Source organism: Calypte anna, chromosome 2, assembly GCF_003957555.1.
Source record: "Calypte anna isolate BGI_N300 chromosome 2, bCalAnn1_v1.p, whole genome shotgun sequence".
NCBI classification, from domain to species: Eukaryota; Metazoa; Chordata; class Aves; order Apodiformes; family Trochilidae; genus Calypte; species Calypte anna.
Genome location: NC_044245.1, coordinates 70,165,880 through 70,237,968, shown reverse-complemented (window position 1 = coordinate 70,237,968; position 72,089 = coordinate 70,165,880). Strand labels below are relative to the sequence as shown.

General features: G+C 42.6%; 1 protein-coding gene across 4 annotated transcripts; it reads right to left on the bottom strand.

Moving 5' to 3' along the window:
- Positions 1-28,518: 28,518 nt before the first annotated feature.
- RNF152 (ring finger protein 152) lies at positions 28,519-71,174 on the bottom strand. 4 transcript variants are annotated; one of them, XM_030446230.1, is made up of 2 exons: positions 71,103-71,174; positions 28,519-33,265 (listed from the first exon to the last, which is right to left on the bottom strand). In XM_030446230.1, the coding sequence occupies exon 2, from the start codon at positions 32,968-32,970 to the stop codon at positions 32,359-32,361; it is 612 nt and encodes a 203-aa protein (XP_030302090.1). In that variant the 5' UTR covers positions 32,971-33,265; positions 71,103-71,174; the 3' UTR covers positions 28,519-32,358. The 4 variants fall into 4 exon arrangements, 3 of the variants coding, with proteins under 3 accessions (XP_030302090.1, XP_030302092.1, XP_030302093.1); XM_030446232.1 differs by lacking the exon at positions 71,103-71,174 and adding an exon at positions 38,942-38,975; XM_030446233.1 differs by lacking the exon at positions 71,103-71,174 and adding an exon at positions 38,617-38,713.
- Positions 71,175-72,089: the final 915 nt, after the last annotated feature.

Below are 72,089 nucleotides of genomic sequence, written 5' to 3'. Positions count from 1 at the left end.
GACCTTCTCTCCTTGGTGCTTTTTCCTACTTTACGTCTCTGCCCACTGCTCATCCATTGCTACAGGCTTCTCCTGTGTAACACAACCAACTCTGCAACACCGGAGCTTTCTGACCAGGCTCCACCTCAACATCAGACTGTCAGGAGTTCACAATATGGCGAAGAAACATCCCAGGACTTTCCACATCACTACTCCATGCTTAGAGAAGGACATGGGACCACCAGGCCATGCTAATCCATATTAGTTTATCCTGCTAGCAATGCTGCAAGGCCAGAATGCCTCTATTTATGAGGATGAAAATCTGGATTTTGAGACTCTCGCCTTGCAACAGCCAGCTCATACTGCCTCAAGATCTGACCCTTTGTGCCTCCACTTCACCATCAGTAAGAAAGCTTTGAGCATCTCTCCCCTTGAGAAGCTCAAGGCTGGGAAGCCAGGGTTGTACTTTTCATCAGGTTCAGAAGAAGCGATAACCAGTGACCAATTGGCAGCTGATGCAAAGTGGATGCTTGCAGTGGGTGAACAGAACTGAAATTTCTTAACACCCCTACAGTTCTGAAAAGCTAGGTCATATCATTCATAAGCCAGGAGCTCCAGAGAAAAAGCTATGTTTTGACCAGATAACTTTGAGCACTGCCTCTGACTCCCCTGTTCCTAGATTTGTGTAAGACACTATTATATACTCCCACATTTTTCTAGTGGAAATCCATACTCACTGCATTCCACAGGGAACAGGGTAATGATTCCTACCAATCAACTTCAGGAAGTCAAGGTATGCTCTGCTCCCCATTTCCTAAGGCTCTCCATGTCTCCTCCTAGCTTTCTATCTTTACCCCTTACTTACTCACCCTGAGCGTCAGCTTCTTGGTAAAACCCATGGAGGGAGCTTCAGCAACAGCAGCTCTCACCCAAAGGAGATCTGAAGAGTGGGGCAGAGAGGGGAAAGTAGAATCAAGTTACTCAGAAAAATTTCTTTCCTTTGTTTTCTGAAATCTAGTATATATTTTTTAAAAAGTAGATTGAGTTTCAAATGAAAATAGAAAGCTTTTTATTTGAAACACTTTCAGACTGACTGGGGTAAGAATATTTTCTATAGCTAATAAGGTTGGTATACTTTAGATACACTTTAAAGGGAATATATAACTAGTAAGTTTTTCAAATAAACTTATTTTATAAAAGACATTTTAATATTAGCAAATTATAATTTCAAAGGCAGCAACTTTTAATTGTTAAACTTGAGCATATATGCAAGGTTATTTCTGTGCCTTAGCTGTGTTAGTGTATTAAGATAAAATACAGTGATTTCTTTTAGAATGTTTTTTCCTTAGAAATGTGTTTCTTTTATTCTCCCAATGTGGCTGTATACCATTTCTGATCCTTAAGATTATGTAGACTCCTGTTTACAGAATAACAATATTATATTAATTCTTATTTCAACATTTTGGTTTTCTGCTTATTTCACAGCATAAACATACCTCAACATGCAGGTCAGCTTTATCTCTGGCCCAGTGTACTAATTTTATCTGTATGTATTAACTTAATTTGTTTTTGTCAAACATAGCTTATGTTATAAAAATATATAAATGTAGAATCCATAAGCTAATTTAATTATAGATAGCATCTTTCTCATCCTTAACAATAATTGTCTAGGGTCCTAGGAAAAGGGAAGGAGAGGGCAGCAGTGAAGGGGGTGGCAACTTTTTCTGGGAAAATGGAAAGGCAAAGACATCTCAGCAGGCTGGACAGAAAGGGAGGGATAATGGAGAAATGAGGCTGCACGAAAGGTCAAACTGCTGTTGATATTTTCAGAGGCTGGAAAAAGTGAGGGGAAAAAGGGAAGAGCAAACACAGCTGCCTCCCTGTGATTCCACCATGCTGCTGCTCAGAAAGGATGGCAGCAGCAACCCCAGCACCACACCAGGCTATCTGATGGCAACCAGCCATGGATTGCCCAAGCACTGTGCACTGCTCAGAGTGACAGCCTTCATCTCCTCTGGGGCAGGACATGAGCAAAGCACCCTTACTGGACCATCCTGTCCTACACAGCAGTCAGCATGAGCACCACAAATTGCTCTCCAGCCTCATGGCCCTGTAGCCATGGGAGAGAATCAGCTCCCAGGGCTCCTCTCCAGCTGATTTACCAGTCCCAGAAGGCTGGTCACCATAATCACTCCAAACTGTTTCAGCACAAGGTGCTATAATAGGGACAGCACTATGTTAGGGACCCCTGTGCCCAGTTCTGGGCTCCCCAGTCCAAGAGAAATATGGACATAGTGGAGAGAGCCTAGTGAAGGACCACCAAGGTGATGAAGAAAGTGGAGCACCTCTCCTGCAAAAGAAAGTCAGAGAGGTGAGGCCGTTCAGCCTGGAGAAGACCAGGCTCCAGTGGGATCTCATGAATGTATAAAAATAACTGAAGAGAGTATGCAAGGAAGACAGAGCCAGGCTCTTTTCAGTGGTGCCCAGTGACAGTGGAGGCAATGAGCAAAACCTGAAACATGGGAGATTCCCTCTGAACATCAGGAAATACTTTTTCACAGTGAGGGTGACCAAGCATTGGTACAGGTTGCCCAGAGAGGTTGGAGAATCTCCATCTTTAGTGTTACTCAAAAGCTGCCTGGATGTGGTCCTGGGCAACCTGCTCCAGGTGGGCCCTGCTTAAGCAAGGGATGTTGGCCAAGGTAACCTCCAGAGGTCCCTTCCTACTTCATCTATGCTGTGATTCTGTGATACTACCCTTGTCTGTCTGCAACAGAGAGAGAGACAGCAGGCTACTCGTGCACTGCACATCACACAGCAGGCAGATGTCAGCTGGGGCACATGGGACCTTGTTCCAGCAGCATCCTGCCTCCAGCAGCCAAGAGGAGCTTCCCTGTGCCTGCATTTCTCCTAGAAGGAGGCCTCAGAGGACTTTTGCGGCAAGTGTGGCCAATCTCCAGCCAGGACCAGTATGAGACAAGGTAAAATCTACTGATTATAGTGTCACTGTAGCCAGTGTTCCCATTTCACTCACCCAATTTAATGCCACTCCCAGACTGAAACACCTGACAAACACGGGTGCTTCTTGTCAGCCACACTAAAGCCACCTAATGAATTAGCTCCTTCTGACACAAGAACAAGCCCTCACAGCTGGCACACCCAATCTTCCAGCCAATACTTCATTATTACTATAAGAATGTTTTCCAGTTCATAATAATAAATAGAAGAGGCTTTCAAAATGCACGCAGTTGAGGAAAAGAAATGCTCATACATTAAATGCATACAAGTATTTGGGCCCTTCTGAGACAGAATAATACTAAAAGCAGTACCAAAAAAAACTTTTTAATATTTTTATATCTCCGTAAACTGGAAATCATGGTAAAACTACAGTGTTTTTTCCAGAAGAGTTATCATTAAGATCTGAAAGAAAAAGAAAAAAAGAGCCATCTATCCTACTGTAGGTGGTTTTTAGCTTAATTTTTAATCCATACAGACTTTAATTATGTATGCATTTAGTTTTACATTAGCACGGTCTATAATATACCAAAAATATCAAAGAGAATATGGAAATTTTATTGCCTTTTTCCACACGTATTCCTTTGGCTAAGGGGTTAGATCTAAATGGTGTTCTTGCTTTCTCTGTGCTTAAAGCTCAGTAATACAAATAGAATTAGAGGCAAATATCATTTTTATACTTGTTTCTCATGTCTACCAAGTCTATAAGAGGTTCTCTAGATAAAGTTTCAGGGCTAAAAAAGCTTCACACACTTCACAGGAAGTCTAGCTGGGCTGCAGAAGTAGCTATATTCAAATGTCATTTGATTACAAAACAATATGCATTTCCTATCCAGACCCCGTATCAATAGCCTGTGGCCCATCTTCTTACCTTGAAGGGAAAATCCCAGAGTTCAGACATAAGATGTTCTCAGACTGGGCCTTTCCTGTGGCAGTGGGCTTGAAAGGCAGCTTCGTACCACCCAATGGAATTTCTAGTGGTTGCCTTGAGCAGAGGAAGAGAATGGGTTACACACGATGCCTGCAGAGGATGGGTCATGTTGGTTCTTTGCCTTCGGTCTTTGCATTTCCATAGGACTCGGTAGGCTTCCAGATGGGAATAAATTTGTTGTTGGTACATCATTTTTTTTAAAAAAGAGACTGACACCTGCTGCTGTCTCCCAGGCCACTGACAAGCAGTGCTGACACCAGCATTTCATTACCACTGTCAGATTTACACTGAGTGACAGCCAGAAAATCATTAAGTATTTCAACAGGATTGTAGTAGAGAGCTGATTAATATTTAAGCACCTATGTTTGCAGAAGCAACATTTTTATTTGCTTTAAAAATACTTCTCATTACAGTGTAGTCCAGCATCCATATGGCAAAACACAGCCATGTGGCATTCACAAATAATCCTATGCTTTGTCTTGTTGTTTGAGAGTTTTTTTCATAATCACATGAAATATCTCAGCCATCCACACTGTAATTGAACTGGAACTGCTGGATTAAGACACTTTTCCATTTTCAATGCCTACCTGCTGAACCAATTTACTTCAGGACTTATCTCTTAATGGAATTCTATGGAAACTGAAAATTTTCTGATTGCAAATATTGGTTGTGGGTGCTGAAGTAGAGGGAAACCACTCTCAGTCCACCAGTTTCTTCTGTTTCGGGATCTTATTGTCATAAAACACACCAACTGTGAAGAAAAAAGCCAAAACAAAACATTCCTCCTACAAACTGAAATTATATCTGCCAGGGGAAAAAAAAAAGGAAGGAAGAAAGAAAAAAAAAAAAAATAAGGTGCAGATATGGAAAGGTATTGAAAGCAGAGTTATTTCCTTGGTTTGGGTGCAAGCTCCTGGGATTCAAACAGGCTGGAGTGACCCTTCTCAAAATGGTAAATGCCCAAATATGGAAACTTGTAGACCTGAAGTAATTAGTCTGGAGAAAAATACATGAGGTGCTGAGGGGAGACTGGACTGGAGCACAGCTTAGAAAGAGCAGGGCTCTTCCTCATGGGTACCTGTGCAGTAAATCTCTTATGCTATCAGCTGTTTCAGAAATCTTGGGAGTATTTTCTGGTGAGCCATGAGAACTACAGAAAATGACCTTAAAGAAGAGCCACAACAACATATTTTCACCATCAGTGCCAAGATGGTTGGACTGCTAGTCAATGTCAAGAAAGAAAATTACTTGGAAATTAAAATGCAGTGAAATCTAACAGACATTCATGTGCCAAGTCATGTCAATGGCAGGTAAGATCTGTGTGCATCTAAGGAGGAATAATTTTAGGAGTATTGCAAGCTCATATATTTATTTTATAATCATCAAGGAGTTTCATGACCCTCGATGAACTGGAAAAATGTAACTCATTAAACCTCTATCACATCTGGTGAACAGGATTTTTAGCCAAACCTTGGAGACATCATTTTTTACGTGGGGCTACAAGGATCTCCCTCCAAAATTTATGGAATTACATACACATGTTGTGAAGGACTGCAATAGATATGAGTAAACAGACTTAGTGTAAAACCACACTTCTTGTTTATCAGTAATAAGAAGTTCATTTACATCAGCTGAATTTTGGACTGACGGTCTGCAAAGTAATTTCACAGAAGGGTTTGAAAGATGAACCTCCTCAATAAAAGGGTGAATTTACTCATGATGGTTTTTATCTGCCTTACTCTCTTGCTACTAGTAAATCTATCAGATTAGTTTTCAAAGTAATGTCTAAATTCATTCCTTCAAGAACCTAAAGATGATTTCATGTATCTTAAAGAACTATGCCTTACTACTGGGGTGTTAGATGTAGCTATAAACAAAATTCAAACAATTTTGAGAATACCATTATTTATCTTTAAGCTATCACTATAGCCAGTAGAGAATGTGTTCTACTGAACCACACATAACACCATGCAAAGTTTTTTAATAAAAAGAGTTAAATGACTACCAGTGAGTATAAACCAGAATACTCTGGATCAGCTCTTGCTGGAATTATAAAGTAGAGTGAGTCTTCTGCTAAGAAATGAGTCCAACATAGTAATTTCATTTGATGAAGGAGATGTCAGTGTGTAATTCTTAATGCACATCAGTTCTGTGAGCATCAAGACCTGAACCAGCCTAAAAGATTGCATATTAAGGTGCTGGTTCCCTAGTCAGGCAAAATAAAATATTTTGCCTTTGCCATGGGAAATTTCTGTCTTGAAGTCTTCAAGAATGGATTACAAAGGGGGAATTATTGCCCTCTCTTCAGTCAGTAACAGCCTGTCATTCAGTAAGCCAGTATGCTTCTGAAGTATGAATACCCCAGGATTTCTGAGCAAGGAGTAAGCAAAGCCATTGTGGAGATGTATGTGCACACTGACTGGCGTCAGAGAAGGGGACTCTCCTCTGTCACAGTGCAAACTTCATTTTTACTATAAAACTCCACTTTGCCCTTTTGTTTTGAAAGGCAGTTCATAAAGAATGTTCACACATGACTAGCAGCATGGGATTGCTGCCTTCATGGACCCTTGGAATGTAATCACACAAAACTAGAAAACAGTTTCTGCTGAGTAGAATGGATGTGCCTGAGGGGAGATGATTTGCACGTCACTGTCACCTATCAATACCCCAAGGCAGCATGAGCTCAAACCCTTCAGAAGTAGCTGTGATATCCCCTATTGACAATCTACTGTGCAACCAAAAGAGGTATCTGCCAAATCCAGTTATGAGAGCATGTGAGCACAAATGTTTTGGCCTTTATCTTCAGAGAAATTAGGAAGAAGCCACTCAAGCAATAGCAAAGGTCCTGTTCCACCTGACCCCTTCCCAATCATATAAGCCTGAACAAAAAAAGGACCTAAAATTTACAGACTGTGTGAATCTGTTTAATAAGTGAAACTTTAATGAACCTACAAAAAAAAATTCATACAAGTGTGAGCTTTCTAGAAAAAGCTAGCTCTTTCTGACCTCAGAGGGAAATTTTACATCATGTAAAATGCTTCTTGCTCCACTAACTGCATCAGCTTGCAGGAGCTGCCAAAACTGGTATAGAGCAGATGCAGACTGCTACTGAACTAGGAGGCACCTTCTGTGTGTTCAATCCAGAAAACAATTCTGTGAGAAGGACCACTCGATAGAAAAATGTATTTCTGCTGCCACTCAGAGATAGGTACCTATCCAGAGCATGCAAATAATCAAGATACAATCCACATTTAGCCTACAGGGAGATAAGGAGCAGTCTGCTCACGCAGGACTTTCTGGGCTGGCTTCCATCAGTATCACAGCCTCTGAGAGTGAGAGCAGGGAACTTCCAAGTCTGCTGTGAGGACACAACAGATCTCCTGAGAGAAAATAATATGATGTGCTTGGCTACTGTGGTTTAAGGCCCACAGAGGGAATTTGGTGTGGTAATCTCAGTATTTCTGATGCCTGTGGGTTTTAAATAATACTGTTTGAAAAGAAGAAACTTGTCAGTTGTCTGCTCCCAAGCTGTCCTTGCAAGGCTGAGGACACATGGGCAAGACTTTCATATTATAGGATGACTCTACTATTCTGAAATGCACAGGTTAGTTTATTTTTGTAACTGTACTGAGCACTAACTGTAACAAACGTTTCTACAACTAATAGTATTTCAGATAATACTGTATACTAAAAATAGAATGTGTTGAAAAAGACATGAGAAACTCTGATATGTGCTGTTGATTTGTTCCTGTTTTTCTTCATTCAAATGTTAGAGGCAGTTTTAGACAGTCAAGATGACAATGAAGAATGAAACTGCAGAGTACCAGCCTCAAGTATGTCATAGTCTTAGCAGTAAAATCTGAGCTTGAAGAAAAAACAAGCTGCAGTTTTAGCTAAAGAGTAGCTATTATCCTTCCATCATCAATTTTGAAAAAAATGGATGGATTTCCCCATCTACCCTCCAGAGTGGCCTATTCCAGGTAATTGTATTCATGCTGAAATTGAGCTCTAATGGGTAAAAGCCAGTACAAAAAGTCTGACATCATTCTATTATGTTTTTAATTTTTATCCATTATTTAGCTATTAAATACCAGGTCTACTGTCATCAGGTTTCCTCCACAACTTTTCACTAAATCATTCCTGTCCCACAATAGGTACTTAGAATGATATAAACTGAGTCAATCACATACACAGACCCTTTTTTCTTGTGGTTTTCCAAAGCCATTGTGTGCTGTATTTTCTTTGTCATTAAAACTGAATGCATTGCTATCCCCAAAAGGCTTGAGTGGAAGGGATAATAAATAAGACTAATTCCCCCAATTTTATAGGACAGTGATGACTTTAAAGGATCACAACATGGTTTATTGTTTAGTAGGCATTACAGATCAGATTTAAACTGTGTTATAATCAATGGAAATCTTTCATTTGGGCTTAAATTGGCCTCATATCAAGACACACACAGATGTTCTCTCCTGCTTCCCAGTATATTAGAAATTACCCAGGTGAAATATGTGAGCTTTGTTACACCAGTTACTGTGGCTTCCCAGTTCAAAAAAGTCAGATGGAATTGGCATGACTCGGGAAGCCCAGTGTTTTAAAGTCACAGATGCTTACTCTCTGAGAAAAAGGCACACAGAAATGGAGAAAATGTGTCTATCCCACATACACAAACTGTTTTAAAAGAGCTGCTACCAGGCTCTAAGACCAAGCAGGCAAGAAACCCATGGCAGAACTGAGGGTGCTTGTGCATCCTCATGGTGGGCTTCATTAGCTCAGTGCCACCATGTTGGCAGTGCTGCTGTGCACCTTAAGGGAAGCCAGCTCCATCTCCATGGCTCAGAGAGAGACCTTTGCCCACTCCTCCCTGCAACTTGCAGCTCAAGCCTTCAACCCAGCCATCTGCCTGCACCTCCTGGTGCATGTGAGTAGTGTCAGAGCAGAGGCTGTACAGCTGGGCTGCCTTCACAAGGCTCCTTCTTTACACAGACATGGCTTGAACTGACTTGGCAGCTCTTTGACTTTGGTGTGTGGCCAGCTCTAAGTTCAGCCCAGCAGGCTAGAAAAAGTGGATACAGAAATTTCCCTGACCCCCCCAAATCAGCTGTGCTCTGTTCTGATTTCATTCCCTGCATCTTTTTCTTCATTCTTGTATCCTCTTCCCACCTACCTCCTGCTGCTCAAATGCCTGTTCACTCTACCTCCCTCTGGCTAAGACTTCTACAGCATCCTGATCAGAAAACCCTGGTGCACTAATTACTCCACATCCCTCTCCATCAAGGTGAAATTACTGGATTTCACTTTGAGGTGGAACACATGATAAAGAGCTAAGCCTGACATCAGGACACCTTTGTACCTACAGTTAACTTCCTGTGTACCAGGAAAAGAGCAGCTCCCACACCCATCCAGGAGGAAAGCTTCCCAGACTCCACTTTAATTTCCAAAACCAAAGAACAACTAAGCAAGTGTAAGTCCTATTTTGTGTTCCCCTTACTCTTTTAGACACTATTTGCATCTCTTTACCTTATATCTAGAATTTCAAATGCTTTTTCCAAGTCTCTACTGTGTCACTCCTTATAAACATAAAAATAACAGGAACAGGGGAACAAAGTTATGAAATATTTTTTTTCCCTTAAAGAAAAAATGTAACATAGAAATGAGTTTGTATTGTACGAAGTATCACTAGCCATTTCATGTCAGAAATTAACACTTTATATACATTAATCGTGGGACAATGATCTCTCAAGGTTAGTGTTCAAGGTCTAAAAGTTTAGAATTTAGGTGACAGCAAATGTGTGAGCCATGAAAAACACTTGGTTCAGCACTGTTTAACATGCTACCTGTGTCTGGCATGGCAGGAATGATGTCATTGTGACCAAATCCTGTGATAACATCCAAGTCTGAAACTGAAATCCTACATCTAAATGATAACAGTGATGAAAGTTACAGACTGCATGACAAAGCAGCATCCACAAAGCATCCACAATCTCAGACTTAAACTCTGAGCTGATAGGAGAGGGACCTGAATTTTAAAAGTGTCAGGAGAGTATCTGTCACTTTTACAGCCTTCATTCATGACACAGAGAGAACATACTGCATCTGAACAAATTATATAGAATGATACTTATTGCTGAATACTTTGTGATGGAGTGTGTGTGATACTTTCACAGAGCTGAAGGCCACAAAAAGCAGTGATTAATCAATCCAGTATGGATCCCTGTATTTTAAAAAAGTAATCAGTGATCACCTACCTAATCTTGTACTGGAACCAGTATCTTGTACCTGAAGTACACTTTCCAAAGGGGTGATGTGAATGTCAGAAGGATGGGGGAAAAAAAGAAGTCTCTGGGGTTTTTATGTTGTTGCACAGAGCTCCTAGTTCAAAATCTGTGCTTTATTTGCTGTCTCTGCTAGTGTAATTTTAGCTTTCAGCTACAAGATCATGTCACACGCTTGTCTAGACTTCATTAATCTCTCTCCTTGAAGGAACTTCTGCACTGTAAACCTGTCACTTCTTGATTCTCATTGCTGATAAAATAAACTGAGATACTTAAGTCTTGTTTCAACACCAGATTCCCAGCCCCCCAAAACCACTCACTCTCACTGCCTTTGTTTTCCTCTTTAGCTTTCCAAAACCCTTCTGAAAGGGCAGACACCAGAAGACTCTGTAACAATCTCACCGTGGCCAGATATAGCGTAGGTCAGAAACTATTGATTAATCAGTAAACAAGTCACAAGTATTATTGACATTTCAGTACTCCCAAAGTAAAAACAACTCCATCTTCCTTTTTATCCTTCTTTTCTCTCATCCCTCACCTGCTTTGTAAGAAGTTCTCATGTCTGAATCCTAGTGGGGTTTTTGAGACTAGTACTACACACCATCAAAGCCTATTTACACCTTTAACTGTAACTTACTAATACCAAGAAGCTTCACTTTTCAACTGTTAAGGCACCAAAAGTTTGACACCTATTTCACCTGTGCTTGGGTTTGTTAGACACTTTCACTTTTTTTCTGTAATAGAACAAACTTTTCTCTTTATCAGCCAATTGCATTACTTTAGACTTAATTCACTGATATTCATATCACTGAATTGTACTAGGTGTTAGGAAAGCTCACAAGCTTTTCTGATCACACTTCTGAGGACAGCTTTCTTCTAGATGTCAAATTTAAAATCCTTTACCTCAATATTACTTTGGGGGAAAAAAAGGCATTTTTATGTAATGAGCTGGGATGTTCTGCATGACAATAGCTACTGCATGTAATAAAGTACTTAATCTCTACCATGATATCAAGACTCACTGTGTCTTAGTACTTCGAGTAGTATTGGGCAACTCTATAAGACTTGATCATTAGTCATGTCAATGGTCTTGACTGAGGCCTGGATACACAATGGATACACAATATGACTGAACTTAAAAGAGAGATGAGTAAATCCAAAAAACAAGACAGCAAACTGGGGCAATATTTTCATGTTAGTATATGGAAGACAGAAACCAAACTGATCTTTGGTTATTCCCCTTCGGTGATGTGCATCAAAAACAGTCACATATCCGAATTGGGAATATTGGTCTGAATGAACAATAAATAATATAGATAATAATATGAACTTTTTAAGTTGAATTCTACCATTGAGGAGTGAATTTTCCCATCAAGTTTAATTATCTGGAATCTGGAACCTCTTGATTCAGCAAAATCAGAGCACAGTATTGTCAGTTTACAACAATTCCAGTCCTACTCATCCCTCTTTTTTTGTAATACCACCTCCTTTCTGTTGCTTTATTATTAAGGGTTGGTTTGTGGGGTTTTTTTGTTAAACTAGCAAAAAATCCTTTTCAAAAATCTCCCTCATGAGCCTAAAATCAGAAACTGGTACACCCCTTGCAACAGAAGTCAGCAAAGAGATAAGAACAGTAAGAAGAGAGTTTCTGGAGAAGCAGCTGACCCCCCCTTCAAGACTAAAAGTTCCTTGCCATTTTCTACTGACTTTGCTAAGCAGGGCAAAGCAATTCAGATGCAATTCAGATGTAAGAGCTCATTTATAACGTCATCCTCCAGGTCAGTCTCAGACAAACAGTGCAAAGCAAAAGCACTTTTCTGTTCAATGAATCACACTGTGGGTTTTGAATATGGAATGTGAATGAGTTTCTTGCCAAGGGAGAGCAATGGGCAGGAGCCTGGAGTGTCAACAAATGGGGAAGCAGTCATGAAAAATGAGGTTGTTTGTGAGCCTGGTGGATGGAGGATGAATGGTCAGCAGGATGAGAGTGAACAAAAGTGAGAGACCACTTGGCAAAGTAGAGGCATTATTTTCTACAAAAAGTCAAGATGAGTATATGAAGAGCAATCTACTTTTCCTTGGCAATCACAAACCAAGTGGGCTTAAATTATCAGGTTGCAGAAAGCTGCACCTGACACCAATATAACTATGGGGAGAGAGTGCAACTCCCACCATTTTGGGTCAGCCAAGGTGAAATATTCTAATGGGCAGATACCTCAAGGGCTTGGAGGCTCAGCAGTTTCTGAAAATTGGATCTGTTTACTGCATCCCAGTCAGAGGACCAAAACAATGAGGCTTTGTTGCTGCTGACAGACAGAAACAATCAGTCAGGGATAAAGGAACAAACACAAACAAAGCAAACCACATTTCTGCAAATAAAGCTATTTTTAGATGCAGAATTCAACTTAAATGGCATACAGCCAGGTTTCAGTAGATGAGTACATGAACAAATGTGCACACACAGGTAGCCACTCTGATCCTGGAAGAATTTCCTCCTAATTTCACTGAGAGAAGTAATGGACACTAAAGGCTGGTTCTGTGTCCTGAGTTGTTCCGATTCTCTGAGCAGCTGCATTGATTTGACCTGTGAAGTACGGTGCTGCTAGAGGTGAGAAATGATGTCATCCAGCCCTGAGGATTTTGTGAACCCATTTGACTCTGAAAGAACCAGAGATAAGCATTTTCTGAGCTCTGACCATACAAGCGATACTTGTAAAGCTGTCAGCACAGGAGACTGACAGACAGCAGTTGAAAGGTCATAAAATCAATACACTGAAAGTCAGCTCACAGAAAAGCTAATAGGAGAGTAACTGCCCTTTGGCTCAAAATGGGAGAAAAAGGTACACATCCTTGATGGTTTCTAGGGGGCAGCTTCTCTGCTGCTCTGAAAGGCCAGAGGGTAGCCCGTTTTTCTTCATCCAACTTATTCTTACAATCAGCCCAATCTGCAGACACTGTAATAAGAACAGTTCTTAAATCTGGAGGTAAACACCATCTCTCCCGGATGATTTACAAGCAAAGAATGAGAAAGATGTTATCTGAGCCTCAAGCTTTCTGGAAGAGCAGAGCTGAGTGCCTGTGGCTGAAAGCAGCTGCACAGCTCCAGCTGGCAGGGGCAAAACCATAGAGGCTGGAAGCACAGTGCTTTGGAGAAACCCAGCATTCTTTCCCTCCAACTGCACAGCCCATACCCTTCCAAGGAGCAAACACAGCTGTGTCGCATTTTTCCACTTGACAGTCTCTGTTCTGGGAAACATCAGTGGAAAGAAGTCCATCCTCTAGCTGCCAGGTGTTTTCTAGTCAGGACCTGGGCTGTTTTGCACGGTGCCAAAACTCCATGGGCAGGATTTAGGCTGGAAATGATGCATTTTCTCCTCCTGCTTGAGGTGGCAACCACAAACGCAGTAGAATGAACCATCACACTGCAGGTGTGGGGAAACAAATGAAAGACCCACAGAGAGGATAAGGAATAATATGACACGACTTACTATATTGTAAGAAATCCCAACAGTTCGGTTTAGGTGACGTGCGTATGTGCGTGATGCAAGTGGCCCTTCTCCCAGCAACACCCCTACCTCCAAGTGTCAAAGCCTGGTATCTTTCACCTGGTAAGACCCCAGCATGAGGTCTCACACAGAATGTTTTGCTCATTTTCAGAATTCAGCTCCATGTTATGCAACTTACCTAAGTATACCAATTAGTCCTCTGCAGTGTTTCCAGTCCATTTGAGGGCTAGCAGCAGCTGCCTTTTGGAGAAGCTCAAGAGAAAAAAGTCCAAGAAGTGTTGCAGTGGAAAAGGAAGTTCCCAGTAATCAACAGAAGAACCAGAAATCAGCAAAAGTCCACGTGCATTCAGGTGGCAGCAAACACACACTAGAAACTACCCCAGCTGCTCTGCTAACCAGGTAATGAGTTCAGGATTCACACTTGTGTTTGCTTCCCTCAAATGCTTAGCCAAAGCAACCATCTTTAGAGTGCAGTGGCAACAAATGCATTTTTATTTCTAATTATAAAAAAAGAAATCAATCAGCAAAAAGAAACCAAAGCCAAGTGATCTCCATTGATCCATATTTCACCATATTTTTCACTTTCACATACCTCTGAATAATTTCCTGATGAATGCTGAGAAAAAAAAGTGTGGTTGTGAATATACTCACAGACAAAATGCAGTCTGCCATAATGTCCACCCAGCTTTGTGATGAAGCATTTTTATATTTTTTCACGTGCATATGTTACACCAGTGTATAATACAGCTCAAATTGCATAGGACTCGTATCAAATTCTTTGCAAGATGAAAGAGATAAAGAAGCTGGTTTTTTAACATTAGAGTACTGCTATCAGTAATTTGGAGTTTCATCATATGAGAAGGCATATCCATACATGTGCATGGACAAGAGTGAAAGAGCAGAGAACACTCCTTGCAAAGCCAAAAGGCTCCAAGTCGGAGTTGCACTGAAGAGTAAAATTTCCAGCCTTATTATTTTAGATGGAAGTTTTTTGCAAGCTTTTCCCTTACAAGTTTTTTGTACCTTACAAAAGTCTATTCTGTGCTTCAGAGGCTTCTCAGTTAATGCCTGGAAAAATTTTACTATATATCATGAAAGATGGACACATATATGTGCATATATGCATATATATATGCTCAAACATGTATACATGTGTATATTATATATAAATGTACAATTATATGTTTCAGCTGGCATGATTTCTGAATTTATACATAGATTTTGGATAAATGTGAAGGAACACCTGACTGTACTTTTTTTTCTTCTAATTTCACACAACCACTTTCAAACAAAGCTATTAACAAATCTATCCAATATTTACATGATACCTCCATCATGTTTGCTGTTTGACTAAATCCATGCAGGCATACAAGAGGAACAGTTCACTAACACTGATGCCTAAATTACCAAAGTAAAGGTCAAAAGCATGTTTGTCTGAAATTTTAATTTTCTTTGCTTTTGAATTTATCAACCATTAAATAATTTCTACAGCAATGAAAGAGTTGTTTTAATTACGTTAATATATATAGTTTTAATACATTAATATTCAATTCAATTTAGTAGCAGTTTTAATAAAAAACATGTTCTGAAATGTCTTTCTGTATTAAACAATGCATGGCAATATTTTAAACAAGTTTTATGCAGTTCATTTTTAATTCAGCCATGTATTCTCAAGTGATCAAGGTCAAAGCTTTAATTTAAAAACAACACCTGAACATATTTTTAAGAAGGTATTTTAAGATAGTTGCTGTACAAGGTCTGCACAAAGTATAATCTGAAGGACTGGTAGGTTCTTTTGTTTTGTTGGGTTTTTTTCTTTTAGGCTTGCAGATGTAGCCTGTGCTGCATCTCAAAAAGTACAGCATTACAGAACTTAAAGGTAGCAGGGATCATTACAGCACTGAGCCTAATCCTATCTCATTTCCCAGTTTCATCCAAATATTCTGGTACTACAGGATAACATCACTCTTCCAAAAGCCAAATTACATCTCCAGAAAACAAGAAAGTACCACCTCTGCCTGATGCCTCTGCAGTGTCTGAGTCTGCTTAGCAGATGCGTGCAGGTGACCCCAACAGCTGAACTTTTCTGCCCATAAAAAAATGGGACACTGACACCAATCTCACCTTGAAGGGAAATTTTCTTGCTACCTTCAGCTTTGTTGATTACCATGGCCCAAAGCACCTAAGCAGGGCACAGTCATCAGGCATTTCAGAGGATGCTCAGTGCCAACAGCAAGCTGCTCCATTCAATATTCTGCCTACAAGCACTGAAAAATACTGTGTGTTTATCAGGAGGTCAAAAAGCAGTGCTACTATTAGCTTCCCAACTGTGTTCAGGTGCCTGCATACAATGAGAAAGCCACTTCCCGACTGCCAGGCAGGCCAGCAGAGAAAAAGCTGAAATCTTCACCTTCCCCTCAGAGCTGGCTCTCAACATAGGCAAAGTAACAATTTTTTTAAGGCAGCAGATTGTCAACCACAGGACAACACCTACAGCCCAATTTCCTGCTTTTCTTCTACCTAGTAAACCGATTTGCTAGGGAAGAAGAAGGAAGAGGACAGGATCCTGGCTTAAAGGCTACTGCACCAATGGTTGTCTTCACCCTCCCCTTGTTTTGGCTGTAGCACACACAACATTCCAACCTGCTCCTTTTCCCCAAGCACACTGCCAGCAGAAATAGGACCTCTCAGTTCTGGAAGATAAAAGAAGAGCCTCCCTTGCATGCTGTGGCAGAAGGCTAACACAGAGATGCTCACAGGAGGCCATGGAGGGGCAGAGCGACTCATGCCTGAAGGAAAGCCAGGCATTGGGAAGAGGGGTTGTTCTCTCAGCCCTGACATGGAAATGGGAACAGCACATCAAGGAGAGTAGCCAAAGCAGGGCTGGCAGAGGAGCTGTGAGAGAGGACAAGGCTGAGGGGACTCTAGCTAAGGGGTAGGTATGGTTTTACCTGTGGAAAGCTAGAGCAACCATGCCAGCAGCTGCTGGTCCAGCAAAACCAGCTGTAACAGGAGGGAATTTTGTCCTACTGGGATGCCAGCACTCTGCTGCACACACCTGCAACTTGACACTGGATGTCTGCCTGCAGTATTCCTTCAGCAGTCCCAGGCCACAGAGGATTTGCTTTCATTTAATAGCACACAAGTGTTTTGATTTCAACATGGTCCCTTTCAATACATCTCAGGGTAATTTGGCTTTGTTGCCAGCAACGGTTTGCTTATTTTAGTTCTTCCTGGAGAAGGAAGTGCTAACTAAGCCATTGTAAATTTGTTTTCTTGCTTAGGTACATCACTACTTCAAATGCAGCAGAAGACAATAATAGGTTAAGCATATAGCCTGAACTCCACCTGACTGCTTTTATTTTACTGTGCTACTCAGACCTTATCCCTTCCTTGGTCTCCATGTAGACTTCTCTCTTATCAATACTTGAATGAATACAGAAAAAAGCAAAAGCAAACAAAACAAATATAATTGGAGACAAGAATCCCAGGGTGTAAGTAGAGGAAAACACTTAATTTTAGATAAGTGCTTGGCACAATGTGCTGATCTGCTGTTCCATAATACTTACTCATGCTGAGAGTATTTTACTCACCATTAGCCCCAGCACTTCAAACATTTCTCCTTACAAGGCATCCTTCTCTTTGTGAAAAGAGGTTGCAGAACTGAGCCTTCATGATTTATCCACCCTCCTTGCAGAGCTTCCACAAAGAACTGCACAAGTGGCATTGTTCCCCTTCTACAGGCATGGCTGGGACTGGTCAGCAGTGATACATTGGTGCAATTAATGTGCCCATCTGCACCTGTGACCAATTAATTAGGCTGGGGAAAGGCATGATCTTCACAGTAGCATGGGAGGTGTTTAGACATCCTAAATTACAAAACCCCCTCCTTTTTTTTTCTTTTTATTTTTTCTTTTTTTCTTTTTGGTTTTTGTTTGTTTGTTGTTTGGGTTTTTTTTCATTTGGTTGGGTTTTTTTGTTGGTTTTTTTTTTTTATTTCTTCCCAAATGCAGGCAGTACATGGAGCTGGCTCATTGACTGTGAAGGAGACATCTCATTTGTTGAAGTCTGGAGATTTTGGTCTGCCCTGGACATGCCAGACTTGAAAACGAATATTCAGACACCTCAGTTGCAAAAGCTGTATACAAGGCTGACAAAAGACTCAAAGGAATCTGTATGAGATAGGAGACTTGATATTCTGCAGGAAAAGATAGTGTCAGAGTGAAAACCACTGCATATTCATTGTCAGCCACACCACTGTGTTTATTCTACTAATACATTTGTCAGACATGTCAGGGAACACAACATACACCCTTCTACTCAGAAAGCTTTCCTGAAGGCTTAATTTAACCCATTGCATTTCGCAACCAGCTCCTGTCCTGGCAGCCTTCTGATTGTTGCTCCACAGCTCTTAGCTGTGACAAGTGATAGAAGCACATAAGGAAAAAAAAAAAAAAGTGACAACCCCAGATCAGGATAGCAATGGCAATAATCTCTGTTGACTAAACCCAGCTCAGGGTGTGTGTTCCCCTAATGCTGACAGCAGAGCAAATCAGCTAGTCAGTTCTATGCCTTCCAGTTAGGACTTGACAAGTTGATTTGCAGCCACTCCTCTGACCTGTTTGCTTCATTCCCCCCTTCCCTAGTGCTGTAGAGACCCTTACATGGCATTGTCAAATGTGGGCTGTACCACCAAACCACCACAGCCTTCCTGCTTCTACCACAAGGTCAATTTGCAATCACACCCATTCAAAGGAGCAGAGGGAACTTGCTCTAACATAGCCACAAGGGAAATTAGTAACAGGTTCTTAGGTGGATAAGTTGGTACAACATCATCTTCCCAGAAGAAGGAAGCTAAGCAATGAACAGCATCAAGGTTAGGAAGGCTGTAGTCAGGCATTAAACACACAAAGTAATATATTCACGCAGCTGAAGCTTAAAAATGCCACAGATAACAAACAGCAAGCAGCAAATCAGGCCTTCAGATAGCAGAAGAAACTTCTGAAACCAGTTATCAATTTGGCTACCATGATGAATCTTCTGTGGTGAAAGCAACTCACTTCACTGCTTCACAGATTCATTGCCTAGGAGGCCATAAGGAACACTGATAATTTAACCTGTCTTCCTGGATAAGACTTCAGCTACCAGCAATCATTTACAATGCCTTCAGCCAACGGTAAAGGGGTGGTTTTGATGAGACAACATCTTTCATACCTTTGTGTGCAGCTGTTGCCTTACTCCACTTCTTGTGAGGAGCCTCCTCCCAGCTTCTAACATGGGCAACGGAGAGAAAGCCCAGCAGTGGCATCTCTAAAAAGTGGCCCCATTTTCCTTTCCTTTCATACTCTGAAAGTACCAGAATGTCACACCAGGAGGCATACACTCCAAGGAGCAAACCCACAGTGTGGTCTCCCTGCACACTTCACACACTTGTTACACAAACAGCTGAGCAGTCCCCTGCTGCCCAGATGCTCATCTGCATTCCACAGTGCCATGGGCGACTCTCACCTTGCAGATGCAACCCTTGATTGCAGCAGTGTAGCCTAGGAGAGACAAAACTGCAAGATTGAGGGGAGTCTGGATGTCCTCATAGTTATCTGACCACCAAGTAAGCCTAAGCCAGTCTTTTTATTTCTTTCTCTCTTCTCATTCCGCATCTGTTTGAAGCAGTGGCTGCTGACAAACCATTTCTGCTCCCTAGATGTGTTTTCAGCACTCAGCACTCCTTAGTGCACCAAGTCTTTGAACAAATCTCCCTTATATGAGATTTACACAACTAAACATATTGATTTCCCTTTATTTCAGCTTTACTCAGAAACCCTATTTGACATTATTGTTTTTAAAGACATTAGAAGTATCCATTATGTCTTCCCACTGATGGCATGGGGAAGAAAAGCTACCGCTATGTAAACATATTTCCAGCTATCCTGAGAATTAACAGACGTACAGGGTCCTGAGATTTCTTCATCAGTTAGACTGGGATCTACTGAATATCAGTATTTCATGCCACCTTAAGAGTCTGCTTTGAGCCTTTTCCACTTGAACCACTTTAGTTTTTCACTGGTGAAATTGCCTCTTTGGTCTCTCCCTGTTCTGTTTGACAAAGAGTTTTCCTGGCTCTCAGTAAACCTTCTCTCCTCTGCAGATCACATTTCCCTTACTTTCTCAGTACTCCAACAAAGTGGCATAACTAAGGCAAGTTCAGGGCAATTCTCATCTACCTGTGTCTAGTTTTAAAGTAGGCTAATCTTACTGCTGACTTAAAGAAGACAAGCTTGTGGACACAAAACCTGATGGGATTTCCTCCATTTATCACTTTATCTAATAAAACATGCTACCTCACCCAACAAACCTAATTTACACTCATCGCAGCTAAAGCAACCGCATTTAGTAAGCTATCATAAATTACAATGCACTGTACGGTTTTGCTTTTCCTTTTGCTATTAAAAAACAAACACGACATTAATAGGCATTTCCCATCAGCGATGCTGCTCTACAGTTTTGCCAATTGGTATTTGTCACATCACAGTGAAACAGGGTGACCCAAGCTTAATTGCTTAAAGTCACTAAATGCAAAGTCATGACATAAACGTTGTATCATGGCACTGCTAATGAAGACCTACAGCAACTGCAAAACTCCACTTGCCTAGGCTGTATACAAGCAAGCAGTACCACCAGAACTCATCACTCAAGACTGAAATATGTGAATAAAATGCTAGAAGAGAACTGCATTTCAAAAAAAAGGAATAACACGAAGAGAAGCAGAAAAAAAATCTAATTTCCTGTGAATTGCTGTCTTACTGTTCAGTCCAAGTTCCAATTTAAGTTTTTCTTCTGCTTGAGTCATTTGTTGGGGAGAATCTCCCATGTGTTTTTTCTAATTACTAATAAGACTCAAGTCTACACCATAGCTTTTTCATATGTTTGGCACATACAGGACCTGTCTCTTTTCTCTATACTCTTCTACCAACATATCATCAAAACAGAAATTTAATTATCTTTTAGATGGCTATCACTGTATTAAATTTTGTTTGAAAGGTCAGTGGAAAGGGACACACAGATGCAGAGCATGAGTGTGCATGTATAATTTCCATAGAAAAGCAGGCTTAAAATGGAAGATTTACAAGGAAAATGAGCTGCACTTATGGTTACAGCAATAGACTCATTTGCAACACCAGGGATGGCTGAATATAAAAAATTACGTATCAGTCCTCATCCTGACTGTTGTAAATCCTCAGAACTCCTCTGAAGTAATTTGATTTACATTCATTAATACCAGTAGCCCATTGATTTCACATCTACAAGGATGTGTGTCAGCTAAGGAAGTAAGAGAATATCTCCAGACTGACCCTCACGAGCATACATGTGCTTGAGCACATGCACACTCAAGTGTCATAGAGCATTCACAGGGAAATGTCACAATCCCCATCAGTAAGAACAGAGATTTGCATCCAAGTCAAGGCCAAAGTTGTACCAAACTTGTAAAGTTGCCCAGGGAAAGAAGGGGAGTGCAGCCCATTCGTTTTCTTCCCTCTCTTTCACAGGGTTATAAAAGTGGCTGTCTGATAGACCACCTGAAAGTCACCTCCACCCATCTGAAACTTGGCTGAAGATCTCAGTCTTCCTTTATTACTGCGCAACCCTATTAAAGCTCTCAGTGGAACCGATGAGTGAATGTCCCAGCCAATTTTACTTTTTCTATTAAAAAAAGAAAAGCACACATCAGTCTATTGAAAATAATATTTAACAATTTTAATCGCAGCAAATGTGTCTGAACAGGTCTCATAAAGTCAGCACTTTTGCATACACAAAGGACAAGACTCCAGAGATTGTCCTATGAAAATACCATGTATTACAATGGGTGGGAGAAGGGGGGAGTTGGACCCTCAGAAATGTTTGAGACGCCTTCTAGGACAAACAAAGCAAGCAAAGAATGCTTCTCCAGGCATTCAGATTTATCGACAGCACTTTGATTTCACCTTTATAAAGTCAATATTTGGCAAGGCATTGAGACAGTGGCCAAGTAGCTTATGTATCTGTAGGGACTGGTTAGCCCTTCACAAGAAAGGAAGGGGGAAGTAATGTAAAACCAAGTTACTGAAACACATCAAAGACTTCAGATCACAGCCACTGAATAGTGCCAGCCTGCTTTTTAGCTAGAATATAATTAACAAGAGGTGGTGAGGGAGCCTAGGGAGGGCAAGGGCCCATGTAAAACAGAGTGCAGAACAAGGAACAGAGATGGTGGTAGAGCTGTAGGAGAGCCATGTAGTACCTGTGTGCCTGAGGCTAGACTTAACCTTCCAACTTCTGGTGCAACCATTAATGAGCCTGAAAGTCCAGAGGGAGAAGGCAAGAGGACATCAGCACAGCCAGGCAGAGGAAGGCCTTTCTGCTTTTGATTCTTAAAATAAGAGTCAAAGCTTCACTTAACTTTTGGTTTTAATTAATGTATTAAGGTCATGAATATGTGCATGTCTTCATGATTGACACTGAGATAGAGAACTAGCTCTCCCTTCAATGCTGCACTGGGGATACTTTAGTAGACATAAAGATTGTTCAGTATTGTTCCTGTGTTTTAATACCTGTCAAAATTTACTTGCCTTCACCAAAAAAATATTTTAAAACCCCAAACCACCCATCCAAGCACCCACACTCCTTCCTATCTCCCTTAGCAATATAGAAACCTTTGCTAATACGGATAGTGCAAAGACAGGCCCTGTGGGATGGGCTTTTTAGGTCTGCTTTAGATTACAGCTCACTTGCAATGCCTTTGGAGCAATTAGGGATACTGCAGCTGAAGTAATCTAAACTGATACCAGCTGCAAGTAGCTCAAAATACACTTCGGGAAGCTGACAAGCAGCTCCCCTAGAGAATATGTGCGTGTGTGTGTACAGAGTCAGTGCTGCCCTTTCCACCACAGCCTCATCAACCCACTGGTCTCCAGCCACAGGGACTGCAGCAGGCAGTGTCTCATTGCAAGAGCTGCCACTGCTCCCTCTTCACTTTCCAGAAAGTGAACTAACTGCATTTGCTGGCTCTCAGGACTTCAAAATATTTTTCTTCTCAGAAGTCCTCTGCTCAGCAAGGGTTAGTCTCCAAAACAGGAATCCTAATGGGATTCATTTGAAGCATAGCTGAAATTCAGGGGCACCTCTGCTTTCTCCCAGCAGAGTTTAAATAGATACGGAACAGATGCTATAAACGTGGCCTGAATGAAGAATGACTTTATTCTTCTTGTTTTTCCTACTGCCTGGTTCTGTTTTTTCAAAAACAATTATATGCAAAATAAGGGTGGTGAAGGAGGAGGGAGGATGAGAAACATTTTTTAGAGCCTACCACAAAGGAGCATTTGAGCAGCATGCTAACCCTCAGCTCAGCAACAGACACAGCCCCCTGCCACAGGGCAGCTTTTTTAAGGTCTGCCTTTCTCACCTGAACCTCAGTAGGAGGGCAGATTCTCCAGTTTGTGGGATAGTGGGTGACCAGAAGAACTCTACATTTGTGATGACTTGGAAAAGTGAATAAATCTTACAGAAAGGTTCTCACAATTCTTTTGTAAGTCCTTTATCTGCAGCACAGGAACTGTAAGACACCAGTTTTCAGCAGAGATGTTATGTTGAACCATCCCAGCAAGGCTGGTATTCAGTGTGTCCTTATGGAGCCCTTGTTTCTACAGTGATTTGTGGTAGATCATATCCACGTTTCACCCATTTCAAAATCCAGTTCAGGATACCGCCTCCTTTTGGGCTGCCAAGAAAGCACGGGGGAACTGGACTGCACAGGGATGATTTAAACAAATTTCCATCTTCCTTTGGAAAAAGTCAGGTCACAGACCCAATCAAGGATTTAAAAGTCTCTTAAGGAGACAAATAATTTGCCCTCAAATTGGTAAACATCTCCCTGTCAAAGGCTGCTGGCTTTAGATCTATAAAATGAGAACTGCCACTGAGTACAGGACAGATGACAGAGATCCTCAGAGGCCAACTCCACTAACAGCTTTAAATGAGGCAGAAGACTCCAGTTTGATCTCAGAGAACTGACACTCATGACTAATTCCATATATAGTGCTCTTTGTGCTCAAAATCCAGAAAGTCCAGGCTCTGCACATTTCAGCAGGCGTTTTAAACTTGATAGGCAGCATGTGACATTTCATTAAGATTTTGGTGCTACTGCAGGTTTCATCTGTTAGGAGGTTTATGAGGTATTACAAAACAGAAGCACATACATACAATTTGAAACTCAGCAGACCTAATCCAAGCCATGAATATGGATTTTCCTCTTCCTTATCTTCCTCTGCCACCAAAGGAAGTGCAATCACAAAATTAATGTCACTGATACACTGAACAAAAATACCAAAAAGCTATCAATGCATGACTTCTGCTTAAAAATCAAGAGAGTGCACAATATTTCTGGTCTATTTTGAGTTGTTTTCTTTTGTTATGCTATTGCTTTTAAAATAAATAATAGGGCTATAATAAAGAAACATTTATTACAAATACTTATTTAGAGAGGACCTATGATAATAATGGCAGACATAGAGGTACTGCAAATAAGACACTGTATGGAGCCCTGGAGATGCTCTGGTTTCTGTGGAGACTTGTCACCATTTTCATCATTGATACTCCAGTAGAAATTTGCAGTTATATATATATACATATATATATAATGCTAAGTTTCTTCTTGCAAAACTGCAGGGAAACAGGATAGTCAAATGAGCAAAAGAAGAGGATGCAAGAGATGGCACACTCATAAGGAAGCAGAACAAAATACTCTTGAAGCTAGTTGGAAAAGACAAAAGAAAGAACCTAAGCCCAAAGATGCCAAGCATCAGCAATAACAAACACAGTATCTGGGGTATAAAAAAAAATATCCTCATTTATCTAGTAGTCCTGACAACATTTCTCTCAATCTTAGAGGTTTCCTGGTGTTGCTGCATGTTTGCTCTGCCTGAATGGCCACAGAAAGAGATTCAGTTTTGCAATATTTTGTTTATCACAAAAGCATGCTCCTAGCTGGTAACATTTTACAACTCTTATCATGCTGTTCAATCCAGATACAACTGTCTAAATCTTGTCTTCTCTAAACCAGGAAAGGTCAGAAAAGAAAAGAAGGAACACTCTTATGTAGCCACTGAAGTTACCTAGCTTAGCAAATATAATCATTAAGCAGGGATTTGGTTGTATCAGCCTGTAGGTTTAGAAAATCCCACAGCATTTCAACACAACAGAAAAGCCATTAGAATTGAATTTATTTTTCCAGAGTTTTTAAAATCATCGTCACTCTGGATTCCTAGGGTGGCTTTTGGTGTGGGTTTGAACTCCAAGGGCTTTTTTTCACCATGAGTTAAGAATTCTCAGCTTTGTACAATGAGCAATTAAAAACAGGGATTACAGAAACACAGGTTGCTACACTCAAGTGCTTGGAAACAGCTGCCTTGGGCTATTAATGTCTCTCCTAGTCAATACATTTTCAAATTTCAAAATAAAACCTTCCCCAAAGCAAAGCTTTCTTACCATACTTCAAATGGTAAGAATCTTACCAACTAGCTAAGTATCAAGAAACAAACACCTAAGTATGAAGTCCACCTCTGTTCTAGAAAATATTTAATCATGTGTGACAGAATCCCTTCATCTTCCTTAAGAGTTAATGCTTTAGTGGTTTCTCCGCGAATTTTCCTAAATCACACCCCAAATATCTCAATATATTTCTTAAGCAAAGCTTTGAGAAACATCTTTGAGAAATAGTTAAGCAAGAAATTATTCATATGCATTTCAATCAGTAAATCGACCATGCTTGGGAACTGAGCTTCCTTTTATGCTCATAGGTAGCCACACCCTCACCACCCAACATGCTACTTTGAAAGGATTTCAAGATCCCCCACCGCCCTTTAATACTTCAAAGTGAGGTCACAAACTTCACAGCGTCAGCCTGAATTCAAGACATTCTGCAGGGGAGCATTTAGGTATAACCAGATTTCTCTCACGCAGATGCAAACCTCAATGAATCAGATCTGGATTCTGCATGCAGACACCTACAGTGCTCCCAACACTTACCAGCCTGGTGACAGCACTTTGACGTCTTCTCATAATTCTCAAGATAGGCAAGTAAATAACTCTCAGCATAAAACCACCCAGATTTCTCTGTTATTTGATTTCCTCCATTTCTAAAAGCGAACCAGAAAGCTACAGACCTCTTATCTAATCCTATTAGTTCCTTTTTCTTTTTAGCTGTAACAAATAGTCAGCTGTACTAAATAGCCACTTCTGTTCCCAGCTGCTCAGATCTAATAAGTTTCAATGAATTCTGTCCTTAGTTGTATAGCATTACCAACATTGTCACCTTATTTGTCTGTAAAACAGCCACCTGCTTTTGTACAGTCAACGTTCATGCAAATAAATCAAGTTTTTATTTTAAATGACATGAAACACACCAAGAATTCAAGGCATTTCTTCCTTTTTATGCCAACTTCTTCCCGATTAACTCCTGTTCAGCTTGTGTCTGAGTCCCTAGCTTCAGTGATGATTCAGCATCCTAAAAAATTTCTGCACAGCCATCAAGTTTTACAGTTAAGTGGAAAACTACATTTTTGAAATAGGCAGCTTCCCAGCTCAAAGGTGTTGAAGAAAAAGCAAGATACGGAGCTTCACTGCCATTCTTGAGATCCAACTTGACAGAAATGACATATGCAGGCCACTGCAAGACATGCCTGATAGATGTTTTTGCACGTACAGATCTGAATTTCAAGGCTACTGACTAATTGTTATTTCCAGGTGTCATTCTCCTTCTACACCCTTTTGCCACTCTTTCAAACCAGTTCAGGCAAAGTCTGTAAAGCTGGCTTCTAGCTTTATGCAGTGCTGTGTCAGAAGATCTCCACTTGAACCCTAACCCAAAAGACCCTTCACAAACTCAAAGCCCAGGCATCTGGCTGTTCCCTTTTGGGCAGACATCCCAGCCTGAAGGAACAGTACACTGATGTGGCTCCTCACTTGAACCCCATACAAGACATCACCTGTGAAACAGTGTCCCCCATCCAGCAGTTGGTCTGCAGGAGACAGTTTGGAGGGCACAACAATTCATTCCTCACAAAATCCAGGTAGCAATACCTAGGTTTCATGCTACCAAGCTATCTCAGCACCTCATCATCCCAGCATCATAAGGTACTGCATGACCTTCCTGAGATTTAAGTACCCAAGGCCCTTTCCCTAATCCTCTTCACCTCTCTACATGTGAGCATGTGCTGTGTGCATACCCTCCTCAGCATGGAAACACATCCCTGTGGTCATATGGGCAGGGGCTCCATGCATGCTCAAGAATTCCCATTTCATTCCCATGGTTAGGTGCTTCATTCTAAAACACATGAGGAAAGTGAGAACAGACTTGTGTAGATCTGAAGGGAAAAACTGGACCTATAGAGGGACAGGAAACATTTTCTTAAGGCTGTGGATCTTAGTTCCTCACAATTATGTCTGATGTTCAGGAACACTCTTAGCAAAAAAATTACAGGGATTATTTAGAATTAAAATAAAACTGTATCGAAGCAGAAGGAAAAACTTGAAAACTGCATTTTGTGGACATGGAGCATTACATTTCACTGAACTTAGAAGATTTTTTTTTTCATTAGAGATGCTCAGGGCAACTTAAGAGATGTCTGTAAAATCGTTCAACTTGAGGGTGAAGCAAGCAGCTTTGCTTGCTGACACGAACATGCAAGAGGTGAAGTGACACAGAGAAAGAACACAACAGCCCCAGCTGTCAGGCCTACGGACAATGAACAGCACCAGAAAGGTCACCAAGATGCTGTAAATCCATTGCAGCATTTCCAAACTATCTTGCCCTACTGAAGCTCTTGCATAAAAACCTTTGCCTTCAGGGCCAGCAGATCCTTCAACAGCCTCCCAGATGACACTGGAACTCACTTGCAGCCACATGTTTTCTTGTCTCCCTCTCCCCTCCATCCACCCGTACAGACAAAAATGCTGAAAAAAAAAATCTGAAGCCACGCTTTCTGTGCAACAAGGATATGGGAACCTTTGAACCCCAGCATTTGAGATGTGTTCCCTTGGCATGTGAACATCATCTGCAGTGCTCACGCAAGGGTCTCATGACACCATCTCGTGACAGCAGGCTGTGTACCCTGGAGGCAGCTTAGCTGCAAATGGCAGGTTCAGCCCCTTTCTATGACTGAGAGGAGGCAGCATCTTCCTCTACTTGGTATTGCTGTAAGCAGAAGAGGCTTTGACCCGTTTACACAGTTTACACAGTAGACTGGTGCCCGCACCTTTTGATACTGAGACATCTACAGAAGAGCTCAAGCCTTGTATAAATTGGTTTTGATAATTGTAATACAGCCACTGCAATGTCAGTCATCTCATCGATACTCCAGAAAATCATCTGCAGTGTTAGAAAGGTTGGCTACCCAAGGCTCCAGCAAGAGTAACATGACAAGGAAGAAAAATTCAAGGGGAAGGGAAAACTGGTGTGCCAGTCTGTACAATATATGCTTAAGTCAGGCCAATAATCCTTTTTTAAGTAAACTTTTAAGTCATTTGGATTACAACAGAAAAAAAAACAGAAACAAAAAACAAACCTGTTGTGTGGCTGAGTAGTCATCAGCTATAATTCTGTATCCCATGGTAATTAAAATGTGAAAACTCTTCATACTATTTACAACCCACTCTTACCTCTTTGCCTTAGCCTTAAAATGCAGAGTAGAACTTCAGCTACTCCCACATAAAACACCACACAATTCCACCAAATCCCCTTCCATTTGATAGCAAAGTAACAGAGGTACCATCATTCACTTGATGTCATTCTTCTCCTTCTAATATTTTATTCAGACTGAGCTTCATTAATAAAGATAAAACTTTGAACTCATGATTGCTCCATGTTTACAAAACATCCAGGCTCCTTTACATCTTGGTTAAGCATGAACAATCACTGAACACACAATTTCCTAAAAAAATCCTGCATACCAAAGTTGCATATCTTGAATTTTTAAAATTCACTAAATAAAATTTCACAGAGTGAACCCTAAAGTCTGTTTGCCAAGAAAGCACAAGCCAAATCTGGAAGTTGGGATCCTCCACAGAAAAAAACAAAGCTGGACCCAAACGCACACATCCTTTCTGTTAAACAAGCAAATAAATACACATTCATACAGAGTAATTTGCTCTAAAAATGCAGGTGCTTCAGTAACTACCCACAAGTTCTCACATAAATTTTGGTTGCTAAAACAGTACTGGTGTCACAGTAAGTTTCCCTCCTTTTTTTGGTGGAACTGGGCAGTGATTTCTTACTGGACACCAGAGGAAAAAAACAATCCCAGAATCTAATGATTTTGACACAAGTCCAGAAGTGTTTCTCCACAGAGAAAAATTAAAAAGACAAGGCTGTGTTGTTTTGGTTTGTTTTTTTTAAAAAATAAAATAAAAGAAAGTTAAAAGTGTATATAGCAGTATCACTTTTTAATGCTAGGTACTGGACCAAGGAATGGGACAGACTGCACTGCATTTTTAAAGCAGTATGACTATTGACATACTTGAGAAACATTTTTACACTGTACATAACAACAAACTATTTAGTTCACTTCTATACAAGTCAGCAAAAAAGCTAGGTGAGCCAACATGATATGACAGCTGCAAATTTAAAATGATTTAGTCACAGTATAAAGCCAGGACAGAAACATCTCTGGAACTCCTATTTATAAAAAGGAACAAACGTACACACCGCGTGCACACGCATGCACACGCAGGCAAGATTCTTGAGGTTTTACTTATTGCTCTTACACAAAGCTGTGAGCAGGCAAATGTCTGGATCAGAAATTAGGTCAAACATGCATATCAGCAGGCACAAAAAGTACAGGAAATTCATATTAACAAATCAATGTCAACGTAATACAGGATGGTATTGTGCTAATATCTTACGTCATTAATACCAGATAAACTCCAGGTCTGACTGTTGTACAATGTGTTATGCAGTATGGTATTTTAACCTAATTTCTGATTTCTCTTTCATACTGTACCCTCTACTTAGGGATGAAGAGGGGTGGTTTTCAAGACAGCCATGCTCTGCACAGCCAGAGAAACCTTGGCCTCAAGAGCTTCAGTTGGGCAGGTACATCCAGAAGGAGGTTATCATTACCAGAATTCTATCTCCAGGATCTGCTCTTTGACTGAGTTTTTGTGCAATCACAAATTGGTCCAAAAGCCATCAGCACTGCTCTCAGAGCATCTACACGCTATGCACCATATGCTTCTGGTACATCCATCAGTTGCTACAGGGGATAAGGCAGTGGAGGGCTAAGTCCTATATCTGGTCAGTTCCTCAAGAGTCTTATGAAGGCAATTCCTTTTTTAAATTTTTTTTTTTTTTTTTTTTTTTTTTTTTTTTTTTTTGTGGACTGGCTTTTTTTTACACAATAAGCAGCATAGCGTGGATGTCAGTAGAAATTTGCCTACCTACTGGCAACAACAAACTAGCACATTCACAAGACATATTTTGGAATTCCTGCTGTTCCCTACTGCAACCAAATTAAACATGCTGCGAGAGGTGTCCATGTATTACAATATTCTTAAGTCAGGTTCAAGGCATACTGCACATGGGCCTTGCACAAAAAGGCATTGAATGTGTTATCTAAGGTTTGTGGTTTTTTGCTGTGCTATGCGTATGTGACAGTAGATGAAAATCAGTACAATGCCTTCTCCCTCCATACATGACCCAACACACACCATAACAATTAAGCACCCTATATGCTACTCTTCAGTTAACAGCAATGAGGAAGGAAATGGTTCTTTTGGAACAAGGAGGGTATGTTGGAGGTATGTTTCTGAGAGAAGTCCTAGTAGAGAATATTGTGAGCAGTCAGCCAGATTTTGAGACAACCAGAAAAACACTGATGTCTACAGGGACAACTTGGGCATTGGATAGTAAAAACTACGTTCTCTAGAGTTATAGTATGGCACTGAACAACTTCTAATTAATTATTAGAAAGAGCAGTAAGTAGACAAGAGGTCACACTTGCAAAAAGAACAAGTACAAATCAATAGCCTTTCCCATCTTATTAAAGGTCTGTCATGTGCCTCGATCTGATCCCTAAATCTCATGCAAACTTCAGCTTTCAGACTTGCCAAATACTCAAATTCACCCTGAGCTCTGTTTCATTACAAGCAGTACTACTAGAGCTAGCGGGACTGCTTAGAGCCATGAGCTACTGCAGTGAAGGTTCAGGAATTTGGCTCTTTCCAAGTGAACTGCAAATGGCTGGGGTTGCATGACAGTCGCAGGTGGAGACTCTTTCTGTATGTTGCCCTTTTTTTGAAGTCTGTCCTTAAAAAGACCAAGATTCATAAGACTGAGATGTGGGAAAAGGCTCATCCAGATATTCAGACACCAGGACAACCACAGTGGTTTTTAGGAGGGGTAGCCCACCCAGCAAAGGGTCAGGGTGGCCTGAGTTCTCCTCCCAGCTGACACTACCTCTTAACTAGATGATTGCACATAAGGATCCTTGGTCTCAGTTGGGTGGTGAGGCTTCCTTAGAGCAACTCTTGTGTTATGCCATCCATGTGTAACATGCAAAAATGCACACCTGCACCTCCTAGGAAAGAGGGAAGCAGAACAGGTTTAAATTCTTCAAAAATACTTAAGAAAACCCAACCTCTAAAAAAGAAAAAGTAGAGCAATTTACTATCATATCCTTGCTGGAAGGAGTCCTAGGACTTCTCATGACCTACTTCTTTGCTAATGGCTATGAAGACCAGGTCATTGGGAGGCCCTGCTGCCAAATCAGAGGTCAAAGAGCTTGTCTATTGGTTACTGTTCAAAGCCATCCTTTGCATGAAGCCAGTTAGGCAGAAGAGTTCTGACTGCATTTTTAGTCACTCGTCCTAACCCACTTTGTTTTCCTGCTTGGAAGCTCTTTCAAAATTAAAGATGCTGAAGTGTCACTTCACTATAGCTTAAAAAACTGGGGGAGGAAAAGAGTGGAAAAAAAAAAACACTCAAAGGAATGAAACAATTGCCTGTGAAATGCTTCCTTTTAAAACCTACTGAACAGCTTCCTAATTTGGTTTAATTAATGTGCTCTTGAAAATATATAAAACGCCTTACCAGATAAACAACTTCTTGGTTTTACAAGTCTCTATTCCTCCCCCATTAAAAAATAATGCATGTGTGGACTGGTACTGAACACCTTGCACAGCAACAACTCTCCTTTTATTCTACATGGAGCAGTTTTGATTTTAATCTACTGTGTTAAAAGAGCTCATACCATATACTTTACAGTACAACCAGCTATCTAGATGCCTCTAATCTCATAGCATGGGTTAAAAACAAATAAAAAAATAAAAATAAAAAGAAATATCAGTGTAAGTAGCAGTCCCTTCGATAAATGATTATGGTGACGCATGCAGTCCTCTCCTCAGTGCCGCTGCCGCCAGACGCGATTTTCTCCACGCGCTGCCAAGAGGCCCAACACCGCGCTGCCGAGAGCTGCGGCCGGGCCGCCACACCACTGCCCTGGTGCACAGCGTTCTGCAGTCATTGGGCAAAGCTGCGGTGAATTGTCTCGCTCGATACCACCACCACCACCACCACCATCACCGGCCCAACCCAACCCCTGTGGGGAGCACAGCCCCTTCCCCCGCCTCAGCCGCAGGAGATCACCGTGAAGCGCTTGGAAATGCAGGACATGTTGTGGAGGACGATACCCAGGAGAAAGACGAGGACGCAGGCTACCAGGATGACAGTGCAAACCCCTGACCAGGTGGAGCTTTTCACAGCGCCTCTCCGGTCCGGCTCCTCCACACCCCCGTCAGCGGGAAGGCCACCTTGCAGTGGCTGCTGCTCCGCCGGGATGGTGACCACCGCCAGGGACTTCTGCTGACTGCCGGGCAGGAGGCGGCAGCCAATGTCTCCCGGGAGCAGCGCCCTCTCCTTGGAGAGGGGCAGGGGCAACATGTAGCACCCATTGCTGGGGAGTTTGATGAAGACAGGGGTGTGCTCCGAGGCGTGGGGGATCGCGATGACGGCGATCACCTCGGGGTCGTCAGGCAGCTGTGACACAGAGTAGCCCGGTGGCAGCTTGGTGATCCCACGGCACCAGGGGCACCGCAGGTCCTTCTGGCTGGTCCTCATCTGCTGCAGGCACACTGAGCAGCAGGTGTGCTTGCAGTCCAGCAGCTTGGGCCGCCGGCGGGGACTGTAGTAGTTGAAGCAAATCTGGCACTCCAGCAGCGAGTCCTGGGACAGGGTCTCCATGGTGGCCAGCACAGGGAGGCACAGCAGGACTCCAGCAGAGCCCCACCTGGTGCCCCAAGCCAAGGAGCAGCACCAGCCTTCCTGAGGCTTCTACTCAGGGAAGTGTCCCCCTTCCTGTTGTTTCTCTTCAGGGCGGTGTCTGCCTTCCTGACGCTTCTTCTCAAGGCAGAGTCTGCCTTCCTGAAGCTCCTCAGAGCACTGTCTGCCTTCCTGATGCTTCTCCTCAGGACAGCACCTGGCAGAGGCTATGGAGAACACAGTAAGACCTCTGCCTGTGGCCTTCACCTTTCAGTACCTGAGACAAAGAGAAAAATGTGAAGGAACAGGTTACTTACAGGAAACAGTGAAAACAGAAGAGTCAAGCTATGGGGGAATGAGAACTAGACCTTGTAGTCTGGTCAGAGAAACAATTTTGCAACCCTTAACAAGAAAACAACTTCCCACTGGCTTCACCAACCACCTCCTTTTTCCTCTTTTTATTTATTTTTGTTTTAAAATCCCTGCAAACCTTTAAAGTCCAGCACTCACAGTTATATTTATAGCCCTAACAGGGGAGGCTACAGTTCATTAAGTAGATCTACCTCCTGTGACATTTGCAGTTCTCAGACCTTCCTGCACCTTTACAATTGTTCTCATTTAATCCCTTAAACATCTGAAGATTTTTAGCTATTTGACTCGACCGCCAAGTCTGCGTACAGGGTGAGGGGAAAAAAAAAATGTTTAAATTGATGTACTCAGGCTCCCGAACAACTGTGCATGAACAAGCAACCAAATAATGATACTGAAAAATCCACAATTGTGCACAACAAAAAGGAATGGCATGGCTTTCAATGAAATGAACTATTTGCCTGCTTACACGAGCAGTTTGTTGAAGATGGCCCTCTGAACTATAAACTTCACCTGAGATAAAAAGCTCAGTTTAGTTTAGACCCACAACTACACAGAGTCACAGAGAACAATCTGTTAATGCACTGCACTAAAGGCAACTTGTTAATAGCCTTGTTCTAAACTATTCATTATAAAGAGATTCTTTACATTTTGCTAGTTATTCCTTATAGCTATGCAAGAAAAATATTTAAAGAAAAAAAAAATAAAAAGAAAAAAATAAAGGCAACTGTGTTTACTTTCACAATGAGTTGCTTAGTTTTGTTTGCTTTTGGTCACTCCAGCAAATGATAAATATAAAGAGGTGACATTTTTACAACTTTTTTTCCCCTTCCTTGCTGTATTTGAAGAAGTATGAGCCTCAGTTTGCATCCAGAGAACACAATAAAGAAAACTCAAAATATCTGTGTGGTGACCTTCCATCTTCTATTATTGCAATGTAATTCCCAAAACAGAGTTAACACTGAAGGACCACAGCTCTCAGAGGACTTTTATGTTTCCATACAAACAGTTCTTTCTCTTCATAGCAATGAGGTTTCAACATGCTGATCGATGGGTGACGTCAGTAAACCAGAAATAACACAGATCAAAAAGAGAAGGCAAGCACAGACGTGGGGCTGGCAATGCAGGACAGCCCTCTGGACCAGACCGTCCCATACCCCACTTCTGGCAGTCACCGCTATTTGAATAAGAGAAACAACATACACGTCACCTCTTCAGATGCTAAGGACTGATACCACAGGCACTGACAGAGCTGACCTGGCTGCTGATTTTGTAACAGCAGCAGATTTTGTCTCGCAAGGCACTTCAGCAAACACACAGTGACAATTCCATCTAAGGAGGGAGCAGGGGCTACAGTTCTGAAGGCTGGGGCCTGTGAAGCACAGGCAATGGCTGCAGGGGGAAACGGCACACGGCAGATGACCCAGCTGTACTATCAGGATGCTTTGCCTCAATGTGGCACAGAGGCTGCTGCTGGGAGAGACCCCCACCAGCATGAAGCCAGCACAGGTCTGTGCAGCACCTGCTCTGCACTGGCACAATCTTACACATGGCATTAACACTGTGCAGAGGGAGCCACAGGCTGCACTGAGGGAAGGTGGAAGAATACGAGTAGAGGTTTTATCTTTATCCTCTCCTTCAAGTTACTATGTCCACACCCCTATGATGCAGACAGGCACAAAGAAAGACCATTAGAAAATTGGAAGTCTGGCAATGCAGCTTCAAATGGAAGAGAGCTATCCACAATACTAGGCAATTTCTGACTAAAAGATGGTTAAGAGGCAAAAGCCAGATTAAGAAATTAGTTACAGGAACTCAGGAAGGGATCACTGAAGTTATCATGTCCAGTTTTCAGCCACAACTAACCCAGTAGTTTTGCATATTGCACAGAAGTATGCATACAAAATCTTCCCAGTTGGGCACTTGCCCAAGCCAAAAAGCCTCTGTGCCTGGAAATTCAGAAGATAAGGCTTATGTTTAAAAACAGAGTGGAAGTACTCTGCAGACGTAAATCAGTATCTCTGCATAGCTCAGCCCTCCAGAGAACTGGTGACTTCTGAACTGACTGGTGAACTTCTCTGATCTCTTTTAGCTGTCACTCAAAACCATCTCTCTCCACAGTGTGTAAGGTAAACCAGTTTCTATTGATGTGCATGTGGATGCGATCAAGATAGTTTTTCTGACCTCATATCCTTGTCCAGAAGTCATATATTTGTGGACGATCAAGCCCCTCATCACCATCCCAGGGAGAGCCTTACAGTACAAGGTCAGTGCTAGGAGACAATGAGATGAGGTATTTGGAACTGAAGAGCAAAACAGAAGTCACCTCCAGGCAAACAGTGCCCTAAGGAAAAAGAAGAAAATCCTCCCCAACAAGATCTTGGCTGGTTTGAATGCTAAGTAATGCTGGGAAGCATTTCTCCAGGAGGTCAAAGTGTTAAAGCATTAGTGCAATTTGATGTCAGCATCAGCCAAAAGACACTGTTGCATCATCATATGTCTTCATCACCCAGTGATAGCCAAGAGGTGGGCGTAGGGGGTGGGGCGTGAGGGCAAGGGGAATGTCAACTGGAAAACAGGATGTGAGAATCAGAGAAGTCTGTTAGGGATATCTATAGGTCTCTGGAACAGAAATAGTGTCTGTACGTGTGGAGAGGGGCACATATGTGGAATGGAGGGCTGGGGAATGTGAAAATGAAAACATATACACAGACAGGCAACTGCAAATGCAAGCAGCAATTCTGCCTGGCACAAACCTGACAGCAACTGGAAGCTCTTCAGGGCTGAGATCTAACTATAGTAACACAAATGAAAACTAACTGGGTACAAAGATCCACAAGGTCCAAAACTCAAGTGTCAGAAGGGTGCACTGCAGGAGCAAAGGAAGCAAGAAGAGCCAGGCCTTGCAAAGAAGCATCAGCACACCTCTTCCCTCTCCCCCTGGCAGTGGTCTGCTCAGCATCCACAGGGCTGCCCTTGGCCAGCAAGATGAGATTTGCAAGCAGTCACAGAGAGGCAGGGAGGACCCTTGCAAAGCTGATGACTCCTGCAGCAGAAGATCAAGGTACAGCCAGGTGGCTGGGAGCACAGCACAAAGGTCCTCCTTGGAGATTTGGACTGCCCTTTGTCGAAGCCAAAAGTTTTAAGTTTTGAGAAACATTTGCATGACTCAAGAGCAATAAAGGTCTGGAGAATAAAGCAGGTATTTCAGCTGTTTGTCAGTCACATTATCTGTTCTGTCAGTATCTTGTCAGAGGGCACATCAGAGCCCCAAGCCTTCTTTTTCTGGGTGAGCAGGAAGCCAGGAATGGCACGGCATCAGCTTCCTACTCCCTGAGAAGAAGGAAGGGGTCTTCCTCCACTGGTCCCTTGCAATTTGCTATTTGCAGCTTCCCAGCACAATGTAGTGCTGCAGGAGGTAAAGAGATGATGATCACTGCAGCTAGTACAGCACAGCTACAGATAGCAAAAGGAAAAAGAAAGCACAGTTTTGCTGCAGAGAAAGCTCTGCAAAAACCCTCATTATGAAATTGCTCCCCAGCTGACTGGGTCAGAAAAGACAGTTGTTTTTAGAACCCAGTGCAGTGAAAGACATTGAATATCCATGTCAGGAGTTGGACAAGTCAGAGAACAAGGTAATGTCAAATCCTTGCCCATTGACATAGTATTTTTTCTTCATAAGGACAGCCCCAGTGACACTAAGCAACAGAAACCACAGCCCTGAAGGGGCGGTGGCTCCACTGGAAAACTCCAGTCTTTACACACACATCCTAACTTACGAGGGCCCAAAATTATATTTACTTGAAAGCCCCAAAAAACACACGCTAACCATGCCTGTGGAATCTAATGCAATTCACAAAAAAATTAACGTCTTGTCACATTATTTAAAGACTGGCTTCGGGGCATGCTGATGTAGTTAGCTGATCACTGAAAGAAAGCCTCAGAAACTTTGCACAGACTTGGGCACATACTTAGGCATGCTCTGCTTGCTGCATGGCAAGGTTAATAACAGAGTTTCAGTGAGGCAGCGCACTGACAATGCTTCACCTTTCTCAAGGAAGGTTCATTACGTAAACTCCCCAAACACATTAAGAATTCTTTGACAGTATTACTGAGTATGAATGATTTATGATGAGGAAAGATCCATTAATTTCAGGTGCCCTTAGGCTGTAAAGGAGATGGGGGTGAGAGGGGAGTACTGTTCTCAATAGGGGAACTAATTGCAAGAATCATCTGCCGACAGATATGGAAGGAAACGTGTGCTAGAGTCATTTCAAGCAGGTAGTGAGGAGGAAGGAACATATTAAATATTTGGAAGTGTTTCTGATACAAAATTCAGCATCTGTGTGCATTTTCAACAAATTCATGTTTGGACAAGACACACTGAGGCAACTGCAAATGCCCAAAATGTACTACCTAATTTCTCCTGAATATCCTTCACTAAATGATCCTATTTATTTTTAGGCTGTTCTGTAGCACTAATTACCATAGTAACTGAGAAAAGCATAACGATTAATTAATTTATTCATCACAACACCCTTGTTAAGAGAGAAGTATTATCATCATTATATCCTTTCATCACCTAAGAAAAGAAGTGCTGAGAAACAAAGCAGTTGGTCCAAGGTCATACAATCACCACCCAGATTGCCTCAAAACTCAGGACAACTTCTTCACAGCTCCACTTTTCACCTAATAAACCACCATGAAGAGGTGACAGAAACTGGACAGACTGATTTTTTTTTCAACAGTGACCAGCTGGCACCATCTCCATGATATGCCTGAGATTTTTTGTATGTTTCATTGAACATGTCAAATTTTCCACAGATCACAAAAATCATGAGAACCTGGGATCCAGAAGCTAAAGTGGGCACAGTTCATCCACCATGTAGATTACAACATAGAAACTCTATTCATTTTGAGGGACATAATGCTTAATAATAAGACAACCAAGTTAACCTATTCTTCTCTCCAAAATTACCTATTTTTCAAACACCTTCCTCTAATCCAGGCATCCTACACCCACTATCCTTTCCATCTAGCTATTCACAGTTTTCACAGAAATATTGCATAACAAATATAAGCATTTTACTTTGGCCAAATCCCTAGCCAGTGCAAGCTGGCCCCATTCCTTCAGCTTTAGTCCAGCCCTTGCCAAGATGAGAATCAGGTGTACACATGCTTCCAGATTCATAAAGCCACAAAAAATAAAGCTGTGTGAAACTCTGATGTATGAGCCTACAACATCTTGTGAACCAGTACCAGAGGATCTATGCTGATGGAGAACCTGCTCTGGATGAACCTGCTGTGGATGATCTCAAAGTTGCAGTTCAAACAGGACAGCAGTTGTTGTGTCCCTCTGGCAGACGAGGGGGATGAAGAAAAAGAAGCCTACTTGCAAAGTATCATCCCACAGCATTTACCTTAGATACTGGCACCAGCCAGCCCTAGCAAGGGGAGACAGAGATAGAAAGGTTACTCACAGGAATATAGCTAGATGTAGAAGTTTACAGTTTTGGAGCAAAACCAGATCAGGTGAAAACACCAACCTTTATGGGTTGTTTATAGAAAACAGAAAAAGACTCACGTGCTGCTGCTTGTTCCATCTCATGTCGCTATCTGTGCTGCTCTCTCCTTTTATCTGCAAACTTTGACATGTCCCCATTCCCTGGCTCCAAGGACCTTATTTTGGTCAAATACAACCAGGAGAGGCTGCACTTTGTTCCAACAGCAAACACTACTAATCACCTGCAGCGTGCCAGGTCAGCAAACGGCGGGTAACAGTGTCTTAGTGCTGAGTCAAAGCAGTACAGCTACACTCATCAGACAGTTTCACTCCAGGTTCTTTACCAGTGAGATACATTATTGGAAATCAAAATATTCCACAGTAACATGCCCATTTCACACAGGTGGAAACAGGTATCTTTCATGCCTGCTCAGCCTCACAGAACACCTCTGTGCAGGTGGCCCTGGAGCCCAAGCAGTGGAAGCTTGACCTGCTTCTCCTCAGCCCAACTCTGACACACCTGTAGGTTTTTGGCAAGGCCACTTGTGAAGCTGTTCCACAGCTACAGTTCCCTAAATCTCCCAGGCTCCCTCCAGCCTGGACGAGCACAGAGGATGGCTCTGCTCTTCTAGATGGAGTGTGAAGGTACTAGTCACCACTTCTGCTGCCTCCAAGTCCCAGCATTTCTCTTCCTGCAATGAGGGGTGCACTGTCCAAAAACATCCCAAGCCTAAAAATTTCTCAGCATAGGATGTAAAAAGGCTCCCTCCCAATCTGCAAATAAACAAAATCTCCAGCATTCAAAGCATCCCAAAGAATGGTGTTTATTTCTGCAGCCCACTCTGAGCACAACACTTGCAGGGCCATTAGCACTTCTTCAGTTTTGTTGGCTGCTCTTAATTGTGCCTGACTCACTCCTAAACCCCAGAGTGAGAGGAATTAAAAGCCAGGTTTTTCCACTGGCAAGGGAGAGATCCAATTTGCTATTCAAGCTGACAGGAATGGAGGTCAAAGGGGTGACTTAACTAGAAATGTGCCCCTTACTCCCTAAATAAAAGCAACACCACTATATATTTATGACCAGGTCATAAGGAGCATGTGATTGGCAAAGACAGATTTAGAACTTGCTTCCCTAACTTAAAATGAGGTCACAAATTAAATCACTGAGGCCAAAATCCCACAACCAGACAGAAGGAGCTTTGCCCAAGCAAAGAGTAAAAACTATGGGCATTAAACTCATTCCTCATAACAGCTTTCAAATGCAATGCAACATCTTCTTTCTAAGAGATTTTCATTTGTGGCAACATGACAGAATTCTGTGGCATGCAAAATGCTGGGAGACGCATGAAGCACCTGATCACTTAAATGACAAATTTTGTTCTCCCATTAGAGCTTTATGCTTCATCTGCCATTGATAGAATTTGCCTGATTGCTTAAGAGAAACTTAATTAAAAGATTCTTCCCTCCCTCCCCTGAGGATGTGATATTAGACTTACAAAATAAACCATTGGGAAGAAAAAAAAAAAAAAAAAAAAAAATAAAGAAAGCAAGGAAAAAAAAACATTTCAAATAAAGCTCAAATACAGACGTCCCTCACTGATGCAGGTCAGTGGGTGATTGAGTGAGAAGCAGCTTGAATTAGTGTACTAAGACACCAGCTTATCATTACAGGAGGTCATCAAGTAGGTTTTGATAAAAATAGGTCTAAATCTACCTGCTCATGGGTCTGAACAAAGAAGAAGAAAAAGGAATCAATACTCACATACAATCAATTGCCTGTACAATGCAAAAACTGAAAACTCGATTTCACACTTACCTCAGGAAACAGAATCTCATCAAATGAGAATTTTAATTGTTGCAACTCAGCTCTGTACCCTACCTTCTATGCCCTGCCTGCTGAACATGTCTGGCACTCATTCAGAGCAGCATCCTGAGGACATGATTGCAAGACCCCCATCACTGAAAGAGTTACCTTCACACAGCTTCTCTAAAGGGCTGAGATGGTTAGGGGTGTGTTCTGCCTGGGGGTGGGAAAGGGTTGGTTTGGCTTTTTTTACCTCAGAAAAAGGAAAAAAAAAACCCATGCAATAGACCTACAGGAATCAAAACAATACATCCTTTTACATTGAAATAGGTGAGATTAAGAAACAGGTGGGAAGAAATTAAGAAATTTTAAAATATTAAAAATATTTTCCAATACAACACAACAATAAGGAAATTCTCTCATAAACCATAAAGAAGCAGAATAAGGTTTGAAAGGGATTACACAGAGGGAGCAAATCTTTTTTCATCTTTTTACCTTTCTCCTGAAATCTGTTAAGTGGTCAGCACAAAGGAGTAAAGCCACCTGGTTTTTAGAGAAAAGGTCCAGATGTCCTAAGATAGAAGAACCACTTCCAAGACTTTATCTTCACAAGACAGGAAAAGATAGCCAATAACAGGCCCCCTCAAAGTCAACAGCTATGTCATTTCCTAATGCAGACAAATCCAGGTCTTTGGATATTCTCAGAGCTCTGATAAGCACTGCAGCTACTCCAAGTCACAGCACTGGTCATTCTGGTTTGTAGACCAAAAAGAACTGGAACCAATCCAAAAGCTCCTTTCTTATTGGAAACTAATCATTCACCCTGTAACACTCTGTCAGCTAGTAATATTAATACCACCTTCGGTACCTGAATTTTGGGAACAGTCCAGCTCTCACCGCAAATCCAGATCACGAGCAGAGTTAAGACCAAGCCTGAACTGCATACATATTGATGATTTCCTATTTTGTTATCCTCCAAAAGAGATTTAGCAGGCTATACTGGATAAATAAATTCTTCCAATACTTTTTGAAACCACATGTTTCTGCCCATAACTATAAACACTCCGCAAGCTCCAGTTCAGGCTCCAGTTCAGACAAGTTATGGAGTGCATGGCCTCTCATTAGCCACAGAAGTTAGTGCGATGACACATGCTCTTAAGATCAGTTGCACATTTACATACTTAGCACACCATCCATCAACACAACCAACACAGAACCTGGTGTCAGCAGCCGCAGGCAGATCAAGGTAAACTTTAAGTGCAGATGCCTTTGTTTCCCCTGCACCACCCTGACAACGTTCAACCTGAGCAAATACAACACAAACCTTCCCATAACAGCTGCAACTAAACCAATTTGTTGCACATCAGTTAACCCAACCAGCTTAACATACTCAAAACCCCAGTACTAATTTCAGATTATTGACAAGACAAGAAACTGACAGCAAGATTCTCCACTCTCTCCCTCATGCCCACAAACACAGGTTTGCCCACAAAAGAAAGGAGAAGACTGCTGTGGATGGTTCTACGGTGAAGCCTAGAACAAAACGAGAGGATATGAATCAAGTCTCTCCCTCATATGAACCAGCACTGTTTGCAGACAAAAGTAGTCTTGCAGCTAAGCAATGCAGTGTTCTTGAGGCCGATGATAACTGAGGCTTAGCACCACCACCACCCTATTCCAATGGTTTGAGACGAATTACAGCTCTGCAGCTCAAAGCTCAGAGCTGCAGAACTGCAAGCCTCCAGCAAGCTGGGATGGGCCGCTCAAATGTTCAGGCACAGGAAGATAAACCATTCTCACCCATATTATGTGAAATCTACTGTTGCTTTCCTTCACTGAGATAGCATTCAATTCCAAGAGCCACTCGTCCTTTGTAGCTGCAAGAAGTTTATCAGACCTGCCAAGCTTTATCAGGTTGTCTTTCATTCTTTACGGTGAGTTTCAAAGTTTGGGCCAGACATCTCTCATACTTCTGCCAGTCAAAACATGTTTTGAAACATTCTAGTGTGAAAACACCCTCCATTTGGCAGCACTTAGCTAACAGTACACAGCATTTTTGCTGTATGAAGGAGAGCAAATGCTCAGAAAGCACTGTTGTGCTACATCAGAGAAAAACAACCAAAATGTAGCCAACTGCTTCACCTCTTAATTTTGGGTCTAGCTCTGTGGTCCTTATCATGTAACACAACACGTAGCACAAATTTGGATAACGAGCATAGTATTGTGAATGCATAAGACTTCATTGCAATCCTGATAGTATAAGGCCATGTTGAGTCCTAAGCTCACATGATTATGGACAATCCATTATGTACACAGTAAAAAGAAAGCTGCTAGTCTGAATTTTCTGAAGAAAAGCCTTATAACATGAATTTCAAAAGCCCTAAATCCCAGGTAGAACCCCTAACCTTCAGTCTCTGTCTTGCAAGCTAGTCTCACGATTTCCAAATGTGATTTAGAGCTAATTAAAGAAATGTACTTTTGAGGTGAACTAATTCATTGGCAGTTTCAGATCAAATTAAGCAAATACTTTTCTCCTTAGGCAAAAATGGTCATTTCCATTAAAATGTCAGCTTATTTCAACTTTCATTTCAGTTTGACTTTTCTTTCAGAAGAAGAAATTTATACAAAGGTAATTGAAAGGGCAAACAAAGCTTTTTATATGTACTCTGGAACAATTTTCCTTCTGATGTGGTCAACCACTGTGTGAGCCAGAAGTGTCACTTACTCACATCACTCTACAGCTGAATGCAGAATGCTTAAGTTTAGCAATACACAATGTTTTCTTTGCCAGCCTAGTGAAAGCAAATGACATAAATACACTCCAGTTATCAACAGTAGTTTCATATCAACACACTTACAAAGACTATAATTCAGCTTTTTTCGTTGTTGGCCTAAGAAGTAATTCACAACATGGACTATTTTCCACAGACAAGTCAAGTTCCATGATATGATCAAAGCCTGAAGATCACTACATGGCTGATGAGATTAGTGATTTTTACAGGTGTTTCTTGTTGAGGATCTAAAAGATCTTACTTGGAAAAGGTAGGTTGCTCAGGGCTTTCCAAAATGCCATTAGGAGCACATCCCAAAGTAATAAATAACTGTTGAAGACATGTATGAGGTAAGTTTCACTACTTATTTCCAACATGTGTTTCATGTAGCATCACACAGAAGTTAGGAGGAGCAGTTGGGAATCAAGGATGCGCGTTAGGGGCTAAAGAGAGGGAGAAAGACCAAAAGTCAGTGTTACCAGTCTAGAATTACATTGGAAGACATGAACTAAGAACTGTGTGTGCATGAAGCTTTACACATCTAATCAGGACTCAATCAGATTCCATTCATGTGAGGTCTTCATCCCACTTTTTATTACAGTAATAGGTCTGCGTGCCTTACAGTGGTTCAGTGAACACTGGAAACATCAATGCCCATAACCAAAGGAACCATGCTGGCTTATGCCTATTGAGGATCTGGCCCACAGACAGAAAATCAGTGTCACAAAACAGATTTAAAAAAAAAAAAAATTCTCTTTTCTGGTGCCAAAACAAGTTCTTGACTAGGATGAGGAAGGGGAATCATTCTGGACCCAGATTTACAGTGTGCCACAAACTATAAATTCCCTTGCTTTCAAGCCAAAATGTTGTCAGAATTATTTAGTTTACTGACATCATTGCTACTTTTTAGAGTTGGGTCAGTGTTTTTTCTAACTCCTGCTTAAGTGACTTCACTGTCAGGTGTCTTCACTTCAATGATGATCTCTGAGGTCCCTTCCAACCCAGCCAATTCTATGATTCTATGATTTCTGGGTTTGGTTTTTTTGACAGCCACAGAAATTATCAAAACATTTTACTAAATCAAGACATAAAGAATAAATTACTTCATAAGGCATGGAAAGGGAAAATCCTTTCCTATACTTTAAAACACTCCTTCATACTGTGTTCTGTATTTCTTAGGCAGTGAAGCTTCTGCCAGTTTCTTTCACACTGAGTTTGCAGGACACCTGCCAGAGCAACGTCTCTGCCAATAAACAGGGGCCTTAACTGCCACAACAATTAATAAATTGATCAGGTATTAATAATATGATCAAGTAGAAATAATTACTGCTGGGTTTATTAACATCCATGGTCTTTGTTCTGTGCTCTTACAGTCAGTGCCAGCAGGTGGCACTCCAGAATACAGAGCGTAAAGCACCAGGGCTTGCAGGACCAAGAAAGCCAGTTCTGCTTGACTGTCCCACTAGCTTGCTTTAGCATCCTTCAGGAGGCTTGCTTTGGTTTGGGATGACTGTCTCCACTTTCTCACCCCCAAAAATCAGGTACAAATGTTGCCAGTCCCATCTTTTAGCACTGTAAGATTATCCTGGTGCAGAATGGGACGCATCAAAAAGACAAGAGATGCACCTTGCAGTCATTTCCAGATGGGAGCAGGGCACCAGCACACCCAAAGCTCATTACATGTTCCTTGATGGAGGGGAGAGCTCCTACAGGGCAAGTAGAGTTGCATGGAGAGGTGGCAGTGTCTTACTGCCTCCCACCACTCTCCTTCATGCCTCCACACAAGTAGCAAGCTCAGATAGAGCTAAAATAATGCTGGGTTTCATTGCTTTAAGAGAGCAGCAGCAACAACAACAAACACACCCTAATCTCATGATTAAGAAACCAGTTTCCCTTCTGTTTATTTCTAGCTATGCCCTGTATATATAGATATCTATATCTATATATATATATATATCAGCCACAGGATTTACCTGAAATGTTAGGAAGCCTCAGTATGGATTAGTAAGTTGAGGTGTGGTGAAGACTCCCATCTTCTTCTGAGCATTCTGCCTCACCACGTGCCCTTCTCCTGCAGCACAGTGAGTCAAACCATCACTTCTTCCAACCAAACACTGACTGTCAGGACTGTCAGGACCACTACCATGTAGTAGTCTCTTCGGGAATGAAAAATAAATGCACTTCCAAGAGCTGTGCTTCACCTGGTTTTTTAAACTCTCGCCCAACTGTAAGGGCAATTACTTGTTTTGCTCTTGTTGGGAACCTTCCCAATCCTTCACTCTTCAAAATGAGGGCCTTTAAAACACTGTGCAACTGCAGAAGATAGGAGGAGGCACCCTTAAACACACAAAGACATTTATCCTCCTAGAAAATGACATTTTAGGGAAAAGGCACAGAAGCCAGTTGTTTTGCTCAACTCTAGGCATCAGGCATAGCAGTCAACATTTAGAGAGGTAATGAACTGGCTCAGTTGACAAAGATGCAATTCCCACATCATATTCCCCTGGAAAAGTTTAAAACACTCCGAAGGTCATGCAACCGGGTGGAAAAAAAAGCCTGCATTTTTATAAGAAGTCTATGCAAATAGGGAAAATAACCAGCCCTCTTGCAAAAAGCACAAGTATGTACTGCTTAAACCCTCCTTTAAAGGCAAACCTATGCCATGGGATACATTTGCTCATGTGGAAATAGCAGAAGAGATCTGTCAGAAAGTAATTTTCTTTCCTCTCCTGTACATGTCAGTGGATCACTGGCATTCCCCTCCTTCCACCCCCCTGAACTGACCCCAAATATAGACACAAAACTGGAAAAGTTTAATGTCATCTCTGTGGATATGAGCAACACATAGACCAAACAAAACGAGGCAAAGTAATGTGACCTCTTATCAGAAGGGCGCCCACAATCAATGCCACCTGATTTTTACTGTGATTTAGGAATTTCACTTATATCTAGAATTCTAAACTTACTTCCTCACAAGCAACAAACACACACCTTTTTCCTTGATGGTTCAATAGCATTAGCAATGGGAAGAGGCACAGTTCAGCTCAAGGTACTATACACACTGCACAAGAGTTTCTCAATACATGTTTTTAGAGCAAGTATCTTTTAATACACAAAGGTGGGCTGATGGCACAAGACAGAGGATTGGGGCAACTACTCTTTCTTCCTCTTCCTTCCCAAGCTGCTATCCCAGCGTGGATCTGATTCATACAATATTCACACGTGGAAAAGCAAGTCATGAAGCATAAGTGTAACCCATACCAATCTCATCACTGAGCAGCAATGAAGCGTGTAACTGTCTGGTGATTATCATGAGACATCAGAAGTATTTTCAAGTCAGAAAGTTGCAGAGCTTTTGCTGTATGAACTTACTTGGATCTCCTTTTTCCACGATCTCCCTGGACTGATGCACAGATACTCTCCTTGATATTCCACCCATCTGACTGAGAAACAAAACTAAGCCCAAGCTTCAGTATTCTTGCTTTTTGGTGCTACAAATTGCCTTCTCTAATGATCAACCCCTCCTGATAGAGAAGATTGCAGTTACTGTAGTCTCTCAGGGGCTTTAATGCTCCAAGCAGCAAAACGACAAGTCCATTGTAAGCATGTTCAGAAAGGCGTGGAAAATTCTCCAGCACTGGCCAGTCAATAGATATGAAAAGGGTAAATTCTAAATTCAAATTTAGAAGAAAATAATATAATGGAGACAAGGGATCAAAGAGGGTCTATTAGAATGGAAGATCATTCTATCCACCTACACCTTCTTTTTTTAGCTTGATTTTTGGAAATGAGATCAGATTTTGCAAGTAGACTTAAAATAATAGTGCAGGTGCAAAACACAGGTAATTAAATGGGAGTAGTACAACTGTGAGACCCGAATACAGGCGTGATACCTTTTTTGGGAGAGGGTAATCATTAAATTATTTCATTCCCTTATGTCTGGTTGCATTACCCCTCTAAACAAAGCAGTTAAGGTTACCAAAATGCACAAGTCTTTGCTGATGGAAAAATGCTATTGTTCACTGTTTAAAAACAAAACACAAACACACACACAAAAAAAGAAAAAACAAAACAAAACAAAAAACCCCACACAAGTCCTAGAAAATGAAGCCTTTAAGAGAGTGATCTGAAAAATTCCAACTCAGCCTGACATCCTGGTATAAAATGGCACATGTTCAGGTTGTATCCAACTTCTGTGTCTCTCGACACTTGAAGAAGCAACACTTCAACAATCCTATTAAAGTTGTAGATTCTTATCACTTACCACTCTTCCCCATCTTTAGATAAAGACAAAGTGAAATCTCAAAACACTCAGCAAAAGCTTTCAAAAAAGGCAGTCGCTGGATTTCTAGGACCACCTCAAAATCATCCTGACATGCCCCAGATTTCATGATCTATTTTAAAATTCCCTTTCAACTCCTATTATTTGTGCTTTCTGTGGAAGTCAGACAAACAGGGAGAATGGCAGCTTGCAAGAGGTTGTAAGCAAAAAGGCTTACTCTGTAAATCTGAAAGAATAAAAGCAACAAGTTTCTGTACACTTGACCTTCTTTAAGGAGGGTCACGGTTTTCTTCAGTAGGAGGGCTGCTAATTAAGCACTGTAACAGTAGCAACAGCATCTTTGTAAAAATAGCTCGTGGCTTATTAAAAGCAAATTTGGGAGCCATGCAACTTCACTGAAATCTCACTAACTTACTGCCCTGCTTCTGTCTTCTAGGCACATTCCCTACTCCACAGACTGTTAAATCAACCCAGCTTAGTATTTCTGCTGGTTTCTATTTTAAGAAGGGAACCTACTTCAGGAACTAAAATTTCAAGTCTGAAGAGTACTTTATTCCTGTTCCCAGTCCATCTCCATTTCACACTTCAGAAATATTAATGCCAAACCAGTAAGAGAAGTCTCCTGAAATCACCACCTCCTAATTTAGTGTACTTTGAATTACAATACTTGTGTTCTACAACAAAATTCTAGTACCCTTGTATCACTCTTATTACTTCAGGGCAAGTCCCTTAAAAAACAGTATTCTGTGCTTGCAAACTAAGTCAAGATGCTGATTTAAGAGTAGGGAAAAGTGACTTCTAAATGGAAATCTGGGGTCTCAAATTAACACGTTATGAATAAGGTGAAATGAACACTTATACCACCTGTACAAAGGGAAGTGCTGATTTTCTACCAAATACTGGAAATTTGGCAACCCATTTTCAGAACTCTACAATGCTACATATACCAGTTCCAGGTACCTGCATAGGGGATGGCCCATATTCTCAGTCTCCAATATGGATAGGGTTCCCCAGCTAGGCTCCCACCTCCCATAACCACAACGGCAAACCAACATGAAAAGAGATGAAAGACAACCATAAAACCAAGACCTGAGGGAAGAATGGGAAAACAAAGTATGCTAATTATATATCCCATGGGAGATGGTGCTAACATTCCTAAACCTAACCATTCAGTCTAATTTTTCAATAAAAGGAGATTTGGAGGGCTTTTTCCCCTCAATAAAGTAAACCAATGAACTTTGACAAAATGAGGATGCAGACAAAACTTTGAGAAGGTAATGCAGGTCATATCATCAAAACAGCTGTAAAACCAACTGAAGAAGAAAACAGCTTCACCCTTTTACTGCTCAAAAGCTAAGGAGAAGAGATTTTGCCCCAGGAATAATTCTGAGGCTTTGTACCAATATATCCCCTGATATATATTCCTTCACTACACAGCTCTTCACCGTTTTAGTTCGAAAGAAAATTGCTGAACAGGACTGGATCTTTAAACCTTTACTCTCCCAAACTCCTGAAAACTTTAGCTAGGTTTACCAGAGTGGCAGAAAGACTTTGATTACAGTTTTCACAGTGCTTGACATTGAAGTGAAATGAAATTATGAGGTGCTTACAGCTTCTGGATGCTTTGATCACCTCGTTTCCTCCTGCTCCTAACATCTCATACTCAAGTTATAATGTTACCAAGTCTGGACTTAGCAATGGGACAAAACAGCCAAAACACAGTATCCCATTAAGTGTGAGGGGAAGCAATCCCTTTCGTAATCTCCAGATCCCCATGGAGGTTACAGGAATGAAAGAAAGGATTCAGAGAATTAAGTAAAAACAAGCTAGCCTGATGAAAAAAATCATTATTTCAACACAATTTAATAATCTGGAATATCAGTAGTGCTGATTATCTGCTCTCTTCAAAGGCTCCTTGTTCTTCTTACTCTGAAACAAAAAGGTAGTCTGAGCTGCAATACAACTGAAGGACCAATGGATGTGTTGAGCATGGGCCTGTCCCATGGCTGGCTTGCCTACATAAGTGGCTGGCTTATGAATTGCAACAACCTCTTTAAGTGCTGGTTAGTTTTCACTTTCCTCAAGGCAGAACCTCAGGCAGAAGAAAACGTTTGAATTAACACTTTTGCAGAGAATCCCCTAACAGAGTCCTAACACTGACTGCCTCAAAGGCAGTTGGGGAAGGTAACTGGTAAAAAAGTATGTCTGTTGACAGCAAGCTTAAGTTCTTGAGCAAAGATTACACACCACCATCTGAAAAAAAAAATAAGAATGGGGAGTACTATTCAAGAAGAAGTTTAAAGATGCATAGCTGCAATGCTAGGACTACAATCTGCAATTTAGAAAGCATCTATACTGAGAGTTACACACTGGGGACAAGCATATGAAGTATTAATGCTGCCATTATTGGATATGTCAGCTTTACCTGCCTCAAGAAGACCTAAACTGGTCTTGTATTTAGCTTTAAACAAGCCTTCCATCCAAATTAATCTGTAAGTAACAAGGTTAGGGTTTCCTCAAGCCACATGCCAGTGACAGATTCAGTGAACCCACACAAGAACCTGGGTACACTCGTGGCAGAATGAAACTTTCACTCACTAGGGTGAATTGGACAAAATTATAATTCTTTTCCGTTCCCCAGATGAAAGTTTGAAGTACCAGTAATTTCAGTAGCTCAGCAGAGATCCACTAATGCCTCCTGCTGACCCCATTCTACTTTGAAGTGCGTAATTCAATATTCAGGTCAGAAAGCAAAAGTGAGTATGAGGGGAAGACAGAGACCTGGGTTCCTGTCCCTACTCCAATGAATGTTTAATTATTTTATATTAAAAATTCATTTGGAAAAGGGCTAGAATCCTGGCAATCTAATAACCATGAAGAAAAAAAGATCCACAATCAAATGCTGCAAGACAATGGTGGGAGCTCAGTCTTTGATTCAGGAGTTTCAGACCTAACCCAGAGAGCTCTACCACAATCTCCTCCACTGCTTACATCTCATCAGAAGTTAGCTAACTCTGGAAAGGAATAAGAAGGAACAGTTCCACATATTTTCCTGGAACATAGAGGGCTGCCAGCTGAAAGGACCTCCTCTTGATTCCCCCTTTCTATAGTCAGCTCATGTGTCTCCTTATTTGGGATGCTGGCTTTTGCAAAACTCACTCCTGGGAAAACTTTTCTTCAGGCATTTCTCCTTATCTGCATCCCACAGAATACGGTGCCTGGAAGTTTGATACCACAGTTCTTAAAGTCTTTTATGGATCTACTCTGTTGAAAATGTTCTTGAGTTGCTTTGGTGTTTTGAAAACTTTGAGCTGTGTGATTGATGTTGCAAATGACAGCCAACCAACTGAGCTAAATTGAGGTAACTGCAAAAAGGGTAGAAACACCTTTGGTGAAGAAAGGGAAAATGCTGTTCTTTATTTCCTCCACAAAGTGGCTCCCCATGTAGCACTGAGGGAGGTGCTGCACACACCCGTCCACTCTCCCCCCTCCACTGAAATAAGTCCAGAGGATGCAAAGGTTCAAATATTCAGATAGCCACATCTGAAGAGTCAGTCAGTATAAAGAAAAAAATGGGGCTATTCAGAGGCATTTCCCAAGCAGAAGAAAATACTCCAGAAGTAAATTATCTGTATCAAACAACTTGCTTGCAGGTAGTTTTTGATTACTTCTCAAAAACAGAGCAACATAGCAGATTTACTGGGCAGTTAAAGTAAGCCCTCTGAACAATCACACACCATTCAGAGGTTAAAAAGGGTGGGTGGAAGGAGGCATTCTCCTTTCAGATATCAGGAGCTGCATCTCCTGTGCAAACAGGAAGCCACCACCCGGGCTGACCCTCTGGCCAGCTGCTGAGCAGGAACCAGAGCAGAAGCGAGAGTGGGAACCAGGACAGAGACTTGCTGGGCCACCTGTCCATCCAGGAGAGCAGAATCCCACCAGCTGGCAGGAGGGATGCTGGAAAGCTCTGGTAACAAACCTATGTTAAAGATGACCATCTTCCACCAGACACTGGGGATTTACAATTACAATTTTTGAAATCAAAGCACTTGTGACTGTGCTTCCATCTCAATCAAAAAGACATGTAAACCCATAGCAGACATTAAAAAAAAATTCCTCTTCAATACAAGCTGCTGGATTTTTTCACTATTGCTCCTTTTTAAGGTTCCTCATCATAGTGATTGGCACCAGCATTGCCTCAGCAAAAACCACATGTAAAGGACAACATACCAGGCAGCTTTTGCTGTGCCACATGAAAGTAGACAAGAGGGGCATTTCCTTTACTTTCTAGAAGCAGGTAAACTCCCTCTGAATATTTAATTAAGTATCTAAGCTATTTTCACCAGTCACTTGAAAGCTAAATAATTATCCCATTTAAAGAAATCTCGCAATTATATTTTGCATTTGCTCCCCCCACAAGCAGCTATTGGTGTTATGACGATATTCATCTTGTCCATGATAACTATTATCTGCTGTATAAATATTGATGATGTGAGTAATTGCTGTTCTGTACATACGCTTCTCACAGATATAAATTTCTCTGCCTGAAGTAGGCTGCTGACAAAGTGCTTTCCTCCTCTTGCATTGCAATGAAACATGAGTGGAGGTGTCACTGGGAGTTGCTAGTCCTGGGGAGGGTAGAAATAATTTTTTAAAATGCTTTGAGTAACAACAGCTGGAGAGAGGGAATGAAGTGGTGTTTCCCTGGACTGGGAATAAACCCAAAGAACAATCAGTTAGCTAAGCCAATGTTCAACTGGCTTATTTAGCTTAGGCTGTACCAAGACCAGATGCAGCTCTAAAGGGCTCAATGCTGGCCCCCACTGCTGAGCCAGGCACTCCATGCTCTTGGGATGGATCACATACAACATGCTCACTGTACCTACCCTGTGGTTCACAGATGAGACAGGTTTATTTTCCTGAATCCAAACCCAAGCAGAAAAGCAAGCCAGTCTCGTACTGGAGGAAGAACACAGAGATGAACATTATGCTGGGGAAAACTGACTTCCAGTGCCATGGGTAACCTTTGCCAGCCCAATGCCTATGTGCCACACAAAGGTAAACCTAAGGCACACAACATCACTTCACAGACACCACACAGCTTCAAACTTTTTTGCCAGCAGACTTTGTGAGCAGTCAGGTAGTCCTCTGTCTTCTTGCAATTGGCAAATATCACTAAAAACACCCCACTGCATGTCCTGGTAACCTGATCATGTTGCTAGCAGCTTAGCAGTTCAAAGACACAGCTTGAATAGACATAGCCCTCCCACAGGCACATGGCCTCACATTTCCAGATTTGAATTTCACCTGCAAGCTTGTAAGAGTCAACAGTATGTGAAAGACAACGGCTTCTCCTTAGTGGACACAAACTTTCTATGATATAAAACCTCAGAGTCTGAAACTCAACAAAATTACCTCACTGGTCAAGATATGACCATTTTTTTCAGCCATGTAAAGTTTTGAAAGACTTATACTGACTGAGTTTCCTTGCAGAAATACTCTTTTTCTAAGGTCTGCACACGCCATTTGCAGCACCTGGAAATGGACTCTGGACAAAGAACTTCTTTCAATTTAAAAAATAAAATATACTTTCTAACTGGCATATACTGCAGATATCAAGGGGAAAGTAAAAATCTGTCTAATTCACATCTCTGCTACTGAAGATTAGAAATGGCATGGAGTGGATGCAGAAAGCAGGAGCAGAAAAGACACCGGATTCCCTACTGGAGCTGGAGGTCAGGACAAGAACAAGGTGGGTAGGGACAGACAGTGAGCAGGAAGCACAGGGAAATACAGGTAATGTGTGAGTGCCTGAGGCAGAGAAGGAGGAACTGAATGTTTGTAATGAGCAAAATAAATTGGTGTGGAAGTCCTGATTTCTCTGTTGGTTTGTTCAAGAAACTACATATTAACCCATTATACATAATCACAGCAGCCAGTAATTTTTATGTATCTATTATACGCATATGAAGAGATTCGGGAAAGTAGTTACAATTGATCTTCCTGCAACACTGAGTGTTAAGCAGCCTGCTTGTTCAGCATGGACTTTGTCATATAATTAGTTCCCTTCCTACTTTCCGTAGCTTCTTTCCTTCCCCCATAATTTCTACAGTGCTTTGGGGTTTAATATGTTACGATCTCTAATGACAACTGCTGTACATCTCTGAATCTTGAAGGGAAGTTGCTTCCAGAAGAAAATTAAAGGCTGAACTCTTATCAGTAACTCCAGGCATGTTTAAGTAATACTAAGCCACATAACATAGCTTAATTAGTCCAACAGGTCCTTTAAAATACATCCACATGACTTCACCATCAGTTCTTATACTGACTCATTTTGGATACGAGTTGAAACAGAGCCCTGCAGAATTCTCTAACATCAACAGTGCACTCTGTAAACTGAAATGGACTGGATCCTAACTACAATGACCAAGTAACCCTCACCCTCTCTGCTCAATCCTTTTTTTTCCTTTCTGTTTTTAGGACAAGACACAATCCAGTGGCCTCCAGCAGGTATCCAGCCTTACTTATTTATACGGCCTTCTGTATGTCCCAAAACTACTTTGCTTGTACACAGACCAGTTCTAACAAATGCTACATGCACATGGAATGCTCTACTGCTAATGCAAATTATTTTGCATGCAAACACAAAATGCAGATGGGCCAAGCCACTGACTGCACAATTCACAAGCCAGACGGACTTCGTGACCTCAAGCTTTTACACACATATTAATCTCTTGAACGCACTGAAACGTACCAATAATTTTGAAAGCCTTGTTAAAACACCTTTAAAAACATGACTCAAATCTTAAGCGTTCACATTCCTGTGTCACTAAAAAGTGAAATCAAATTTCCATTGAATTATATTCTATTTCCTAAGTATCTATTAATCCTGTGTTTCACTCTGAAATTATGGTCATGTAACTTTATAAAAGCTATGCCTGTCCAGCACATCCTTTCCTGCACAGTAACATCAATTTGGAGTGTAAAGAAATGTGACCTCCACCTACCACAGCTGTATAGCCAGATTTCCTTAGAGATGATGCAAAATTGCAGCTTGACTATGCTTTCATCAGTATTAACTAGTTTCATCACATCTGTGCCAAAGTCACTATGTCCACAAAAGGAAATGCTTTTATGGGTTTGTATCCTTCCTGAAGCATCTCTCGTGGAGATGTGAAATGTAGTTTCACTGTAAAAGTAAGTATAGTGGAGATAATAATTTCTTGCACTGGGCACATGGCCATCTGTTTCATTGCTTAAGACCTAGGAAGTCAACAATGTATGGACTGCAGGACACTACTTCTTCAGCTCTTTTGGATCTCCATCCAAGAGTTGCAAGATGGTGTTTGTGCCACCCAGACACCAAGTACCCTTTTAAAAAATGTATGGGCAGGTGGATGATGCGTTCACCTTCCCCTGCACGTGTGAAATCTGTAACAGGGCCATGCAGCTGCAACCAAGCCACAGTGACAGAGGGGCTCTTGAACTGTGATGAAGGAATGGCTAAATCACACACATGCATCCTCAAAGCAACAGAGCCCTGTACAGATCTGAGAGGTGCACCACACCTGCTAATCTTTCCCTTTGCTGGAACAGAACTACTTTGCACCAGCTTTTCATTGGAAAGGCATTCACAGAAAGAGATTTTGCCAAAACCTGGAGGTATGCATTTTACCAAGCTAGAAAATCCAAAGAACTGACTGAAAATGTATGTATGGGCACTATTCTAATCAAATCTATTTACATTATGTACTTCTGAAACAAAATACTAAGTATCAAATACAACACCCAGTAATAATTCAAAGAAACCTAATAAGCAGTCTGAGATCCCAAGCAATCTCCTGGATTTCCAAGAAAACTACTACAAACCTCTTTTTTCTAGCTTTTTTGTTGCAGAAGGTAAGGTACTAGCAATCTAACAGAAGCTGATGTTATGGATACTTTTACAAAAAAACCCAATACCATACACTTCACAAAAGAGTTTTCTTACCAAGGAAACATGTTTAGCAGTTTCTTTTTATGTACCAGTAAAGTGCAACTTCTATTTCTTCTGTTTATAAAATTCTGCAGTGGCCTAAAATGTTTTCTTCTGCTTCTAGTGCCTGGTGACTCCTAGCTTTTACTTCAAGAATATTCCAAGAACATTCAGGCTCCTGAGAGTCTAAAACACATGTATCATGACACACAATAGCCCTCACATTGCTTAGGTGCACAACAAACATATCACAGCTCTCTTTTCAGATTAAGCTGATCTTCCAAAACTTTAAAACTGCACGAAAACAGGGTCAGTGAAGAATGCAGGTGGGTCCTGAGGAGGAACAGTAGTGACCAGTCCTCTTTGTTATCATTTCCAAATGTTGAAGGTTTGGTGCTGGTTTGGTTCATTTGCTTTGCAGTAAAGCTCATCTAGTTTGAACAATTCCCCCCATGTTCAACAACATGGGAGGAAAGAGGAAGAACTGATACAAGAGGCTGCTCTTTCTGGGAAATTCAGTGCTTTCAGTGTTCTGGCTTGTAGGTTGCTGCCTGCTTAGGAGGCTCTGAAAAAAGAACACTGATGGGATGCACTGGAGGTCACAAATTACTGCCAGGAAACAGATGCAGGCAAGAAAGATGCACTGAAAAAGTGTAACAAACAAAAGGCCAAGCAAACTGACTGCTCTCTTATCTTACTTCTTGTGGGGTTTTTTTTTTCTCCTTTTTAGCTTTCTGCCTGCACATCTTGCCTGCAATCAGAAAAGTGGCAAAAAAAGAAATGCTCATGTGTTCATATAGGTAGTTATTTAACCCACAATTTCCCTACAGCTTTTAAAAAACCTGTCAAGGGTTTTCCTGTCTTGGAAGACATATATTTATTTCACACAGAAGCTCAGAATTTCATTACTGAAACCCTCAAAGGTGGTTTATCCACCTACATGACCGCATGTGTTTCTTGCATCCTCCTTGCTAAATAAGCAAGCCATACTGAAATAAAACAGGATCTGCACCTTACCCTCTTTGATCTGATTTGCAGAAAGGAGAAGCTGATACATCTGAAGAACACACAGCACAGCACATCAGTGACGTCAGAGACCCTGAAAGAAGGTGCTGGTTTTTGCTCAGACCCATGTTTAGTGAATGAGATGGAGAAGACAGGCTCCTGAACTGTGATGCAGGCACAGCTAAGCAGCAGGCAGGTGAGGCCACTTGAAGTGCACACCACACTCCAGACCAAGGAGCTGTCACCATCAATTGTACTAATATTTTTTAAACTATATTAAAAAAGTAAGCTAATAGAAAAATAATTGGACATGGTTACCCAGTACCTTAGACTTGTTGTAATCATGCAGCTGTGTTGTAGAAAAGGGTTAGCAAAGACAAGAAGGTGGAGATCAAGCCTATGTATGACCAGAATACAAAGTGGGATAACTTGCAAAGTTACTGCAAATTGCAAAAAAGGCATTTTTTCTTAATAGAAGATTTACAGAAATCACTGTTTTTTCTCTAGTGCTTTGGTAAATCAAAAATATTTTTTTTTCTCCACACACGTGTGTCCATACAAAACTTCAAACTTCTGCTTTTCTCATTTTGCCACTAACAAAAACACAGAAGAGAGAGGGTGAGAGAAGAAAGTAGAGGAATCTTTTCCTATCTCTTTGTATTTTGCTTTTAAATTAAAAGATGGGTGGAATACATTCTGATTTGGGAAAGCGCATTTTCCACTTGAACTGATTCAGTCATCCGAGCATGTGACAAATACCGAGAATAAATAGTTTTGAACCAAAGAGGCCTACACTTAGATTTCCCCTATAAAAACAAGAATAGTTCTGTACAAAGGAAGAGAATCACCAGCTCTAAACTGACATTCAGAGGATATGAAAACCAAATCCTCCTGCACGCTGGCTCTACAGCTGCTGAACCACAGTTGCAGCACCAGAACCTGGAAGCATCCAATCCTCTGTGTAAAGCATGCAACAGACACCTTCGATTCCATTTGAGACAGCAGGTCACAATTAGCATGTTCTAGCCCCTCTATTCCACTACCAGAGTGGAAGGCAAGAAATAAAGAGCATTAATGGACCTTTGAGCGACAAGCCTCAGAAACTACAACCGAACACACACACACAAATCCTTTTTGTTTGATCTCAGTCATCCACAAGTCTCTAATGAGAGGTGTGAACATCATCTACTGATCATCTCATCAGTGATGCAAATAACCAACCTGGTTGGCTAAGCTTCTCTCCTGCCTAAGCAATGTGCCCTTAAGACTGCCAAAGCCTGGGTGCAAAAGCTGCCAGGTCCCCCTGAAATAACCTCAGTGTGACAACTCGACTGCATATGCCAGGCTTTGTGGCATTGGGCAGCAGCTTGCTGAGCACAGCCATAAATTGGGAGCCTAAGAAATCCCTCAGCTACTGTTACCATCTCCCAAGCTCTCTGTCCCTAGCTCTGCACACACCAAACAGCCAGATTTGCAAATGCATGCATCTCATGGAGGAGGCACTATTCAGCTACAGCAACACACCTCCTAAAATGAAATACTGAATACATAACATAGCAGAATGACAAATGCACTGGACTGGCATTTGAAGAAAATGGAAAGAGGACCTCGTTTTAATCTCCCCAGTACCATTGCACCCTGTTCCACGGATCCTCCAACAGTACTGTTCTCCAGCCCTCTCCTTGGATGTTGCTCAGGTTCCTGCATGCAGCCATGTCTCCAGCTCCATCTCTGTCCCTGTATCTTGCTGCTGTATGGACCCTGGCCCTTGTGTTTCCCACCCCCTTGCCATGCCTGGGCCTGTGAATGGACACTGTTAAAGCACTTTGAAATCAAATTACAAGAAAGGCATTCTCCTGTGAAACATCATTACCACCCTGCCAGCAAACTGTGGATCACAAGAGCTTCCAAAAAAAAAAAAAAGAAAACCATCTATATTAGCCCCTTGCCCTTGGCACTAGGCCCATACTGCCCATTCTCATAAAATTTACAGAGAAACTGGCATACAGAACAGTGCAGCAAACAAAAGGAAATCCTACAAGAATCAGGTCAACAAATACCACAGGCCTTGATCCCAGAAAAATGAAGACAAGATATACCTGGAGAAGTAACTTGCTGCTGTAGTCACAGATCTACCATGGTGGAAGGCAAGAAAACAGTCTCCTAAGCATCTGCAAAACAGCATAATTGAGATTTATTTTTAAATAATCATATTTGCAAAGTATTGCCAGGAAAATAAAGCTTAAGGAATTAAAACATTCCAAGTAATGCCAGCTCCTCAGCTCCCCCAGCCCTGCTGTGACCACACACACATGCATTGCTGAGTACAGCTCACTCACCAGTGGTTCCCCCCTTCCTTGCTGAAGGGTGAATTGCTGGGCTCCCAGTGCCACTCTCAGCACATTTCTACCTTCTAAGCAGCAAAGTGTTTGAACAACAGAAATCCTCCTATCAGCATTAACAGCTGTGCCCAAAGCACAAATAACACAAGCATGGACCCTGCAAAATCTCAGCATTTGCACGTGTGTCAACAGTGCACTTCTGGAAAGGCAGAAAGAGTATTTTCAGAGTAAACACTGCAAAGATTTCGGGTCCTCGAGGATGTCAAAAGGCTGTCGTGACCAGTTGCTCACCTTCATTACTCAGCCAGCCTCTCAGCTAAGGCACCTCTATAACTCACTGGGATCACAACCACACCTCATGAGACTATTTCAGTGCCTGCAAGGACAAAAGCTTCTAGAGAGGAAGAAACTTTTCCTCTCACATCAGTCCAGCTCCTTGGTGTGCTGTTCTCCCTAAAGTTGGCTTGAAGTCATTAAAATACCAACCAACATCAGAGCAGCAAACAAAGCAAGAGAAACTTAGTTTTGAAACCTCACTGCAGAGATTGCAGCCACTGCCACAGGGAGATTAGCAGGGGAAAATGGGGGAGCTCCTCACAGTCCAGTTGGATCCCAGAAATCCTTCCAGAGGTATAAGAGGTGGAAAAAACAGGCATACTAAAGCACTCAGGCAGAAGACAGTCTACACCCCAAATTACTCACTCACAGAAAGAAAGCAGTACTCCAAGCCCCTGAGCATATCTGCTCTTATGCAACTTCACCTGCAGCTGATGGGAGCAGAAGTCTCATCTGCTGAAGAGGCCAGGAATTTGTATGACTGGGACTTGAATTAAGATCCTACTACTCAACAAGAACACCATGAAAGGTGTCTTTTGACTTGGTAGAAAGCAGGAGGAGGCAAGAGAAAAGGCTTATGCTTTTTCCTCCTAACTAAATCACTTACACATGTACTTTTTCAAAACATGCACAACTAGGGCAAATTATGTTTGGGTGAAGGAGGCTGTGGAGAAAAGTTCCCAGTCTCAATTGAAAGAAAGGCATGGGGAAAATGCTACCAAGAAAACTGCTTTTTACAGTCTGAAGAAAACCAAACCTGGGCGGAGAGTGTTTTGGTCCAAACCTGGATGAAGAGCACTCAAGCAAAACACCTGTCCATAAGAAAACTTCACGCAAATATCTGGGCCCTGTTTTCAAGATAGCATTCATTATAAGTTAGCTATCCACTGTCTCCAGCTCACCAAAAACCTATTACACTTGAAATCATTATCATTATTTTCTTGCTGTCATAGCCTTACCATTCTCTTTGCAGACAACCCGAATACTCTCTGCTTCTGCTTAGACAGAAGCATTTGACCACAATGGCTATCAGGACTGCACAAAGTATGGCACAGACACTCCAGTCACACAAGCCAGTCTACCAAAATCATTGAATGACCTTTGGCAAAGACACCAAATAAAAAATGAACGGCTGTCTCATGAATTGCCTACAAGCATACCTCACTGGATACTTGCTGGGCCTTCTCTGCATATGGCAGGGTTCAAAACTAAGCCTGTGAGGTAAAGAACTGTAGCAGTGGCAACAGCCCAGCCATGGACCCAAACAGAGTAGAATCAGCCCCTGTAGGTGCAGCATACATGCAGTCTCCATCCCTGCCCATGAAGAATTTGTGTCTGGACCTGACATTCAATGCACTAACTCCCTGGGAAAAAGGGGGTGTTCTTCCTAGCAGTGACGAGAGGAATAAGAAAGAAAATCAGAAGGAAGGGTATGAAGTGCAAGAATTCTTCCATTGTAAAACAGGCCATCCATTTAGGAGTGCTAGTTACAGACTAAGTATGGGGGTTCCATCAGCAGAGGTTGGAGGTAATTGGATGTCAGTGCCAGAAGCCTGGCATGCAGCATGGGGGAAACAGCCACACTGCTGGTCACCACAAGCAAAATGGCTCCAGCATCCTCACTCCTCTCCAAGGAGAGGACAGGAACACAGGGGAAATTACAAATCCTGCACCTAGGTATCCATCCCTCACAGGCTTAGGCACCTCAACACCACAGGTGCTTGCAATACTCTTTTTTCCCTAGCTGCATCAGAACAGTATTTCAGATCTGATTTACTGACTAGAAACAGCATGCTGCTACACAGGACAACTGAGAAAGACTGAGGGCATCAAAGTGTGGAAAACAGACTGACCCAAGTTTTTTCTCTCTTTCTTTAAAAAGCAGTATGTTATGCAGTCTACTTCAACAGCTTCACAAAAATGCTCGATTGTCCTGCACATTAGAAGCAGGATGCTGACAAAAAATCCAGAATGCAATTAAAACATGGATTCCGTTAAATTTCAGTTCCCTCTGCAATTTTATAATCGTCTCATCCATCAGTTTTGAAAGAATATTAATACTGGCATCAGCTGGCTCTCCACCTCCTCTGCTGAGCCAGCTTTTTCAAAGCCCTGTCTGTGCTTCTCAGCATCTGACCACAGATGCTGTGAGGAGAAGAGGGGGAGGCAATCCAGAGGTGAAGAGCAGCCAGCAAGGGACACCCAGCACAAGGGACACACCACAGAGGAGCCTTTTCTTTCCCAGGGGAGCTCCTGCAAATAAGTGCCTAAAAAGCTGTGCAAGCATGCTTACCTCAAAAATAACAGACAAAATAGAAAGAACAAGGTTGTGTCAGGAATTAACTGAAACCTACCCAAACACAGACCAAATCCTAGCCATGCAGGCTCACCATCACCTTCCAAGCTGGACATGGCAAGGCCAGTCATGTGCTTTTTTTTTTTTTTAATTCATAAAATCATTTGAGATCCCTCTGAAAGATGTGTAGATCTCCCCATTTACACAAGACACTTCTCCCAGTTACCTTTCACAAATAATACAACATCATTGGCCCACAAGGACCTTTAGACCAGAGTTGAAAATCAGTTCTATGCTCCTTTTTGTAGCTGTCTTGGATGCGTAAAGTTCAGTACTCAAATACCAGCTTATGCACTTACTCACATACAGTGGTAATGCAGGAAAAATTGGTTGGTGCAAGTTTTTATCATCTGGCTTATCAATTATTTTATAAAGGTGTATAATCCATTGAGTCATCCAAAATTTAAGACACCTTGTTCTATCATTATTTTATTAATTAAATTTGACATAGCTTATGCCTATCGTTGTCATGATTTATATCAGCAATTCCCAAGAACACAAATCTGACTTTAAGAATATTCTAATCCTGACTGTTTCATTGCAGGTCAGCTTGATCTGTTTCAAAACCAGATTCTGTTGGCAAGCATAATTTTTTTGCTGGTATCATCTACTTTTTCTCACCTAGTTTAATAAAGCAAAATAAACTCAAAGTATGTAAAGAAAGCCAATTGTTATGTTCATTTGAGCATAATCACAAATTTCTGCTTTCTCCTCTCTTACTGCAGTGTTGAGTTTTATACTAACTGCCCTCCCCTCCTTTGAACAAAGATGCAGGAAGAAGCTCCCTGTAAATTGGTCAGAAAACCGACATGCAGGCCAAAAGTACCTGATGGCTTGCTGGGACTACAGACAATCACTTCTCCAAGAAGCAGCTGAGTTGCACCAACTTGCATTTCAGTTGAATGACCAATCTCTAGCACCTGCACACAATGGCTTGCACTATCATGTTTCTATCCATCTCCAGAAAACAAAAAAGCACGAGCAGCCAGTCTTCCTCACTCTTCTGTGAACTGATGCAATTTTAATCTCATTCTCAACCCCATGAAATGGCACATCCAACGAGGTTCATTTGCAGAAGGCAGGTGGGAATCAAGTAAGACTGCATGCAAAGAGACGCTGCTGAGAAGCAGGACAGAACTAAGCATACCCTTTAAATTTAAACAAGTGGTCAAGGCACTATTCCAGGAGGTATTTAAAAGATGTGTAAATATGGTACTTAGACACACGGTTTAGCAGTGGACTTGGCAGTGTGCTAGGTTAATGGTTGGACTTAATGATCTTAAAGGTCTTTTCCAACCAAAGCGATTCTATGAATCTATATAAGCTTTTATAGAGTTGGCCTAAAGTAGCTGCTTTCCCATCACCTGATCTCAGAGGATAACCACAGTAATGGCTCTTGAGTAAAAGTGAGGAAGATTAATCCCCTAAAATGCTCCATTCAAAAGCATTGGGCTTTTTCAAGAATGCACACTGACCTATCAGGCTATTTAGATTTGAGACATCTGGAAAACTATAGGTGTCACAGGTAGTACACCAAAAGATGGGCAGAGGCTAAAGTGGTGGTAGAAAGCAAGGGGAGAAGCAGGTGGCATTTGTTAGAGATGCACAGGAACAGAGGGGAAGGAGGGACAATAGGGAATGGTGATTTAGGGGGATGAGAATCCATGCTGCCTGACAGACACAAGCAAGTCAAAGAGGATTCAGGAAGCACTGGAGCTCTACACACCCAATCCTTAAATGAGATCTGAGGGCATCCTGAATCTGGACCACAAAATCCCCCAACACAACACCAGATGACCTGCTGCTGAGCATGTAACCCCACTCTGGCAGATACCACTATCCACAGCCATAGAGTGCTTCTAAGCAGGCCATTATCTCATGAGTTGGAAATTAATGCTACAGCATAAAGGTCTATGCCCTTTGGATGACCCAAGTCACTGTAGATTCATGTGGCAGGGCTAATTTTTAGTTATCCACCCCTTTTCCCTTTGTACAGTTATAAAATTATGTTTCAACCAAGCTATGTTAAATTTTTAATACCAAGATTGCAAATTGGAGCACCCCAAAATAAAGAGGTATAATAACAAAGACTGCCCACACCACCTTCACCCAGCTCCTCTACACACCTGCACTGATTCTATGACCACAATTCCAATTCCATGACCACAAATCATTCGAGCCCTGGAAATCAAGTGCTTTGGGAAAATGATATGGTTGTGTGATAAAAGTGGCAGCTGCCTCTCAAACCCTGCCTCACTCAGTGGAGATCAGAAAGATTAGTGAATGAGGAAAAGCAGCAAGAGACAACCACCTCACTTGAGGAAGTTGGACATGCCTCCTGCAGCCCCAGATTACCTCTTTCTCTGCCAGTCTTTGGAAGAGTGTCTGAAGCCAGTTTTTCTTCAGGTAACCCCTAATAGGGCAGTCTCCATCCTCTGCAAAACCCAGACACCTAGGACCAACCTGCAAGAGTGCAGAGACTTACAGCTGAGGTCAGTGATCCTTGTGCTTTCAGCAGATGAACTGCTGCATCATGCCCAGTATTTTGGGGTGAGTCAAAAATAAAATCATCCCTGAGCATCTTTTTGAGGCAGACAAAACTGAAGGTGTTTCAATATCTGAGCTTTGTTTGTTCCTTGCCTCCATTCCTCAGCTAAGAAAATGAAGACACTACCTGTACCTGAGATGTTGCAGAAATAAGAACTTCCTCACCTGCAAAGCCCCTGGGGCAGGAATTAGCAGCACTTCTCACTTCAGGGTTTGGGTGGGGTGCAAAATAAACAGATGCAGAGACACACACAGAATGTATACGTGAGGAACAGAAAATTAATTGTGCAGTACCTATCTACGGAAAAAAGGGACCCTGTAAAAGGGAAAAAAATGATGCAATTAATTTAAAGATTGTATCATAATGCAGATGCAAAGGGGAGCTATGCTACGTTAGCCCTGGCACTTCCTTGCTTTTGTCCACCTGATTTTGTAACCCCATTGTTTTTCTAATGTCATTATTTTGCAGGTAATTTTAACACAACATAATCATGAGCTCATATGTTTATATCTTTCTCATCATTAATAATGTGTGGAACAATTGGCAGACTCTGCTACCAGTGTGATTGATGCCTCCAGCAGATGGCTGTAAATGATTCTTTTTCTTCCACCTTTACCAGAGGTAAAGAGCAGGGAGGAGAAAGGGATACTTTATATTTACTAAACTTTGATTCTAGGCACAAAGATTTGGGGATTTTTGGGTTGTTTCAGAGGAGGAAATCGAGACCAATATCAATCAAGTGCTCTGAAACAAATCATATTGGATCAGATTTAAACTGAGGACTGAGTAGGTAACGTGCTTTGCCCAAGGACAACAGGAGAACTCCCAGTACCTGGATGCCAAATGACCCCACTGACAACCTTCTGCCCAAGCCACTGAATCCCTCCTACCTCCCACATTAAAACTTGTTTAATTACTGCTGTTAAATGCAGGTCAGGGAAGAAGCTGATCACCTCCAGGCTGTGTTTGCTGGTGAATACAAGCAACTTCTGAGTGTGTCATAGAAAATACAACTGCAAGTAAATGTTAGGGTTGTATGTGTTCATCCTGGATAATTGTTAAATTGGGTTTTTGAAGTGAATCACCCTGCATGCCTGGGACATCAGGCAAGTTGCCAACCTGTTTCTCAGACGAGTCTGGCTCACTCTGCTTCATGAGGGAAAGCAGCTGCAATAGCAAGAACCTAACCTGTTTTTATTTGTGGATGATACTAGCTGGCAAGCAGCAGTGTGCCTGACACTATGCTCACTATGTAGGTTTCATGCTTTTTAAGAAAACTTGTCTTTGTATACCCTCATTAATAAAAACATCCTCCCCCCATTTAAGTAGTATTTCTTACTGGCAGCTACTACCACCAGCATTACATGCTCTTTTGTTCCTAACAAAGCAAGCATCACTTCCATCTTTCTCCACCCTCAAAGAGCAGAGCCTGTAAAACCCAAAGCTATCAAGTCACTGAGGTGCAACCAGTCAGCACAGCACCTGCAGTGTCCCAAGCACTCAGGCCACACCAGTTCTCTCTCCAATGCACCTCTTTTGGAGAAGCTCACTGTAGAAATGGAAGCACTTCAATCCTCTCTTGGCCTGCAACCCACTCGGTTTATTTAATACTTAGCAAAATACAGTCAACAAAACCAGGCAGGAATGTTACAGCGGCAGTGGTTTACCTTGAGACTGCCTGTTTGAAGATTTCTCACACCAAAACTCAGATGGCCAGCACCATCAGAGGGACCTGCACAGGATGTCTGTACTGAGCCCAAAAGCCTGTTCTTAGCTACCAGTCATCTACTGTGTCATGCTGCCACTACTACGAGCTGGTGGGGAAAGGACAGAAAGCAGGAGACATTTCTCCTTAACTAAGTGCTATGTGACCAATAGTATAAGACTTATGCCCAGATCCAGAGGTGCCCTGCCTCACCTTTGGCAGGCAGAGCTGGGGGGGGGGAGAAGCAAAGAACAGCATCCTCCTTTGCGCTGTTAGCATGGCTTGGCATTCCATATCCTCTGTAACCCATGATGGGGAGCCAGCTACACTGTTCCTCCCTTCATCTCACCTTGACAGATGCATCTGATCTTAGCTGCATCACTGGCTGTCTGAGAAGGAGTGGCATACGGGTGCTTGAGATTCAGCTCGGCCCTCTAGGGTGACACATATTATTTTGACATTAGAGAGTGACACTGGCAGTCCCTGAAGAGCCATGCTCTGCACCCCAGGACAACAGGCATGTATTGTCTGAAGACCAGCAGCAAAAGAGACGGTAGCAGAACATGTACTAGCTGAGGAATTGCACGTGCATCCTACATGTGCTCCTTGACACCCTGACGCTCCTTTTTCTTATGCCGCTGCCTGAACAGATGCTTGCTGTTGCCTTCAGCACAGGTCTGGAAGGAAGACATGTGCCCACCGTGCCAAGCAGTTATACCAAAAAGCTGTCTAGCACAGGCACAGCCTGGGTGAGGGCAAGACTGCATTTCCTAGTATAGTTTTACCCGGATTCCCAAGGCAGACTACCTATGACACCCACACCAGAGCAGCTGCAGCTACACCAGGGCTCTTAGCAATATAGAAGCTTGTCCCTGACATCTCACAGCACTGCATCAGCTCAAGTACACACCTTCCTAAAGTAACTGCGAGGAGGGGGGGCTACATGGGAATTGGGGATGGTATTCACTCACAGAAGCTATTTTGGGACTATTGCACCGCAATAAATGTCATCTTTCCATCAGTGTCAAATTGCCATTGAATGCAACAAGATGACAGTGATGAACACCCAGATAATCACAGTGCCCCTGCACATGTGCAAATTTGTGCATGCACACACAGTTCTGCGTTAAGTTCTGCCCTGGCCACATGGTCCCATCTGCTCTGATGCTCAACTTCTCTCAGCCCAAGGTGTCCTGGAGGTCAAGGGAAGCAAGCTCCAAGCTATGGCTGTCAGCCTGCCAGCCTTAGTAAATCTCAGGCGGCTTTAGCTTGACAAACAAAAGGGTAGCCACGCTGTGAAGAGGTGTAACGAACTGGCCCAGTCTGCTGGAGATACATATCCTGCCCTTCCACTGCAGGTCTTTCCAATGTCACCTCACACCAACTCCTCTCCTGGAGGCCACACACACACCACAAGGGGCTAATAAAGTGCTGCATGTTTGACCACCACACATGCAATGCCTGTCCAGGCAGCTGCTACCGGGCAGAAAGGAGAATAACTGAAATCAGTCTCCTTTCCCTCCGAGAGAAAGCACTGCTTCAAAGATTTCCCAGTCAGTCACTAATCTTAAAAAAAAAAAAAAATGGGAAATTAATGATCTTCAAGATTGACAACCATTGGTGCAATCTGATTGAAACTGGCCAAATGCAAAGGGCTGGAGACAGACAGCATTCATTTCCTGGAGAAACGAAGTTAAAATGGAATATATAAAACCAAATTAAAACTATGGCATGTTTGATGAGTGGCATTTCCCTGTTCTGCTACGTCCCAGGAAACGATGTCTTGCTCAATCAAGCTTGCGAGCTGCACAGCACACACTGCAGTTATGCTCTGTAACTGCCCGGCTTTTATGCATCTGGAGCTGGAAGGGGCAAATTACAAAGTCATTAAATCTGAAGGTTATGCTGAAGGGGTAATTTCTACAGCAGGAGGACAGGGAAGGCAAAGTAATTTGCATCTGAAATGCCTTGCAAGGGCTGAAGGACTATTACTCAGCTTTAAGAGTGGAAGCTGCTGGGACTCCTCTCTCCTCAAAGCCCAGTCCTGGAGGTGATCTCATCCTAGAGATTTCAACATCTCTCTCCTCTCCTTCCACAGCGTTCCTCTGCCCAGGCTGCTGGCACTTGGCCACCCGTACCAAGAGGGTGCCTTTGAGGCAGGGTTTGACTCTGCTGCGGTCGGACCAGGAACTGCTGAGCCCTTGCCAACCCAGGACAAGAGGAGATGCTGCACAATTAGCTTGCACTGATGAGGGCTGGAAGGGTTTCCTCCAAAGCTCCTCGTTTTGACATACTGTGCTACAGAGCTACATCAGTTCCCGTCGCAGAGCAGAGAACAGCAGCAGAAAACCTATTTTTGTAGAAAACAGCGTCGGCAAAGCAAGGAGGCAACTCTGGAAAAACTCAGAAACAGCTGTGGGATTTCTCTGGAAGAGCTGCTTATTGTAAAGGGCAGGAAAGTCCAGCCTCCCATCTCACTTCCAGCCCACTCATCCACCCACCGGATAGCGGCAAAGGATAAGAACAGGAGAGAATTTAAGGCATGCCAGGATCCCAGGCTCTGGGAATTAGTTTCCCACATTCTCCACAAAAAGAAAGCACTCACGCCCAAAATCTACTGCCTTGAACTCAGATTGCACACCATTTACTCAGCTGAATAACCATGCTCAAACTAGTGGAATTACTTGCCTGGATAACTGCTACTTGATGCACGGAAGGGCTGTACAACTACCTGACAAATAAATCCAGGCATACAGAAGGCAATGTAAGACCACCCTTTTAAAAGGTCTGTGCCCTAGGCCAGGTCCCAACATCAACAGCCATGTGGTTAAAACCACAAATCAGTGTGTCTTTGGTACAGTCTCACTGACTGATCAGGGTATCATCTTGGTTACACACCTCACTCTAGTACCTACAGGCAGCATTAACACATTGGGGTCAAAGTCTAAAATATATTTCAGTTACTTACAAAACTAAATTCTTTTCAAAAGGATGGCTTGAGCATTTAAGAGTGTAAGATTCATTAGTTTCCAGCAAGACTTCAGGTCCCAAGCACAAACCAATCCTCCATAAAACTCCCGCAAGAGAAACACCACTGCTTCTACATTGTCTGCATTGGTCCTAAGGCCAGCTCTTCCATATTGAACCCAAACATGATAGGGCATTTGTTCTCAGCACCATCCATGTAAAAAAGATGTGCAAATCACATCCAGGAAAGGCTATGAGGCAGCCCTGAGCTTAAAAACTCTTCCATGCAAGCTTGCTTGTGTGTATCCCTCTTTAATTTCACTGTGGCTGATGGAGCTCCTGCTCCAGTTCATCGAAGGGTCAAGGTGAGAGCCCTGAACTGGAGCCAGAAACCGTTATGAGAAAAACACACCCATGGATTTTGGCAAAGCCAGAGGGTCAAGTGAGTCAGTTGGGGAACAGTGATCAGCACCCAGAAGAACCTTCCTACCTGCCCGTTCCCTGCATGCTCTGCTATACCTCATAATAGCTCATTTAGAGTTTTTGTATTTGCATGTATAATTTAAGCATACTAGATTAAGGCTGAAATAATATTGTCTTGCTGGCACTTCTAATCTGTCTATTCCACAGCGCTGCCCAGTGCTTTCAAAGGAGACTTCATAACCCGCGTATAAAACTTCCAATCACGTGTGGCCCAACCAACTTTCCTCCCCCCCCCTCCTTCCCAAACAAGCAGTAGAAAACAAACATCTTTTCATTTGTCTCCACATACCTGGCAAACTGTCCAAACGCTCTGACAGACCGTACAGGTTTGAACCAGTGGTTTGGGCTTTTTAAGTATACTGCCAACAGTGGCGGGAATTTTCCACAGAGCCCCGTCCTGAGAGCCACGGACACACCGGTGTCACCAACAGCAATAGCACAAGACTGTCCCAGCCCTGAAGTCCTCAGCCTTTACACTTCAAGTCCTCAGGCTACCTTTACACTTCAACTTTCATGTAGTTAACAAGAAGCTGAAATCAAGTCGCGCACCGTTACATAGCAAAGAATAACCTTTTTCCCGCTAAAGGTTTTTTTCTTAAATTGCTATTATCATCCCATGAGCTCTGCCTTAGTTCAGACTCAGTGGGCATTTCATAAAGGTTTCTGTACCCCAGCATGGGTACAGAGAGGCTAAAACCAGGACATTCACGCACATCAGCAGTTAGATTACAACTATTTTCCAACGACCTCAATCAGACCCAAAACCTAAGCAAATCTCTATCAATAGAGAAAATCTCTGAAACATAGGATAAAAAACTCAAACCAAAACAAAGGACCATATCAGTGAGATGGAGCAAAAGAGTTTCAGCGACGAAACAGGAACAGAGAAATCAGTTTATAGTTCAATTAACGGGACCTTATCGAAAGCTTGTTCGCTTGGGTTTTTTTGTTTAAAAAAAAAAAAAAGTCACCCATTTACACAAACATACACCCTTAATGCCTCCCCAGCTACCAGACTGGTGCACACATCTTAAGCCTATCCAGAATTCAGAGGAGGTAGCGAGCTGCTGCTTCCGAAGAAGTCCCTCCACCGGACGGCATGTCGGAACAAAGCGCTCGGGCGATGGATGTCGGCAGAGCTCCTAAATCACATTTTTGCAGCTCGACCTCAGCCAGGAGGCAGCATCTAGCGCCGTAACAAACTCTGGATGCCGCCACCCAGCAGACCAGGGATCCTACGCAAGGGCAGGGGGCTTCACGCCTGTCCTCTTGTCTGGTTTAAAAAAAAACCAAAACTGAAGCCGTTTTCTATGAAGAACAGAGAGATGTATAGCTCATAATGACAGCACCCGAGTTCCCGCAAATCTGCTCCGCTAACTGCCAGCAAAAGCCAGGGGGCAGGAAATCGAAGAGGAAAAAAAAAAAAATTAACCCAAAACCAACACCAAACCCTTAAGAGAAACAAAGGACACCCAACTCAAACCCCGTCAGTAAGTTATCTGAATCTACTCGCTCACGAAGCACACGGATAACCCTCCTCTACCGGTAGCAAACGCTGATGCGATGCAGGCGCAAACCCCGCCGGGTTTTAAAGTACCCTCCGTGGCCCGCCACCCTCCCGGGACGCGGCGGGAAGCCCCCAGCCCCGCGCACGTTTCGGCGGATCACCTGGACCTCGCACCGCGCCTGCCTTGGCCATCCCCACGGGGGAGGGGACGGGCACCAGGGGGTCGGGGTGAAGGGGAGAACCGGGCGGCGGCGGCAGAGCCGGGAGCGGCGAGAGCCCTGCTCTGCCCGCAGCGAGCCGAGCGCGGCGGGGGCAGGGGGGGCAGGCGGTTACGAAACCCGCGTCTGTCTCCCCCTCTCCCGGTCGGGCGGGAGGAGGGAGGCGTGGCGGGGGGCATCCGCGGCCGCCCCGCTGCCCGCTGCCGGGAGGGGGAGGAGGAAAGGTCTGCAGCACAGGAGCATCGCCCCTCGCCCCCGAGGGGGCCGGCCGGGAGGGGAGCCCCGCCGGGAGGGGAGCGGGTGCCCACTGACCTTGCCGCCATCCGCCGCCGCCGCCATCCGCCACCGTGCCTGCCCGCGGGGTGGCAGCTCCGCGCCCGCCGCCGCAGCCGGCGCCGCCTCCCCTTCCCTCCCTCCCGCCCCGCCGGGGTGCGGGGCCGAGGCGGGGCCCAGGCGGCAGGGAGCGACGGAGCCGCCCCGGACCCCGCCGCGCCTCGCCTCGCCTCACCCCACCCCACCCCACCCCCGGACCGCGGCTCCGGCGGGCTCATGAAAGCGAGGCCCCCTGGAGAAGAGCGGTGAGGCTGGGACCCCCACGCTGCCGCGCCGGGATGGGGGAGGCGGAAGCTTGGGGCGCCCCGATCGTCCCCGCAAGAGCTCGGGCACCTCCTGATCCGCTGCGCTCGGGGGAGCCTTCAGTCCTGAGGAGGGGCTCAGCGGTTTTAAGATGCGGCTTGTTCAGCCTCTGGGCACAGGGTGAGGGGTAAAGCCACCTGAGTGCGTCCTGGGTGGTGTGCTGGCAGGGCAGAGCAGAGCCCGTCCTGTGCACCCTCCGCGGGGTGCGTCGGCTGCACCCATGCGAGGCAGGTTCTCGGGCTCCAGTAACTGGTGTCTTGAGCCTTGAAGATCTTCAGTCTCACCTGGAGGCTC

Coding starts and splice junctions, on each gene's coding strand:
- RNF152 (XM_030446230.1), bottom strand. CDS start 32,970: ATGGAGACCCTGTCCCAGGACTCGCTGCTGGAGTGCCAGATTTGCTTC.